The sequence below is a fragment of the Antechinus flavipes genome, chromosome 3 (genome assembly GCF_016432865.1).
Source record: "Antechinus flavipes isolate AdamAnt ecotype Samford, QLD, Australia chromosome 3, AdamAnt_v2, whole genome shotgun sequence".
In the NCBI taxonomy this organism is placed as follows: domain Eukaryota; kingdom Metazoa; phylum Chordata; class Mammalia; order Dasyuromorphia; family Dasyuridae; genus Antechinus; species Antechinus flavipes.
This window is the reverse complement of record NC_067400.1, coordinates 71,255,250-71,327,338: the sequence shown is the minus strand read 5'-3', so window position 1 is coordinate 71,327,338 and position 72,089 is coordinate 71,255,250. Positions and strand designations below refer to the sequence as shown.

The following is a 72,089-nucleotide window of genomic DNA, read 5'->3' as shown; positions in this document are numbered from 1 at the left end:
CTCTAAAGTCTTTTTAAGCCCTAAAATCCATGATGTTAATAATTGCTTAAACTATTCCTATATCACTGACATTTTTGAATCTTGAAGCTATCTAGCAGCACTGTACTATGAAGCCAGACTCAAGATTGTTAATGATCAACCTTCCTTATCTTAAAATGAATTTCATCCATCAAGATAATTATTAGATCTATTAGACATTAATGATAAAAATTTATTTTCTCACAAAGGATGTCCTGGTGGATACTGCTTTGTTATATAATTTGCCTATATAACACACTGATAGAAAGATTTTTATATTTATAGGTTTTATCTTCATGAAAAATACATTAGCAGATGTTATATAATATCAAATATTTAAATTCTTAGAATTATTATAAGTGCATATAAGTCAATAGCCAAAGTAGTCTTATTAAGTAAATCACTGACAGGGTAAGAAAAAAGATTCTTGTCCTATAAAATGTTTAGAGGAGAAAAAAATGAGATAATTGATTTCTGTCTATTAAAGCAAAAAGGTAGAAATGTCTGCTTTCTAAAGTTTAATGTGACTTTCTCTAAATAAATATTTTAAAACAAGCAGAATTACTTCTTGTCTTGTCTTGCCACGTTTAGGGGCACCCCAGGATACTGAGAAAAATATTAAATATTTTGCTGAAAATTATATAATTTTCATAATTATGGCAACAATTGCCTTAGTATTGTGGAATGGAAAGCTCAACTGTCTGCCTCCAGTTCCAATTCTGTAAAACTGGACTATCTACTATCTGTAGAATCTTGGGCATCTCATCTTTTTGGGATAGGAGTTTCTCTTCTATAAGAAAAAGCAGTTAGCTTAAAGGAGTTGTAAGGACTTTTCTCCTTCTGACTTTCTATACTCTCAGACGTTCTCTGATACTCCATGTTCTTAGTAAGCTTGGTTCAAAAGGATTCTCAAAGGCCAACTAATCGAATTGAGGTAGCATAAGGGACAACTAGCAAGTGTCACAGAATATTTTCTTATAATATACTTTTTTAATCATGATCATGATCTATCTATCTATATTTTATGCTTTAATAATGTGTATATATACACAGACACACATATGCATATATCTGCATGTGTATGTGTGTGTATTTGTAGTAAAAAAAAAAAAAAATCCAAGTCCTTTGATTCCAAAAGAAATGTTTGGGACCCACAATCTCCTCATCTACAAAAATCAAACTCTCCAAAGTTTCTTCAAATTCTGGAATTCTACTTTAAGGTATCCCACTACATCTAGGGCCATCTTTAGTCCTTCTGATCTATATCTGACCCCTGGCCCAGATGGCTTTGGAGGGGAAAGTGAGGCAGGTGACCTTGCCCAGTTCTTCCTCACTGAAATCCAATTCACTTACATGTCATGGTATCATCTCCCTAATGTCATGAGGCTCTTTGAGAACAAACAACAAACAATAAAAACCACCATGTTTTATAAAAATGTGCATCAGTGTCGATCTTAGAAAGAAGCAATCATTAAATGCTTATGCAATTTTCATTCCTTTAAACACAAATCACATCCAAAATTTGTCATGAGAGGGGAGGGAATCCCTCTTTCCACCAATCTAAAAGAAATTTATGCTTGCAGAATTTCACCTAAGAATTCATCTGCTATAAACAGAGTGGGGGGACACTGCATTTTCCTTTCTCCTAAACCCTGCAACAACTAATGGGTCTTTTATTGTCTCTTTTACAATTAAATCTGAGGCTAATTTTCCCCAAAAATCTTAAAATTAGTGCTATGTTTCAAACAAGATGATAATCCATTTCTTATTTTTTTTCAAAGCCAGAAAGTTTTAGCTAAAAAGAACTGCACTTTGCTTAAAAAAAAAAAAAAATTGTAAAGAAAAAGATTTTATTTCACTAAACTCTGTATTTCACTGTTCTATGAGAGTGGAGCATACATCAATGATGGCAAAGGGGCACTAGGAGAGCCAGGCAAGATATGGAAGAGGAAGGAGTTTTGTATTTGGAAACCATGAAGAATGAATATCAGAAGCTTAACATACTTGAGACCTTTTGGGCAGACAGAAATGAGAAGTCTTTAATTCTCAAGTTTATGACTCAAAGAAGGTTACTTCTATGAACTTTCCTGTCTTTTTTGTAAAATATTTTGGAATTTAGTTGAAATGTACTGCTCACCTTCTAGGCAACCCTAAATACAAACTCCATAAAATGCCCAAATTTATACACTTTTGCCACTGAAAGAAAATCAACAATAGCTAGCAAGATAAAATTATTTCAAATATTTAAAGAGAAAATTTAGCTCTATCTGCCTCTCAGTAAACAATGACTAATTGTACTGACTGAGGCTGTACCTTCAAGATTGCAAGGTGCAGATCCTGCAAAGATACTGAAGGTTGGTTCCTACTTGCATAACATTCACTGTACATTAATCAGAAGTGTTTGCTATGCAAATCTTGTCATGCAAAGCAATTATGGCTGTTCCCAAACTGACCTCATGTTTATTTATGATTTCAGCTTTTTACTCTGGGACCTTGTGTGGTCTCTTCAAACACACACAATTGTTATGTTGCCTTTTAAAAGGCACACAATAGGGATATTTTGGATTTATTTGTGCCAGGTATAAATGGAAAAACTGGATAACCCTCTCAACCTGCAATGCAGTGCTAAGTAATTTTGAATAATATGCCAGTGACTATTCATGCAAAGTATTCTTACCCCAGGGTCTTTGTTAGGATGAAGGGGACCTTCCAATAGCCTGGAGCCATGACACCTTGTTTGGTCTGACTCTGCAGCCTTAGCTGATAACTAATGGAAACTGTCAGCTACAGTACACTAAGCAGTAAAAAATAAAATAAAATAAAATAAAAGGTGCTATTTTTGTAGCTGAGCAGTTAAAAGTGAAATTACAAAAGAAATTTTAAGTGTTTCTAGGTAATATAGCTTGCCCAGGCCCCCAGCTGAAGGTTCACATTGGGAGATTACTAGTCATCAAACAGATTCATTTCAGGACTAAAGACTAAAAGCTATTTTATTCCTTAACTTATTAATATTATGTTGCCATAGAAATGTTTATTTTTTTGACTTTGGTTTGGACAACAGTGGCTTCCAGTGGCCAATCTTGTTTCAGGGATGAGTATTTCATCTGTGGTACAGAAAGGAAATAGTACTTCAAATCTATTGAAATAAAGAAAAGATTTGGTGAGGGGAAGAAGGAGAAAAGAAGAGATGTAAATAGTTGTTTTTCTGAAGCCATTCTTAGCTTGATCTGAACGATGATTCTTCATTTCAATAACTCAGAAATAGCATCTTTAGCCCCTTCTCCCTTTATCTGATAGGTTATGATTACTACTGATAATGCCCATGTTAGAGCTATTGACCTTTGTGTAGATTTGGAGCTAAAAGGGACTCAGAGATCATATAGTCAAATTCTCTCGTTTTTAAGAAAGGGAAACTGAGGAAGGAGAGACAAAGTGACTTGCCTAAGATCCTTGGCAGAGTTGGAAGCTGAAACACGAATTAGATGGTCTTAACCCAGCATTTTTTTTTCTATTGTACCATATTGACTCACAATTAAGAAGTGGTTATAAGTTCCAAGACTAAGAAGCTAAAAACCCTGATTCTAAACTTGTGAACTGGATGACCAGAAACAAGCCATTCAAACTCTCTAAGCTTCAGTATCCTCATCCATAACAATGAACAGTCATACTTTTCCTACATATATCAATGAACTGTTACAATAGAAAGGGTTTCACATCTTGACCTGAGTTCATATTTCACTTAAGGTCTTTACTTGCTGAGTGACTCAGCTCTTGATTGTAGTTCCTAGTCTAAAATGAAAGAATTAGGATTTAGGGTCTTTTTAAGCCCCAACTTTATGCTCTTATAATAAATCATAAAAATATTATATAAATGTGTCTGTTATCTCTTTTTATGGTGGTAAAGAATTGGAAACTGAGGAGCTTCATCTTAATTGAGGAACTGAACCTAATTGAAGAGGCTGAACAAGTTGTGTTATGATTGTGATGAAATACTATTTCGTTGTATCAGAAATGATGAACAGGATGCTTTCAGAAAAACTTAGAAAGACTTAGATGAACTGATCCAAAGATTATTGTACACAGTAACAGCAATATTGTACAATGAATGACTTTGTTATTTTCAACAATACAAAAATCCAAGATAGTTCTCAATGACTTATGATGAAAAAAATGTTATTCATCTCCAGAAAAAAAAAAAAAACAAAAAACTGATGGAGTCTGAATGAAGATCAAAGCATACTTTTTAAACTTTCCTTACTTTCTTTCATTTTTGTCTGTGTTTTCTTTCATGACATAAATATAACATGGAAATATGTTTTTCATGCTTGCACATGTATAATCTATATCAAATTCTCAGCCTTTTCAATGGGGATGGGGAAGGAAGGAGGAGGAGGAAGGAATAGGAAGGAAGAGAGGGAGGGAGAGAATTTTGAACTCAAAATTCTGAAAAATGTTAAAAATTGTCTTTACATTTAATTGAAAAAAATTTTAAATGTGTCTCATTTCAAAAGATTGTTGTAAGGATCAACTGAGATAATCTATGGGAAACTCTTTATAAATGGCAAAAACCCTTGTGCAAAAATGAGAGATTAACTTTGGGGAGTTTTCTCACCTGTAATTAATTGATCAACAAATCCTACATAAAACATCATATGCTAAGGAGTTGTCCAGATAATCTCTCCTAATGTTGTCTTTTTATTTATTCTCAGTGAGTATATATTTATTGAATTTTTAACTCAGTTTTTTTTTTTAGAATTCTGTGCTAATTTCAGAGGAAAGGGGATGCCATCTGATATTAGAAAGGGCAGCCTCGTTAGTTAGTACCTCTGATAGCAATTGATGCTACCTATCAAATTCATCAACCCCACATGGACTTAGCTCAATTCCATTCAAGGAGCATTAAGAATACACTATATTCAAGGATCTGAATTGCTGTCTTTGCCTATTTGTTGGGACTGTTTCCACTTGTTCCTGGAGGCAATGGTATCAATCTTCTCTCTCTCTCTCTCTCTCTCTCTCTCTCTCTCTCTCTCTCTCTCTCTCTCTCTCTCTCTCTCTCTCTCTCTCTCTCTCTTTTTTTTTTTTTTTTTTTTTTTGGTGAGGTGAGATGCTAACTTTCCAAGGTTGATCTTTTGGACCAATTATGTTGAGAATTCAGGGAAGAAGAGGAGAAAAAGAATACTTCTAAAATTTTAAGGCAAATAAATAGGAAAGTATAATTTGTTTTATCATAATGTATTCCTTACACCATATATAGGTTTTCATTTATCTTGTTAACTGAGATACATTTGTTTGTCTTTTTCCAGAGCTTGAACAAGCCACTTCAGTTCTTAGGACTTAGTTTTTTCATTTGTAAAATGAGCAAAATTATACTAAATGACCTCTAAGTTTCCATTCAGCTCTAAATATGTTACAAAACCTTAACCTTAGTATCTGAGAATTAGAAAATATCCTAGAGATACTATTCCTAAGAGTCTGGTACTCAAGTCATTCACTCCCTTGTACTAAGTCCTAGGAAAAAGAAGCAGAAATTCTTAGGAAAAGGAAAAGTCAGATTCTAAAGACTCGTGTGTGTAAGCCCTTTGGTGATGCTTGTTCCCCTGGTTGTTACAGTCCCCATCCAACAAAGTTTGAGTAGATATGACCACTTGCTTTCTACTCCAGAGCCAAAGGAGCCAAGGATTCCTGCCTCTCTCTTTCATAGAGACAACCAGACTCTCCCTCTGTGAACCTACCAAGGTGTTTCTTCATAGTCGATCATTGTAAGCAGTGAGGATGAATTTCACAACTACTTTACTGGATCATAATGTCCTTCCCGAGAGTTCTCAGATCACTTCTCTGCTTCTATTAATAACAAACTCTGATAACATTTTTCTACCATTAGGATAGATCCATTCTAAAGTCCTAGCTAATGCTGATTCTGTACATCTATCCAATGATTAAAGAATTAAAGGCTGCCTGGCTCAATTCATGACAAAGATTACATTTGTGTAATCTTCCTTATTCTAAGAGCAGTGATGAAATATGCAGTCAACAATAGATTTGATTTCCCTTTTATCCCCTTCATATGATATGGCTGTTGCAGTTTATTTGGTAGGTATATACCTTTTACATCATAAATACATCATCATTTAAATCATTTATAAGCATCATTTTTGCACTAGGAATAGAACAATTATATTTGAGAGACAGTAATACTTTCCTTACCTAAAGGAAGGGGAGTGTGTCAGTAACCTTGTAGAGAAAATATGAGATAGTAGAAAGAGTGATGTGACATGTAAATGAAACACCTGGCTATATGATTTGGGAAATTGTGTGCCCAAATGCATTTTTTTTCTCTGTAAAGTAGGGAAACTGGATTATTTCAGTGATGGGTTCTTTTCTTCATGGATCCTTTTGGCACTCTAGTAAAGCCTACAGACACCTTCTCAGAGTAATATTTATTGCCTACATTCATGATTGAAGGAAATGCCAAGTTCAAGAGATTAGTGAAAATAAAGATGTATGTCTTCTCCCATCCAAGATCACAGACACCCTGAAATTTATCCTAGCAGTTACAGATTCCAGGTTAAGAAGCAATGGACTAGAGTGTTTATTCTAGCTCTAAAATTCTATGGCTTTTTTTTTTCTCACTTTAAAATTTATGATTCTACCATCATCTAGTTCAACTCCATGATTTTCCAGATGAGTAAACTGAGGTCTGGCATGATGATATGATTTGCCTAAGGCCACACAGCTCATTAGCATCGAGTTGAGTCTACATGCCAGGTTTTTTTCTAAATTCTTGTTCTCTATTTTCCCTCTACACCTCTCAGCCCTGCTTTTTGGAAAGTTCTAAAAAGTAGAAACAAAAACAAGCAATCAGACTAAAGGAAAAAAACTTAGTTGGAAATAAAATGAAACTTGAAAATAAGTGTTATTAACCACCGAGCAGATCCCTTCAACTATTCCATCTGGTTTTCGTGTACACATAAGCATTAATTAATAGAATGTTACTTAATGAGCATTATTTTTTGTACGCCAATTTTTAAAAACTCACAAATGATTAGAACACAAAACAGAGGAAACAGTAGAACTATCATTAAAAATATTCTTTTTTTCTGTTGATTTCTGTTGAATTAGCTGTCCTCTTAATCCCTGAGTTCTATTTTTCAGAACTACTGTCTGATTGTTTAGAAGGATTATGATGTACTGGCTGGACTACCAGACCAGGGATCAGGAATCCTCAGATTTAAATATGCTTTCCAGTTTAATTTCTGAGTCTCAGTTTCCTCATCAGTAAAATTGGGATGATAATACCTAGCATAATAGTCTTGAAATCAGAAACACTTGGTGTCAAACCATGGCTCCAATATATATGAGTTGTATGACCACTGAAATGTCATATAACCTCTCAGTACCTCAGGCAATATTCTAAGTGAATATGAGAATATGGTGCAGGTGATTTGACAGTTTCCTTTAGTGAAGGAAGTTTCCACACTGGGAATTCCTTATGCCTTGTCCCCAATGAAATCATAAGTAAAGCTCAAAGGAGATTTGGTAAAAGTATTTTCCAAACTTAAGTACCTATTTTACTTCTTTATATATAATTGTTTAGCAGTTTCAGTTGTACATACTCTCCATGACCCATACTACTTAGGTAGTAACATAGTCACAACTCCACCAATTATACTTTTACAGTTGATTTCTTGAACCCTACTTTTATATTTATCCTTATTAAATTTTATCCCATTTTATTTAAACTAATTTTCCCAACAAATTCATTTTAATTTAGAGTCTAACTCTGTCATTCAGAATGTTCATTATCCCTCACAGCTGTTTTCAAACTTCACGGGAGGGGGGGGGGACAAACCCAGATTCCTAAGAGGACCCCAATAAGCTAACTCCAGTCATTCAACCATTTCCAAGTCTACCAAACTATATTATCATCTAACTATCCACACATCTCTCCATCTTTTACACAAGAATAACATGAGACTTTATCAAAAAGCAGTCAATTATATTTAAAGCATTATTCTGATCTACCAATCTACCTACTCAATGAGTATCCAATTAGTCTGGTATAAATTTCTCTTGATTAAGTTCTATTGGTTCTTTGTGCTCACCATGTCTTTCCTTAAATACTTCCTAATTTTCCATTTTCCATATTTATATTTCTAGAGTCAAGAACCTGGTTTTGCATTTTCTTTTTTTAAAAAAATGACTATTGAATTGGATTCAGTACTAAGGAATTTACCATGTAACAATTCCATAATTTCCTAGTGTTTGTTTAATATGTATTGGTCTTCTCACCATCTCCTCCCAGAAGTGTAGGATTTTTAACAGTTAAGACCATACCCTTTATTCTTTCATAGGGTCTAGTTCTGTGATGGGTACAGAGTATATGTTTAATGAATATTCCTCTGTTGGTTGATTTACCCACTGATTCCTTTTTCTCTTTACCCCAGATCAGAAGCATATTTAAACTATCAAGCTAAACTATACCAACTTTAGAATGACTGATCTTCCATTCTGCCCCAAATCAAATACTTTTCTATAGTACTAAATTATTAAAGGAAATTGAGGGACTAAGCAGGCATTAAAGATCTCAGAGTGAGAGTGAATATTTTCCTTTCCCATTTTTACTACTCCTTGCAACAAGAGGGTTATATCCTCGCACATCCATTTCAATATCATTACACTTTTTTTGGTTTTATACATACATACATATATATATGTGTATATATATATGTGTGTGTGTGTGTATACATATATATGTACAGTACACATAAGAAGACAGCCCAAAATCTAAAATATTTTTAGAGAATACCCTTCCCTCATCTGAGGAAAACACAAAATTCCAAAAAGCTTCCTGCTTCATAAAATATAAACCCATTTATTTGTCAAGTAAAGGAATTATATTTGTTCATGGAATTTTGAGCTAAAAGCAAACTATGAGATTATGTAGTCCAAGTTCTTCAATTTACTGATGAAAAAACTAAGGCCCAGGGAATTGGCATGATTAATTCAGGGTAAATAGTAGCAGTAGAAGCATGGATAAAATCTACATCTTCTGATTTATAGGCCAGTGATTTTTCCTTCTCATTGACTATATGACTATGGCTACTATGACTAAATGTATGCAGAAACAAGCACAATTGTTATATATACATGCACTTAACTTGAATAAAGAAAATGTTAGTATGTCACTGAAGTTGACTCCCAATGAGAAAATTCAAGTGCAGATTAAAGTCCTGGTCATCAGACATGACAAAGTATTATGACAGCCATCGCTATCCTGGTACTGAAAGCAAGTTTGGTCTTATATATGGACAAAACAGATACTCACATATCTGGTGTGATTTGAATGATGAGAAAGACTTTTTTCTAGATTTTTTTTCTTTTTTCTAATTGGAAATCATGTCACTTAAGGATTCTTTAATTAATGATCTCTCCCCAGATTCACAAGAAGAATAACATATTTAAGTTACTAACAACTTAGTATAAACTGATCTTGCCAGAGATTTTCTAATGCATCTGTGAAAGGCAAGCACAGCATTCATTGCATCATTTAAGGATTCTTTAATTAATGTTCTCCCCCCAGATTCATATTTTATAATTCAAAGTGTTCACAAGAAGAACAACATACTTAAGTCACTAACAACTTAGTATAAATTGATCTTGCCAGAGATTTTCTAATGCATCTGTGAAAGGCAAGCACAGCATTCATTGCATCATTTAAGGATTCTTTAATTAATGTTCTCCCCCCAGATTCATATTTTATAATTCAAAGTGTTCACAAGAAGAATAACATATTTAAGTTACTAACAACTTAGTATGAACTGATCTTGCCAGAGATTTTCTAATGCATCTGTGAAAGGCAAGCACAGCATTCATTGCATCATTTAAGGATTCTTTAATTAATGTTCTCCCCCCAGATTCATATTTTATAATTCAAAGTGTTCACAAGAAGAACAACATACTTAAGTCACTAACAACTTAGTATAAATTGATCTTGCCAGAGATTTTCTAATGCATCTGTAAAAGGCAAGCACAGCATTCATTGCATCATTTAAGGATTCTTTAATTAATGTTCTCCCCCCAGATTCATATTTTATAATTCAAAGTGTTCACAAGAAGAACAACATACTTAAGTCACTAACAACTTAGTATAAACTGATCTTGCCAGAGATTTTCTAATGCATCTGTGAAAGGCAAGCACAGCATTCATTGCATCATTTAAGGATTCTTTAATTAATGTTCTCCCCCCAGATTCATATTTTATAATTCAAAGTATTCACAAAAAGAATAATGTACTTAAGTGACTAAAAACTTAGTATAAACTGATCTTGCCAGAGATTTTCTAATGCGTCTGTGAAAGGCAAACACAGCTTTCATTGCATCATTTAAGGATTCTTTAATTAATGTTCTCCCCCCAGATTCATATTTTATAATTCAAAGTATTCACAAAAAGAATAATGTACTTAAGTGACTAAAAACTTAGTATAAACTGATCTTGCCAGAGATTTTCTAATGCATCTGTGAAAGGCAAGCACAGCATTCATTGCATCATTTAAGGATTCTTTAATTAATGTTCTTCCCCCAGATTCATATTTTATAATTCAAAGTATTCACAAAAAGAGTAATGTACTTAAGTGACTAAAAACTTAGTATGAAGTGGTCTTGCCAGAGATTTTCTAATGCATCTGTGAAAGGCAAGCACAGCATTCATTGCAGAACATGGAGTGCTTGGGGATGATGATGGGCTAACTGGGACAGGAATACAAACCTGGAGGACAAACACAGAGAGGAGAACATTGAAGAAAAACTATACCTCCCACATAATTTTGTCTGAGCTGCAAGTTTCTAGTACTTTCACATGAATTTTATAGGGACTGTAGAAAAATTTGCCTGAGAACACTCTAACACTATTGAGCTTTTTGTGTGTGTGTGAAAGCTGCTAGAGGATTTTCTCCTGTGGCAATCTCCACTCATCATTAAAAATGCACATATTTGTTAAATGCCAGGTGAACAGTACCTACTATTCCAGAAACCATTAGAGAAGCTTTAAAGAAACATTTTAAAGCAAGGATTCTAAATCCAGGATCCATGGACTTGATAGACGTCAGGGAGTTGGTGAACTTGGATAGGAAAAAATGACATCTTTATTTTCAGTAACCTCTCATTGAACTTTAGCATTTCCTCCAGTTATGAATGTTGGCAACAAACATTATTCTGAGAAGGGGCTCAAAGGCCTCCTCAGATTGCCAAAGGGGTACATGACATAAAAAGGTTAAAAAATCCTGCAAGTGACCCCTGAACTATGATGTACAAAATCCATTCCAATGCTTCTCTTCCCACCTATTTGGAAAATCCAAAAACCCAAGGTTTCTTTCGTATACAAGGCCTGTTTTTGCAAGAGAGGTCCCTTTTTAAAAACTTTTTTGAGTTTACCTTGCTTCTATTTTTCTGACCCTTAGCCTGGGCTGAGAGACCTAAAGGCAGAGTGGAGCAGCCTTCGTCATGTGAAAATCAAAGTGGGAATCTAATCCTTGGCCTCTCAGTTTTGAAAAGGCTGTACAAATCATTCAGCATGGGGGAAGTCTGTGCCTTCCTTGTACAATGGAACGCTATGCCAGTCAACAAAGAAGTAAGTGATCAGCTGCAAAAACAGGCACTTCCCTTGTCGTCTCTCTTGGAGGGAGAGTGGCGGTTATGAAGTGTGCACAGTACTGAATAGGGCTGGGGGGAAAGAACTTTCTGGTCAATCTAGGTGGGAGAAAAATCCAAGCCCCTAAAACAGTTCGAATGGAATGTCATTTCCCCAGTGTCTCAGGAAATCGATTGTCTATGTATTGCCAACAAGCTTCTCTCCCCAGAAGGGATCATGGTTCAGCATTCTAGAAGAAAAACGCAGATATAAATGTCTTCAATAAATATTTTCCAAACATGAGCGATAGCAGCAGGAACAAATCCTGCTGACTTTTCATGAGAGAAGAAGGTAGAGAATGGTTGGAATGAAGTGTCAGAAGGTTTCTACTTTCTTGCAAGCAGTATGGCAAAGGGCATTAGTGTGGGATTTGTCTCCCTGTGCTCTCCATTTACAGGGTGGAGATCTACAATGGAGACAGTGTTGATATCAGATTTATTTTCAGGATTTAAGAGATGAGGTCAGAACAAGTGGCCGAGCCACTTGGAACAACAACAAGGGGACTGTGAAGCCAGATTGTCCTCCCAGTGCTGACTACACGCTTAGTTTTACTGGAACAATCACTTGCCTACTGGAGATGCTTGCAACTTCAGATTGATTGGCTTTAGGGTTTGGTTTTTTTTTTTTTAATAGTTGTTATTTTATTTACTTAAAGGATGGGGGGAGTAATCCAACATGGCAGGAGAGATTAAATACGTATACAACATGATCTTTTGGGACATGCTCCCAACATCCTGGGACTGTGTATCTTAAGTAATGATCTGATTCCATTGATGATAAAAGTCATCTAGATCTATGATTACTGAAGAGATATCAAAATATGGGTCCCAATTGTTGTTTCTCTTTGGCCAAGCTTGTCTTTGATTTTTTTTTTCCTCTCCCTCCAATAAGTTACTTAATCCTGTCAACTTTGCTCCCTCAACTTTGGCTCCTCCTTTCTATTCATATCACCACAAAAGGATTTGAGACCCTCATCACTTCATGTTTGGACTACCAAAATGGTCTCTCTCTTCTCCAATCCATTCTTCAATCAATGCCAAAATAATATTTCTAATCTATAGATCTGATTGTGTTACAATCTTGCTCGAAGATATTGAGAAGCTCCTCAGATTCTAGAAGACATGAAGAACTCTATAATATGAATTCCAAATTCAAACACTGGATATTCTATCTTAACTGTATTATGAGCTGAGCCCTATCACTTACTTCTATATACAAATTTTCTCCTATCTTCCTTATGCCCGGTGTATGCTCTTCTGTATCCCTGCTTGCTAAATCTTTTCTTTAGAAGTACAATCAGAATAAATACCATTTCCTAAGTACAACCTTATGTGGTCCTTCAAGAAAGGGGGGAAATTATCTCTTCTTTGTGAGGGAAAAGTTATCTCTTCTTCTTTGACTTTCTATTGATATTTGGTTTAGATTATTTGTCATGTTCTACAGAGTAGTCTCCTATTTGTACATATTTTGTGCCTTCCCATATTAGATTATAAACTCATTCAAAGCAGAGACTTTTTTTTGTATGATCAATACTTGGCATAATGAAATGCCTGTAGTAAATGCATAATAATTTTGTTGAGTTGAACATTTATCATGTATACATCCCTCCCTAGATGTATACAAGGTTGCCAAGAATCACAAGCATTTATAGCAAGACTTCTTAACCTTTTATTTTGTGAATGTCGTGAGCTCCTTTGTCTGTTTGGCAAAGTCCATGAGCCCCTTCTTAGAATTCTGTTTTTAAATGCATAAAACAAAAGACATAGGATTGCAAAGGAAACTAATTATATTGAAGTATAGTTACAAATATATTAAAAAATCAAATTAAGAAGTCCTAGATTAAGAACTCCTGATCTATATAACTAGGATATATGTCCTTTCAAGTCATACATCTAATAAGATTGTCTATTTAGTTAATAATCATACTTTATTGAGAGGCAGCATGGCCTAGTGAATAGCACACTGCTTTAGAATGGTAAAGACTGAAATTCAAGTCTTCCCTTTATATCATAATACGTTAACAACCTTTTAGTGTCTTTGACAACCTGTGTTGTATCTGGAACCTTAAATTAAAGAGAATTTCTACATTGGGAATTCCTCATATAGATAAAATCACAAGACCAAAGAAATAGAAAATAACTTTCTTCTAGTTGGTTCATTCAATGGTTTGAAGCAGAGTTTTATTGAGATCAGTATTAGGAGTTAACTCTCCGATCAGGTTCTTAGTTTCTCTGAGAAAACTATTCCAGTACAATAGACTGCACCCTAGCCAGACATCTCATAAATACATGCCATTAGTCACAGTGGAAACCAGTTAAAAGAGTATGGATAGCTCAGTACGACCCATCACTATGATTGGAAAATGAACAGCATGTCCTGTTGATATTGGCTCACTGATGTAAATCTTTGTCATCTGTGTACAGGACAGTATTTACTTATTTCCAGAGCTCATAGAATCTTTACCTAGTCTTGCTCTATTTCTTAACTTAACAGAATCTCAGTTCCAAATACGATGCAATAAACCCTTGTATATAGGAACATCTTAGTACCAAACTTATTTTGTTTAACTGAATATGGAGAATAAATGAAAGAGAATATCAAAACCCCCAAAGCAAAGATTCTGACTATCTCAGGTGCTACTTTTCTCCCTGATCACCCATAAAACTTTCTGGAAGTCAGTGTTTAATGAGGTAAGACTGAGGGAACAAACGCGAAACTTCAGTTAGCAATCCTGCACACATACACACACGTCAAAAAAGATGCTTTCAAGCTTCTCACTGTTCTGCTTACAAAAGTAATGTATGGATTTTCTTCCTTGGATATCTGAATAATTGAAATTTCAGATAAATGGTATAGATAAAGGAGAGTTTACTGCAATAACACAATGACATAAGACATTTATTTCTCAATTCATAGGCTTCAGGATATAACAGCACTTTCTATTACAGTCTGGCCAGAGATGATTTGTAACAAGCTAATCTCTCCTTTCCCAAGGCTCTGATGTCATTTGTTTAAAAGAACTCTCAAATAAGGTTCCTATTGCTATTTACATAAGTGAAAGATTATTTCATAGTACATTCTAACAATATTGTAATATAACATTACCTTGAAATCTTTTACCATAAATTAACACTGTAGTCAATATTGTATATCCAATATTTTTATATCCCCACATCTCCTTTGAAGGATATACTTAGAAGAGATCTATTGGTCATATAGGATTTGAAACCATATTTAATTAGCATGAAACCAGGCACTCAGATATTAGTGAGGGGGGGTTTCTATATTTGCCAGCAAATCCATGATCTAAATCTTAGTTTTCTCACACTTAGCTGGTCTAAGCCAGTAGTTCTCAAACTTTTTGATCCCATGAGCCTTTAAGTTTCTTTAAATTATTGAGGACTCTCCCAAGAGTTTTTGTTTATGTAAGTTATATTTAATAGCATTTATCATAGTAGAAATTTAAATAGCCTAGTATTAAAAATAGATTTGACCTTGTTCCAGAATCATCAGGAACACCCCAGATTATACTTTGAAAGCCACCAATGCTATTCAGTTATTTTTGCAAGTGTTTTAATTTTGATTCTTTCTCTTCCTATCTTCATTACCTGTCCCCTACATAACTAACTATTCTAACCTTAGTTCCTGGGACAATCTAGATTGAATCTCCATTTATTCTAGGCATTTTCCCCTCCATTGAACTCTTTTTTCATAGCATTCCTTAAAATTGAAAATGTACACTTTGTGGAAACATTAAAGCTGGAAACAGGCGTCAAGGTCATCATATCCCACCTACTGTTCCCCACAGGAGTTAATGGAAAAGCTAAGAATGGAATACAGGGCTCCTGATAATTCTGGTGCTTTTGCCCAACTGCCTTCCCCAACTTAGCATTCAAAGCTCATCTAAAAATCAACAACTTATAATTAAGGGCACCTTCTAAGGATTTAAAAGTCTGAAATAGGAGATGAATAACAATTAATTTAGCTATTTTTATGTCAGTTTACCTTATCCTTCTACCCATTTTACTCCCATTTCATAACAGAGTAGAGTAGGGAAGAAGCAGTTTGTTGTAATAAGTTGTCTCTTTTCACATTATCTTCCATTTACTCTACTTATATCTAGTATATATCTAGAAATTTACAGGTTGTCTCCACCATAAGAATAAGTGATCCTAGAAGACAGGGACTATATTTTTTTGGCCTTTCTTTTAATCTCTAGCATAGAATTCAGTGTCTGACAATTCCAAGAGCTTAGTTAAATCCTTATTAATTGACTGACTGATTGATAAAAAGCTGGCCTAGTCATTCATTGTAAAGTGTCCTGATTGGCTTTGTGTCCATATATAAATTATTTAATCTCTAACTGCTGCAGGCAACTTTCTAAGACTCTAAATTACAAATGAGGCAGCTGGGTGGCTTGGAGGTTAGAATGTTAGGGCTAGAATAGTTAGGAAAACCCATGTTCCTGAATTCAAATCTAGCCTCAGGTGCTTACTATGTGTGTGATCCTAGGCAAATGGGTTAAAAAAAATTTGTTTGCCTCAGTTTCCTCATCTGTAAAATAAACTAGAGAAGGAAATGGCAGACCATTCCAACATCTGTATCAAGAAAATCCTAAATGGAGTCATGAAGAGTTGGACATGACTGAAATTACTTAAAATGACAAAATAAAAATTACAAATGAGCCGCCAGTCTGAGTGAAATGAGTTCAATCCCCTCACTATGTCTGCTGCTACCTATAAACCCATCTTCCCAGTCACCACTACCACCACCAAGCAAAGACTTTTCATTAAAATAATTGTGTGTATATATATGGAATATATATAGTGAAGTAAAACAAGTGAACACACTGGCCATGTCCAAAAATTCATGTCTAGTTCTGTATCTCTAACTTATTGACCTCTCTGCAAATTGAGAATTTTATCCTCAAACCTTGGAAATCCTACCTGATTGCTACTTCTTTGGTCAAGAGTTCTCAGTCTTTCAAAGTTGTTTCTTCTCTCATTATTGTTGAGGTAAATTGTTCTCTTGGTTTTACTAACTTCATTCTGTATCAGTTCTTAAAAAATTGTCCTTATTTTTCTGAATCTGCCATATTCCTTATTTCTTGTTGTTGTTTAGTCATTGAATCACATCCAATTCTTTGTGCCTTTTTGGTCTTCTTGTTAAAGAGAGAAGACTCACACAGCTAATGTGTTTGAAGCCAGATTTGAACTCGGGAAGATGTTTTCCTTATTCTGTGCCAGTGACTGGAATCACTCCACCACTAGTTAAATTCACATACCACAATTTGTTCAGTTCTTTCTGAATTGATGGAGATCTATTTTGTTTCCAATTCTTTGTTGTTTAAATATTCCTGTATATGGGTGCTTTCTGGAAGGAATTTCTATACTGGGATTTATCAAAATATGAAATCACACATCTGGACCAAGAAAAAATGTTATCTTGGGCATGCTCATTTTTATGATATTTTCAATTCATTGTAGATTAATAAATAATAATGAGCACTTTATAAAGCATTTTGAGTTTTCAAGTACTGTGTATGTATAATATCTTATTTCATAATATATGCTACATATTATCCCATAGCATAATTGAGGATATGGATTGAGAATGACTTGCTTGTAGTCACATGGCTATTAAGTAAGACTTCATTCCTGTGCATATAACTAGGAAATTACTGTTTGAGTCAGGATTTGAACTCAGGATCTCTTGACTTCAGGTCTAGTGTTCTATCTATAACATGACCTAGAAGGCCCCTAAATATTAAACCATGATGAAGATAACACTTAATAAGCAGCTCTGTGATTCCAGGGGTCCTCAAACTACGGCCCAAGGGCCAGATGCAGCAGCTGAGGCCGATTATCCCCCTCACCCAGGGCTATGAAGTTTCTTTATTTAAAGTCCCACAAAACAAAGCTTTTGTTTTTACTATAGTCCAGCCTTCCAACAGTCTGAGGGACAGTGAACTGGCCCCCTATTTAAAAAGTTTGAGAACCCCTGTAGGGAAGCCTGTGAGGCTTATAATTTATTGATTTTCATAACATTCAAAAATCATAGAATTACTTTCCCTGAATTATCCTAATCTGCACAATAGATAATGCCTATCCAACAATGACTAATAAAATAATATTCATACTGATTTGCTTATTGCTTGGGCAAAAAAGAGTAGGAATATTATATACAATTTACAGACTGCTGAAAAAAAATGAAAAACCAAGAAATACATCTCTATTATTTAGCCCTCTAAATTTTCAACATGCTTCCCAATTTTTAAAAATTAATTAACATCCAAAAAATCTATAAAGTAGAACTATGTCAGTGGGTAATATCTCACAAAGTTCACCTCCATACCTGGCTCTCCTAGCCTATTCTCATCGATTTTACCAGACAATTTTGCATCATTCTGCCACCTCTTAGGTGCTGTTATATACTATAGTACAATAATCTGATTCCTACTAGATCTGACACCTAGTAGGAGTTTAATAATAGTGTCTCATTGTACAAGGCATATTCACCCAATTTAATTGTGAACTATACAGTGGCTATTCAAGCAGCCACAAAATATGAAAACCAACAATGTGATTTATTTTCAACCTGAAGAATATATATACATGGACATGCACATATATTTTAAAATCTGAGAATTATTGCATATGCTCCCCGAAATCACAAGGTCAACACTGCTGGAAGCATTGTACTATATCTGGTTAGAATAAAAAATTGTATGGCAGAGACTCAGGGGAATGGTCACTGAAATGTCTCCTATTTGCCAGTCAGGAGAGAACTATTTGTAATCCAGCAATACACAATTTTTTTTTTTTTTTGCTAATGTTCAAAATGTTGTTTCCTTTTTTCTTTCTCTATTCTTTCATTTTTCTTTTTTCTTTCTTCCATTTAAAAAAACATTTAAATCTAAACTTTTTCATGATTAAATCCATTTAAGTTTCAGTTTCAAACACAGAATTGTTCTAATGATAACAAGCAGAAGAGATGAGAACAGAATCACCATCCACCACAAATTTTTTTTCTTTTTTTTTTTTCCCTTGAGACCATTGCCTTGAGTGTTGAATTGCCCTTATAATTTCTCATAGTTTTAGAGGTGGCATATCAAGGAGAAATTAAACTTCATCATTTTGGCTTTATCCATGTACACTCCAAAAGTGACAGGTTGGTGTACTGTAGCTGACAGTTCCCATTAACTATGAGCTAATGTTGCAGAGTCAGTCCAAACAAGGTGTTAGGGCCTCAGGCTATTGGAAGTCCCCCTCATACCAGGATTCATACTAACCCCTAGAAAATAAGAGCTATAAATACATTCTGCTAGTCTCCCACCCCTCCCCCACTAAATGACCGAATGAATATTTATGCATTGATAGCCATTCTATACTCTGTATCTTGGAGGAAATCACCCTCCCCCGATATACCATGTAGGTCTATGCTGGTGGAAAGGTCTCTATTCACTCTCTTGTGGACAAACACATATGCAATAGAGTCCAAACGTTCACTCTATAATATCTGTGCCATCTCATGAAGAAAGCCTATTGGCTGGAATCTTTCTACCTATGCTCTCTACTTTAGTTCATGATGAACTGATATGGAAAATATCTGGAATAATAAAGAAAATAGATTTTTTTTTAAAGGGAGATACAAAATGGGGCAATATTTTAAACAAGACTTTGCAAAAATATATATTTAATTCCAACTTTCTAGTTTTTAGATGAATGTGAATTCCCTTTTCAAAAACTAATTGAAATAAAAGATTTATTTTCCTTTTTTTAATTTTCAAATTATTCAACAATCAAATATTTGCTGTATCTTCTGAGTAAGTAATTATGCTGAGTACAAAGAATATGCTATTAAAAAGATCCTGTCCCTGCCCTCAAGAAACTTACAAATCTCAAAATAATCATGAATGTTAAATTAAATAATAATATGAATTAAATAATTTCCTATGGTATAGCAAGTAGAGGGCCAGACTTGAAGTCAAGATCAATTTAGTTTATGTACAGCCTCTGGTTAGTACTATGCATAAGGCTGTGGACATGTCACCTGACCTGTCAGTTCCTTAACTCTCCAAAGCCATATATTATAAATAGTCATTTTTCTGATAATACCTTCACGTGGTTACCTTCAGGATTATGTTAACACTGCTATTAAGGAATGACTACCAATGTTGGAAAGCTGCAAGCTGGGAAGGCATGGTATAGGAGAGTATTGGGTTGTAATGGGTACAGGATAGGGTAGATATGGCTGTATTGAAGATAAATCCCATGAATGACTTTCCTGAGGATAATGGGATATAATCCATCTTCCCATGCTTCAATTAGCTGATCACATATCCTTGGGATCAAGCCGTCATCCCTTTCAGATCAGGCTACAGCCACCTTTTGGAAAGTATTGGCAAAAACAATAAATGACCTGAATCAAAAGAGGGAAGTTGTGTTGTATGATAAGGGTCTTGGAAGGTTTAATGGAAGAGAAGGGAGTCGAGTTGAGTTTAAAGGGATGAGTTGATTTTGAACAGGTAGAGAACAAAGAAAGCATACTGATTTTATACCTATTTCTTTTCCTGGTTTTTCATCTGACTGTGGTTGTCCCACAAAGTTCTGTCCTAGGCTGTTTTCACTTCTTACTTTATACTATATCACTTGGTGATATCACCAGTACTTATGGATTCAATTATCATTTCTATGCTGGTGATTCTAAAAATCTAGTTATCTAGCTTTAATTTCTCTGCTGATGTTCAGTTTCCCAGTTTAAATTCAACATGTCTAAAACTGAAATTATATTTCCATGAAACCTTCCCCCCTTTCAAACTTCTCTCAAATTATTTAAAGTATAAAGTCAAATGTGGTACTATCCTCCCAGTCTCCTAGGTTAACAACCTATGGGTCACACTTGATTTTTCATTCTCTCATCCCTCCCCTCCCCACAAGCACAATCTGTTGCAAAAATCTATTGATTCTATTTTTATAATATCTCTCACTTATGTCCCCTTTTCTAGCAGGGCTTACTAAACTTTAGTAGCAGTTCAGCAATAAATTCTGAGTCTGTTATCCATATACCAGTCTACCTAATCTGGAGAGGCTGAATAACAGAAAATTGTCCACAAGCTGACAATGAAATAATTTTGTCCCACTGGTTTTGAGGTATTGTGATGAACAATGCCCTGAGCACTCTCTTACCAATAAAAATCAATGAGCTATAAAGCCACTGAAAAAAGGAAGTACAAAAATAGGCAGGATAGCTATCAATCAATAATCATTTATATTAATAAGTATTAAGTCAACAAGATGAAGGAAAGATCATTTTGCTAAACCCAGAAAAGTTAAACACTTTCCCATAGTCACAGAACTGAGACTAGAACCCAGACATCCTGGCTTCCAGGCAATTTAATTCAATACAATTCAATTCCAGCAAACATTGCCTAAGTACCAATTGTGTGTAAATAATGAATGTGTTTATATGTTCGGTTCTTTTTCAGTCCTATCCAACTCTTTGTGATCTCTTGGCAGAGATATTAGAGTGGTTTGACATTTTCTTCTTCAGATCACTTCACAGATGAGAAACTCAAGCAAACAGGGTTAAATGACTTGCTCAGTGAGGTCATACTGCTAGTAAGCTGCTGAAGTCAGATTTGAATTCAGGAAAATTAGTCTTTTGACTCCAGGCGGGGAATTTATTCATTGGGAAATTTAGCAGCCTCATGATTATATAGCCTTTGTAAAAAGTTCACCTTCCTAAGAATCGTTCTCTGAGATCAGTAAAGTTGATTCTATTGTTCCAATATATAGATGAGGAAACTGACATTGAACAGAGATTAAAGAATTTGCTCAATTCATGAAGTGAGTGGAAATAGAACCCAGATGCTGTGTGACCACTTGTTGGGTATGCTGTAGGGTAAATTCCTTTAGTATATGGGTTGGACTAGATAATTACAAAGGTTCTTTCTAACTTTCACATTCTGGGAGAGTTCAATTCAATTCAAAAACTCATTTCTAAAACACTCTGCCAGCTGCCTTACTAGACATTCCTTCCCACTTCACCTCTTAAAAGTTACTACCAGCCCCTTGATTTTCTTGTCTCTAGGTTAAACAATCCTAATCCTTTCATCTTTTTCTCAGAGGAGACATTTTTCAGAGATTTAATCATTTTGTCACTTTTTTTTTCTGTACCTTTGCCAAGTTTCAACAATTTTGTTTTGTTTTGTTTTCTGAGCTGTAACCAGAAGTGGGCACAAGACATATTAGAGAAGTTGTTAACCTAGGTTCTGTGAACCTGTTTTCTTTTTTAAGTCAATATAATTGACTTCCTTTATAACTCTTATTTCATGCATTTAGAAATTTAATTCCAAGAAGGGCTTCATAGTTTTCAAGGGACCATGACACAAAAAAGTGAAGACCCCCTCCCCAAGGGTCTTACTAATTAATTTTGTAACACCTGCCTCTCTTTATAATACCATGCTGCTTCCCTGGTGGGAGCATCTTATTCTGAAATATACTTCTACATGCTCATTTTCATTATATATGGTACTGGTATTGTAGGACCAACTTCCCTCTGTTCCTCCCCCCTCATTAATAAAAGTCATTTTAATTCTACTTTTGTTTCCCAGTGTTTTAATGATTTCTTCAAATTTATCACTGACAAATTTGACAAATTCTCAGTATTTATTTATATCAAGATTCTTAATAATGATATCAAAAAGAATCAGCCCCAGGGATATTCAATGTGCCACACAACCAATCCACACATACACAGTATAGATCACAAACTATGCTAGGACCTATGAGGAGAAAAAACTAAAGTCCTTTCAATCAGAGCTAATAATGGAAGACTCCATTAGAAAAATGCCTTTCCCAAGGTAAGATTATAGTTCCAATTAACTATGTGACTTTGCTTTTCATCTTTCTGGAGCTATCTAGTCTTAATTTCCTTCAAGTTATAGATGAGAAAAATCAACAGAGTTCTAGTCTCATAACTGTAACTGAACCAGCCTATGAATTTAGGCACTCTCATTCTTATACTTTTTACTGGACATTTCTGGCTCCTGTAAAAAGGAACTTAGAAATCTTACTCTCCTACATTTTAATTTCTCCTACTGCTGAGGAACCAAAATAAACTTTTAGGTTCTTTTGAATATAAATAGTTTATGATCTTAATGGATTTTTTCCACTTAATTTCTGCCCTTCTTTTTTTCCCCAAAAGTATGAGTTTAGTTAAAACAGCCATAATTTTAATATTTGTGTTTATATTTAAAACAAAAATGTTTATATTAAATTCTTAACCCAATATTTAAAATATATATATTTCTACATATCTGCATTTCTGTAATTTTATATCTGCATTTTTAAGAGAGGATAGCCATAAAAGTCAGTTTTTCCAATTTTGAAAAAGTTTTAATTAAAACCTATAAATACATATGCTTCATATATTTGTTGGAAATGTGAAAATATCATTTCAATAAGTGTTCTGTAGTTCTAATGTGCATAGTTCAGACTGAAGTATGAGTGATCTTTATCTGTATAAGCATCATTAGCTATAATATAACCAGTTTAATTGGTCTAGTTTTACTGGTTTGTTAAAGTGCCTCACAAAACCAATATTTCTGTATACCTGCCACAAAGTACAGTCATGTTGTTAGGTAATTTATTAGTCTCAATCTTTTAGTCTTGTGCAAATAAAACATCATGTTACATCTAAATTGTAGTTTATTGAATTACTTCACATATTTTCTCTTTTTTTGAACCTCACAACTATGAAGCAGACAGGGCACATGTTATGATTCAAGTTTTATAGATTAAGAAAACCAACACTCATAGATCCTAAATTAACTCACCCAAATTGGTTAGGATCAGTTCCCTCTACCATCCCATATCTTGTAATTCAGCACCACTGAACAGACTTGGAATCTCTCACACTGAAATCAATTCAACAATAATCCAACAAAATCAATTCATAGGATTAAAGATTTAAGCTAAATGGAACTTCAGAAGTTATCTAGCTCAACTTTCTCACTTTGCAGAGGAGAAACTGAGGCCCAGAGGTGAGTAATTTGTCCAAGGTTACACAGGTATTAAGTAGCAGAGCAAGATTTGATCTTAATACATCCAGCTTCAAATCCAGCATTCTTTCTTCTGTAGTAATCCAATAAAAATTAATTAGCATCTTCTATGTGCAAAATCCAAAGTTAAAAAAAATTCCTTATCCTCAAGAACCTTACATTTTAAATATTTAAATCACTCCCTCCCACTAAAAAAAAAATACACACAAGAAACATTTGGCTTATTTTTATTAATACATTTTGTTTTAGATTAAATTTATTTCCAAAGATGCTTCCACACCTCCTCTATCCACTGAGCCATTCTTTGTTACAAAGATTTTAAGAAGAAATTTTTTTAAAAATTATTTCATCAAAATTAATTAGCTAACTGTATTAATGGACATCTAGGTGGTACAGTAAATGGAGTGCCACCCCTGGAGTCAAAGAGAATTTCTTCCTCAGTTCAAATCTGGACTCAGACACTTACTAGTTAAGTCACTGGACAGGTCATTTAATCCTGTTTTTGCTTTCGTTTCTTTATCTGTAAAATGAGCTATAGAAGGAAATGACAGACCACTCCAGTGTCATTGCCAAGAAAACCCCAAATGGGTCAAGAAGAGTCAGACATGATCTGAAAAATGAATCAACAATATCTTTGTTAACTATATTTAATTAACTATAGCAACCATTAACAACTATTAACAAATAATCAATTATAGGGTGACACACCAAAGTTATAATTTTTGCCCTGTGCAATGGAAGGTGATAAGAGCATTTTTTTTTTTTACCTTTTCTTCAAGAAGAAATTTGGTCACTATAATTACATGGTCTGGAATTTCATTTTTTGTTGTTGCTTTCATTTTCTGCCTATACTGTTATTGTCTTGTTAGCTGATTTCCCAGTTTTGCTTTTTTTAGTCTACATCAGTGTCTTCTCATAATTCTCTAAGTTCTTCATTTACATTTCTCATGGTAAAATAATATGTCATATTATATTTATCTTTCACAATTGAAGGGCACCTACCATATTCCCACTTTATTGGTACCACACAGACCTATACAGACAGACATACACATGCACAAAAGTGCTGCTATAGATATTTTGGGTTGATTGTATTTTTCTTTTCATTTTAGTGCTTCTTTCATGTGTCTAATAATCAAAGATTATAGATGTCTAGGTCAAAGAGTATGAACATTTTAGGGTTTTTTTTTTACAGCAAAATGCCAAAGTGTTATCTTCCCGAAGCCCCTCCCACAATAATTATTTTCTTTTTTGTCATCCCTAACAATTCTATATACCTCTTTTTATTAACCTGAGTACTAGAAGTTGATGATACCTTGTTTACAGATAAAGAATAACTTAGATGCTGTGATAATTTGTTCAAATTATTTTAAAAAAACATAAAAAGTCTGCTTTTCTTTCTCTCTTAAATGTTATCATTTTTTTCTCACACCCCTTCCACCTTATAGAACTATACTCCCATTTGTGTTATTCTGTAAGCTTCTCCTAGTAATTTCCATCAATTCAGTCTGTGAAATTGGTCCTTATGCTTATTACAGCTTGTTTACAAATTTGAATTTGTGCTATTATATGTTAAAGTGCATGTATATATTTAAGTACAAACTTAGAAAAGAAGAGAATTATTGATGTGATCTATTCAGAAATAGAGGATTATGGGCTAAACAATTACTTAGGATTCCAGAACATGGTGCATTGTTGACGCCCACTCTGTATAATTTATTTTAACACTTCTTCCAATATTGTTGAGTTGTTTAATCCCATTTAAAACAATTGCTAAATAATTTTAAAAATGTAATTATGCTAAAAATGGAACACAACCCATCCGATATTTTATCTTCCATATACTATTTTGGACAAATCACATTTTATTTGATGTTATTTTTTTTTCACCCTATGGTTGTATCTTGTAAGCAGACTGTTTATTTATGACAGTAAAGAAGAATGCAAAATTCAGTGACTATCCTGTAGTCTTAAAAAGAAATAGCTGAGGTTACTGCCTTGTACAATATACTTGATAAATTTGTATAATCTAAAATTTTATTACAGCAATCTTTAAAATAAAGGGCTACAATTTTCTTCCTTTTTCTAATAATGCACAAAATTTCTAATAAACAACTTAATCTGAACCAGAGGGAGAGACGAAAGCTGTTTAGATGCTCTGATTCAATGGATTGCTGAAAATGACTATGTGCTGAAACTACTTTGGCTTGACAATAAATCTTTTTCTTTTCTTTTCTTGTTTTACAATGGGATTATTGTAGAGCATTTGAGGAAAGTAAAATGTCCCAGCTTTCACTAGACAGAAATATTTATGTGCTTGGGGGAAATACAACTAAAATGAATATTATGTTGATTAAACAAACATAAAAGTTGCTTATTTTTTGGATAAATGGATCGCAGAAACATATCTGTCTTTATACTTGTCTCCTTATCTGTTTGAGTGGCTTCTTCCCTGCCTGTTGGCTTATCAATTTGCCTGCTTCTTCATTAAAAAAACAACAGAAAAATGAAACATGAGGTTTGTAATATCAGTGGGAATCTCTGCTGCCACTATTTATAAAACAAATGTAAATTTCAAGGCTGTATCTTCTGTTCCACTTCATGACATTAAACAGATTAGCCTCCTACTACATGGAAAGGCACCATCGTCAACATTGAGTTTATTTGGTAACAGTCTGCTTGAATTTTTAAAGTGTATTTGCTGTTAACTCTGAGGCTTGCTACTCAAAAATGTTTCTTTTTTGCTGGAAGTCCATCCTAATTGTATAGATGCCTAGTTTCATTAGTTTGCTTGGACTAAAAAGCAAAACAAAACAGAATCTAAAAATAGTAACCTTGCCAACTCATTTGCATTGTAATCTAATTTTCAAATTACTTTATTGGTGCATATTCAATAGAGCTTTTGTCTTATTCAATGAAAAGGAGATCCATTTGGTTGGGGAGTCTGTAGTTTTTTTTTTTTTAATTTTAATTAAATTTGTGTTATTATTGTTAACTATACTCACAACACTAGATGATAACTATAATCCATCGACTAAAATAATAATGCTCATCATAACAATGGCTACAAAAATTTGATACCATTTTCACCGAGACATTATGATATAATATGATTATAAGTATAGAATATTGGATAGAGTGCTAGATTTGGAGTAAGGAAGCCTTGGATTTGAATTCTGCCTCAGACTTAACTAGTCTCTTTGCCAATCATTTATCTTGACTAAATCTGTTTCTTCTATGCAAAATAGGAATAATGATAACAACTACTTCAAAGAATCATGTTAAGGGTCAAATGAGATCATGTAAGTAAGGTTCTTTTCATAGCTTAAAAGTGTCAATAATTAATAGTACCATGATAATAAAATAATAAATGATCATGTAAATATTATTCCAGCTACTTCACAGGACAAATGTTCAAAAATCTCAATAGGTAAGCATCAACTTTGTTGTAACACTGTCTTATTTATATCTTCTGTTGGCCCCAGAATTTAGGACACTAATTTATACAAGGTAAGGACATAATGCATTTTTGTGTATTAAACAAATGAATTAATATAGCTATTGACTGAATGAATGAACAAAGGAATAGATTGTTATTAAAAAGGAAAAAAAAACATTTGTTGAGCATCTGCTATATGAGAAATACAAGAGATGGACTTTTGCTCTCAAAGAGAGCCCTACTAAGGTTCTACAGATTATATTGTAAAAATATAAATAATATAAATAACAGAATAAAATGGCTTGTTCTAAATGTCAGATTGGAGGTATAAAAATATAAGTTTTCAGAAGAAAGAGAGTCTCTGTGAACTGGAGTGACTGGAAAGTCTTTTAACATATAAATTAAATTGGAATTGGGGGGGGTTGAAGAAAGAGTAGGACTAAAATAATTGGAGAGAAGAGATGAGATAGAAGCAAGTATATATTGTTTTCTTTGTTCTACTTATTTTACTTTATATAAGTTCATATAAGTTTTCCCAAGATTTCTGAAAGTATTCATCTATATTCTTTTCTATGACATAATAATATTCTATAATATTTAGGTGGCAAGATTTTGGCTAGCCATTCCTTAAATAATGAGTATCTACTTTGTTTCCATTTTTGCTATCATGAAAATTGTTGCTATGAATTTTTTGGAAGGGGATAGGACCTTACTTTCTGTCTTCAGTCTCCGTGAAGTGCATATACTTAGTCCTTATGGAGCTCTCAGTAAAAAGGTATTCATATTTTGTCATTTTTTAAAAAAAGAATAATCACAAATGTTTTTTTTCAGAATCATTAGACTACATTTCCATCAAGAGCGTACTGTGGCTGTCTTTATACAGTCTCTCCAAAATCAAATGCATCTATTATTTGTGATATTTACCCATTTATTGAGTAGGAGATGAAATCCTGGAGTTGTCTCTCATACTTACTAGTATTATGATTAGGGATAAATCATAGTTTTCTTATTCCTAAAATAGGGATAATAACACTGGAAATATAACCTTACAGTGCTAGCAAAACCATATAAGATAATGTATATAAAGTGTTTTTATATAACTTTTATTTAACTTTTGAATTTGCAAAGTTTTTTCTCATTTGATAGGTGTAATTATTAGTCCCATTTTACAAATTTCACATAATTAGGAAGTGTTGGGAAAGAGTAGCCTCCAAGACTATTCATGCTTTCCATTATGGCACCTGACACAGAGATCTACAAGGGTTAAGCATTGTATCCCAAGGAGATTGAAGACAGAAAGTAAGGTCTCATACCAGTCAAAAAATTCATAGCAACACTTTTCTTGATAGCAAAAATTGAAACGAAGTGGATTTCAATCACTGTTATAAGCATTTCTGTTTTAAATCCTCAGAACTACGATGCTTTCCTTTTTTAATTTCATGTTTAATTCTCAGTCTTTGAAGGGCAGTATGGGTTAGGACAACAAACAGGATCTAGAACCACAGAGCATAGATTCAAATCGCAATTCTGCTACTCAAGTACTTACGTGACTTCTCTGGACCTCAAGTTACTTTTAATCTAATAAAATTAAGAGTATGGACTCTATTATCTCTGATTTTTTTAAAACATAAAAAAAATAGAAAATAAATTTTCCTCTCTCCAATTTTACCAATAAAACTGGGCTTTTCAATTCTGTTAAATAAATTCTTCTTGTCTCTTCTGTGTAGCTGTGTACATACCAAAGGGGTAATGCCTATTCAGCTCTTTGCTAACAGGATCATTAAATATAACATTCAACTAAGGTGTGTTTTAGTTCCACAGGAGAAAATAGGACATTTGGTATCCTCTTAAAATACCAGGAAATTCAAAGTATTTCTGGAAAAGCTTTCAAGCTCAACCCCCATCACCCCCCCCCTTTTCTTTCTTCTTTCTTAAGGAAAAAAAATAGTAAAGAGCAGAAAAGTCTGTACTGATTCTTAAGACTTTATGATATAGAAATTGTTGTGGAAGTGGAAACCTTGCCTTAGGCAAAAGCCTGCAGTACAAAAATTTCTACAGTATGTCAATGTAAACTATTTAAGTCACAATGTTATTGATCAGATCAACAGAAGATAATTTTGAAATTTCACACTTCTACTTACTCTTTGCCTTGGTGTATAATCAGAGGACAAATATACCTATGAAAACAAAATTGGTAAGGAGAAGGAAGCCTAATTCTGCCACTAATTTCACCCTTGCCTAATTCATATATACATATATGTGTATATACATATATGTATGTATATATACACATATACATGTGCACCCACTTACACATACATGCATGTATACATATATTTCAATCATTTATATATTATTTTTAAACTATATCAATTTAAACAAATTAAACAATTTAAACAAAACATAATTTAAACAAATTAAACAATATATAATGAAATGTACAAGTGAAACAAACACAGTTTTAGGCTCCTACTTGCTGCTTTTGAGAGCTGCCAAAAAAAAAAAATAGAATGCTTATAGTTTACTTTTAGAAGAGTTCCAGTCAGTATTTCTGGCCAAAGAATATTCTTGGCTTATTTTTCAAACCATCTTTTTTGATTTCTCATCTGATTCTGTTTCTTAAGAAATAATTGGCTAAAAAATTTAATTTGATTACCAGTTCCTTTATCAGATATTATGTTTACCATAAAGGATTTAAGATTTAAAACTGATACTGTCATGGAAATAAATTACTATAATATATCTGTTCATCTCTTCATTTTGTATGTGTCAGAAATATTGCATTTTAAGATATGAAATGAATATCTATGTTAAAATATGCATAAGTTCCTATTTGCATTTTTAAAGTGTTTGCAAATTATATATGTATTAAAACTAAAAATAAGCTCTTGACATTTTAACCCTGTAGGTCAAAACAATACATATTTTAGAAAATGTTTAAAAATAAATGCATTCAGCCTTTTTGGCAGCACACAATACTATTAAGAAATTGAGTCGAATTTCTAAGTGCAAGCTCTGCTTAAAGTGCACCGCAGAATGGGTTGCTGGGGAGTCTTTTAATTCATAATTAACAGGTTTTAAAACCAACTATTATTAAAACTTTCTTAAAAGCTGGCCTTAATAATAAAATATCTGCCATCTTTCTTTCATCTTAAAGGTCTCTATTTGATGCTATTCATTTTTGTTCTCCAGGAAGCAGGCCTGCTCATATATCTTCTTTGTCCCCACCATCTCCTGCCATCACCACCCCAAACTTTCGCCACCCAAAAGCATTCACTAATAATTTGGATGATTTTCTATCTACTTAATTCTAAGGCAGTGCAGTACTGCCCTCTAGTGGTCAATTTGTTATACAAACTCTGCAAGAGGAGAAAACCAAAGGCTAATTTTAAGAAAATAGAAAGATTACTCAATAAGAAGAAAATTTTATCAGCTTGCTTAATAGTAATGATGTTGGGACCATTTGACAAAAAGTTACTTTCAGAATTGTAAGAAAATTTAAAGATCATGAATTTTAGTTCTTCTGTTCCAGGGTATGGATTTAACAATTAAACAAACTTGTATTAAGTTCCTACCATAAGTGAGAAAGGCCTTGGGCTATATGCTAAGGATACAAAGTTAAAAAATTAAATAATTTCTCCATTCAGGGAATTCTAATTTTACTAATTTTGTATTCTGTGCATAGTAGACAATACTTGTTTAATTAAATTAAATTAAATCAATAGTTTTATAGATTTTAGTCTATTTTCAATAAAGAAAGTTTGGAGGGCTATTAGAAAGAATGCTGCATTTTGGATTGGAGGCTCATGATTCAAATACCAGCTTTGCCTTCTTATGACTTCAAGTAGTCACTCCCTCTGGTGTAGTCTTGATTTTCTTTACTTTTAATATGAAGGGTTTAGATTAGGTGGGTGCTAAAATCCCTTCCAGCTCTGTTTGTTCCCCTCTGGATTAACACTTAATGGGTATTTCCAACCCGTGGCAACTTTAAGAGTCACAAATCCTTATTTCTCTTGTTCCTCTTACTGGTGCTATTTCTCAATTTCAAAGACAGCAAATATGAAGAGGGAAGGGGAGGAACTGGAATGCTTGAGGGCAGGAGTAAACAAGGACAATTTAATGCCCCTGCCTATATTCAGAGTTTAACCAAAGGGAAAGGAGAAAATGGCAACATAAGAGAGTGTACCTAATAGGGACAAGAAGATGGTTGAGTGGAAAGGGAAAGTAGGAGGTCTTTGTAATCACTGTCTAGTAGAACAGAATCAAAAGAACTAGTCTGTTCCCCTTTGATATAATGAAAAATAAATTCATCAGTAGACCCTCGGTTCAAATATCACCTCTGCCATTTGTAAATTGTATATATGGCCTTAGGAAAATGATTTCTCTCAAGATTTTAATTTCCTCAATTGGAAAACTAAGGAACTAGATTAAAATGTCAGTAGATCCTCAGTTAAAATCTCACCTCTGCCACTTCCTAACTATATATATGATCTTTGGAAAATGACTTTTTCTCTCAAGATTTTAGTTTCCTCAACTGGAAAACTGGAATTGAATTAAATAGTCTTAGGGTTGCCTGATAACTCTAAAGTCCTACAGTCCTATGCTTTTCCAACTCATCCTCTCCAAATTGGATAGTACTCTCACTACTCCCAAATTATACTTTCCCAGACCCTAAACTTGCAAATGTCCTTCTATAAACAATGGTGTCATCTCTAGTCTGGTGTTTCAAGTCATAGAGTTAGGGAGGATGGATGATGTTTTACTGGATTTACTGAGTTTTCCTGGATCCTCTGCTCTAGATCCTACTTTTCCTCTCTATATTAAGTCATTCCATCCATGTGAAGCAGATGCTATTCTATTTATATAAACCTGATTTCACCAATACAAAAATGTATGAGACCATAGTTTCTATAACATAGAATTTTATAGTCTATGATGCATTTTTCTCTCAGTGATGGTGTGAAGTAGGTAACAGAACACAATTGGGATCGGGCAATTATTGGGATTACTAAGCATTTTACATATTTTTGTTGTTTTCACACCTGTGATTCTATTGCTTTGGGAGCTTTCTGTGAGGAAACGACATTCTCTGGAGCAGAGTGGTAACCTCTTTGCAATGTATAACACTAGAGAGCTGTATAACAGCTATATATATATAATATATGTATAACATATATATTATATATTATATATATAATAGTGTATAACACTATTGAAGCCTAAAGCCAATGTATCATTGGATCTCTGCATCAAAAGAACAACTCCACAACCTTATTACAGAGCCCACATGTCAAGCTGACTGCTGCTATTCTTTATTATAAACAATTTCTGGCTACTTTGGACTACTGGATTTCTTTGGGACTTCCCAATGGTTCTTTGACCATTTGAGCATTAGTTGATCTTTTTTTTTTTTTTTTAACATATGATATAGCCTTTGTTATCTATCAGCCATCTCCTCCCATCAATTGCTGAAGAATAGCGCTAAGTTCTGTGCATGATAGACAATACTTGATTAATTGACTTAAATAAAATCTATGGTGTTACAGATTTTGGTCTATTCTCAATAGAGGAGATAGGGAAATAGAAGAGATAGAAAGAGTTGTCTTGGGTTGGAGACCACTGATTTAAATACTAGCTCTGCCACTGACTACCTTATGAATTCATATAAGTCACTCCAAGATGAATTTATTCATCTTTAAAATTAAGAGATAGGACTAGATGGGTGCTGAGGTCCCTTTCAGCTTTAAATCCTTTGCATCTAAAATGTGATGAAAATGTCTTGTGTTGACAGACTAGGTTACCTTTCCATTGGACACTAAGGATACTTTCTAAGTATTTACCATTAACTCACCATTAACCAATAAAATATTCCTTATTTCCTTATTTTAAGAAGCAGTTTTTGTTAAATAGAGAACCTTCAATTATTTCAGTGGTCATTAAATTTTTTAAACTAGTCTGATATTTATAATTGTAGTGGAATGAAAAATTTTATAAACCTCCTCTGTAGATTTATATCAAAAGAGTTTGGGAGATATAACTATTAACCAGAAGAACTAGATGAAATAATTGATTCATCATCCATACTTCTTTAGGGTCACCTAGATATAATTCCACTGATAGCATAGTATAGAATGAACAAATAAGATCTCTTGGTTCCCTCAGCAAATTCACAGTGACTGGGAAATAGGTGCAGTAGAAATTACAAGAGAAGCCAAAGTTCAGGCTGTCATTGGTCGGTAAGTTATTTCATCCAGAAGCAGAATGCCTGGATTCAGAACCTATTTCTGACCTAATTGGGTACCATTGGGCAAATCAGTTCATCTGTGTGGGTATTATCCTTTTAAAATGTGGATAATATATTAGTCTTGTCAGTCATATGACTCTTCACGACCCTACTTGGGGTTTTCTTGGCAAAGATACTAGACCAATTTGCCATTTCCTTCTCTAGCTCATTTTACAGATGAGGAACTAAGGCAAACAGGGGTAAGTGACATGTCCAGAGTCATACATCCAGTAATGTCTGAGGCCAGATTTGAACTCAGGAAAATGAGTCTTCTTGACTTTAAGCCCAGAACTTTTTCTACTGTTCTACTTAGCTACCTGTTCTTCAAGGTCTCTTCTAGTACTGACAATTCAATAATTTTATATTACTACATATACTTTATTTTGTTTACATTTGCAATTCTTTCTTGTATACTGGCAATTTCCAGAAGAACCCAAGATAAATTTTCAATTACAACAAAACAGCCTAGATACATAGTTGTCTATTGTAGATAAGTATAGCTGCTGGAGCTAATAAGGTTAAAAATATAAATTTTCCAACATAGACACTCATTGCTTAGCCATTGACCCTAAAATCTTCAGCATCAGAAGACCTTCTCCTTGTTCTAAATAAAACCTGTGATCTTATTGTAAGGAGAGATATAGCAGCATTCATAGGCTGGGCACAATCTACCTTATAATGAAATTGTGTGTAAATGTGGTCTGTATAAAAATGAGACAAGCAGGGTTAGTTTTTAGACAAATTGTAAATCAAAATTTAGTTTCTGTGTCCATTCATCCTTTTCATCAAAGCTCTCCTAGGTAACTTTCTCTATCCTCTCTCTCGCCAGTAACTTTGTATATTGCGATGACATAATTAATATGCTTCCAACCTGGATCTTCCATCCTAGGCTTTAACTTCAACTTTTTTTTTTTTCTTTTTCCTGTGTCAACATTTACTTGTCCTCTGTCCCGTTTCCTTAGGGCCTGGTTGATAAATTCTCTAGTGTTAATGTACTAATAAATACCAAAATGTTCCTGGTATTTGTAACCAAGATAAAATACTTGAATTTCTAGAAGAATGGTTTTAGTGACTCCATGGAACATGGAGTCAATTCAAGAAGCATGTGGGGAAAATAGTTTGGGGCAGAGAGGCTCTTTTCATACCTCAAATTACATGTATTCAGGCCTAAACCTCAAGTCAGATCTCATTTCCATCATCAATTTCATATTTAATCCAAATGAATTAATTAACATGATATTTCTTATCTGTAAACCAGTATTATTAATGGGGTGGGTCACAAAACACCTGTCAATCAATAAAAAAATTAGTTGAAATGATTGATCTATTGTTTTTGTTGAGTTGAAAAACAAAATTATATTATAGAAAAATGTTTCTTTCATATAATATTCCCTATCCTAGGAACATTTAATCTGAAAAAGATGAGGTATAAGGAAAACATGATCTTTGCCTTCAGATATTTGAAGAGGGATTCGATTCATTCTTGTGCTTTCAGAGAACAGATTTAGAAATTATGGATATGATCTATAGGGTGGGGGAGATTTCGGCTCAATATAAAGAATTTTCTCACAGAGTGGCTTGGAAATTGAATGAATTGCCTTATGGAATAGCCATATCACTGCCATGTAATAATTTTATATAGAGATTAACTTTAAGTTTTATATAAAATGGATTTCTGCATTACATGGCAATGTGGACTGGACCAGAGCTTCTTAAACTTTTTCCACTTGCAACCCCTTTTCACTCAAGAAATGTTTATATGATCCCAGGTATATAGGTATATAAAATAGTTATACAAATCAAATATTTATGATAATCATAATTTTACAACCTTCTCATTCGGTTATGAGACCCCATATGGGAGTCTCAGTTTAAGAAACTTTGAACTAGATTTAATTCAAACTGCCTGCCAACCCTGAATTGTGTTTATCCTTCTGGAATTAGCAAAGACTACTTAGTATTTTGCTGAGGTTTTCCTAATTACTTAATATTTTAAAATTCAAATGATATTCTTCCCCTCGGGGTATGACTCTAGGTAGTTAACTTGATACTAAATTGAATAAGCATCAAAAATGGAGAGATTAAGCTTTAGAAGTTTCCAGAACAGTGACTTTCTAAAACATGGCCTAACATCTACTATTTTACAGGTGAAATACAGGTGAAATAGTTTACTTGTGACACTGGTAAATATAAAAAAAAATGTACAATTTTTTTGCTTCTGGTAAGAATTAATCATTTACTAATTTATTGCTTTGTGAAGTTCTCAAAACCAGTCATTCTTTCCACTCATTAGAGTGAGGATTTCTTTTGTAAGGGATAATTTTAAGTTTGGAGGGTAAGCCTTTTTTTTAAAACTAGATTTAATCTAGTATCCTACTTTTCTTCATTTCTTCTAGCAATAATGACACAAAGTTTAAATTGACTATGGGTTAAATTTACTCAATATTAATGTCTAAGTGGTATTTACATGGATAAAGGATAGGTATAAAAGAAAACTCAAATATGAAAAAATTATAAGTATACAAATACTTATAAGTATGTTGTATATATTGTTATAAGTAACAGATATGAATTTATTAATGTAAAATGCTTTTATTTTAAAAATTAGGCAAATTTTTAAAAGTTATTTATCCAGTATAATTATACTTAGACAATAGATTTAACTAGATCATTAAATAATGCAATTGTAAAAAAAAATAAGATTTGAAGTTTAAAATATGAGTTTAATGAATATAGAATATCATTTCTCATTGAACAATATATTATTTTTAAATGTACTTATTCCTGCTGACAGATGTGTGAATACAGCACTTTTCTTCCTAATGTTGGATATATCATAAAAACATAGATTGAAAGAGAGAGGGGACCTTAGAGATCTTCTAGCCTTACTCCTCTCATTTTACAGGTGAAGAAACTGAGGTCCAAAAAAATTAAGTCTTAATTTCCCAGGACATTCCTTGCCTAGCTGTTTATTTCTATAAAATATTTAACATTTATTTTCCTGATTGAATCTGAGATTCTTTCAGGGGAAGTCTTGCAAAATTGCTTTTTTTTTTTTTTTTTAAAGAATAGGAAGACAGAATCATATGACAGATTGGTCCCATGTGGTTAAGAAGAGGCAAAATTCTTTTCAAGAAGAAAATCATTCTATATTTTAATAGACTTCTGATTTTTTTTTTGTTTAAATAACACCATTCCCATGTCATAAAATGCTAGTTCTGGCAGTTTAAGGGACCTCAGAAGCCAGTTTAGTCCAAACTTTCTCATCTGGAAACAGACTTATGGAGGTTGTGACATAGGCACATAGATAGTAACTATCAAGAGGAAGAATTTCAAACCAGATCTTCTGTCTCCTGAGCCAATTCTATTTCCACTGTGCCAAACTGTTCATAAGGACTATCTTCTATAGCATTATAAGAGCTGTGAAATCCTTTATAGAAATGTATCAATCATTTAGTTCAATCTAAAAACCTTATTAAGCACCTGCTATGTAACAGGCATTGTGTTAGGTATTGAAGATACAAAGATAAAACTAAGAGTCTCCTCCCTCAGAGAGTAGAGGGTGTTAGCATGTCCACAGATAAGTAAATACAAAGTACATACAATGATAATTGATGGTGATATAAAGTTATTTCCAGAGAGAAAATATTAGCTATTTGAGAGAATCAGAAAAGATTATGGGTAGAAGGAACTGAATCTGGAAGAGAGGTAGGGATTCTAATAATTAGAAGTGAGGAGGGACTTCACAAAGGCAATTAGGTAGGTGATGGAACATCATATATAGGAAATATAGCAAGTAAACTAGTCTATTAGAACTCAGAGTATTTGAAAATAATATGCTGAAAACCTAAAAAAATAAATAAATAAAAGTGGATTGGAGCCAGATTATGAAGGGCTTTAAATGTGAAGCAGAGGAAGCTGTATTTGATCCCAGAAGCAATAAAGAGGAGCTATTCCGACTTCTTAAACAGGGAGTTGACATGTTTAAATTGTGCTTGAGGAATATCATTGTGACATCCTTATGGAGAAAGAAATGGACCTGGAAGCAAGACTCCAAGTAGGAAGGCTATTGTAGTGCTTTAGAAGTGGTGGTTCCCATGTGAGTTGGAGGGAAGGGAGCAGGAGACAGAGGAATCTTATGGACACAGTTTAAAAGGCACTGGATAAATTATTTTATGAAACAACACAGAGCTGCCACCTTTGCAGTCTCCTTGGCTAGCCAGACTTTGCTCTTGTGGTTTATAATCACGTGGAATGGTATTCAACTGATTAATCATTAGTTCACTTCTACAATCTTTACTACTCTTTTACCACATAAAATCAATTAGTGGGATAACTGTCTGATTATAATAATTTATCTGTAATATAGTGCAAAGAGCATTAAGTCTGGAATCAAAAAACCTGACATTGAATCCTGGATCTATCATGCACTAGCTAAATAATGTCAGACAAATCTTTCTACCTTTCAGGGCCTTCTATAAATTAAAGGAGTTTAATTGGGTATTCTCTGATGTCCTTGTGGTTCTAACATTCCCTTGTCATTCCATGATGACAAAATAATTTATTTTAACTATCAAAAAAAAAACAAAACAGTGAGACACAACTTCTTTATATTTCTTAAATTTTGTTGATTCTCAAGAGAAAAGCATTTTTCAGATTAAATTTTTCACTGAGTAGCTTAACCCAGGGCCTTGAAGCATGAAGGAAAGAAAACTGATGATATTTCTTTGTATTTCCTTTTAGACATGCTACTCTGTGTGTTTTATATTTTATTACCTAGGAAAGAAATATTCAATTTATGCAACAATACAAAAATATTTTTCAAGCAGACATCAGTGTTAGATTTGTCAAATCTCCTTTTGACCCACATTGTTATACAAAATTCCAGGAATTAGTAGCAAAGAGTGAAGGAGATACAATAGCTAATACACTGTAGTTTTATCTGTTCTTGAACAAATAAAAGCAAGCCAGTAGATATCAGTAGATTTTCTCCAAATCTCTTGACTCTCATCAGACTAATTATATTGAGATCATTGGCCTAGATGATATGGGTAATTTGGGACTAGAGGCTGGCAAGCAATTCGTGAGGAGGGGCACAACAGATGCTTGTATGAATCCACCAGATGAGCTTGTGAGCCCATGTGCTATTCACATCACTTTACCAAAGTTTAGAAATATAACAATTACACAGAATGCTTATTTATCACTTGTGAGAACTGTTCACTGAAGCCAATTTAAAAATCTGATTTGCCAAAGTTATGAGGAAAAGTGAGGATTGACCGAGGATTTTGAACTTAGAGACTGTCAGAGAGCCCACTTGGAACTCAATTTAATTCAAACATTCAAAACTCAAAACTCAAAATTTATTAAGTTCTTATATGTCAGGCCCTGAACTAGATACTAAGGATACAAAAATAATCAGTGTCCTTCCTCAAGGAGAAGACATTCTAGTATTTAGCAAACAGTAGGTGCTTAATAAATGTTTGTTAATTGAATACTAGATACATACATAAGTGCAGAGTGTTTCAGGAAATTAAAGAACACTGGCAAGTTGGAGGAGGGGAAAAAAAGAAAAAGCTTCCTATGGGAAATGGCATCTGAGTTAGAACATGTGAGACTAAACTGACTTCTTATTGAAACTTAGAAGAAAGTCAAAGTTTCTCTAATGTCAGAGATGATAGTACTTAAAATCACATAAAGATCATGCCATATACCCAGTATCATAGATTACTTGCCTGTATGTGGGAGTCACACATTTATTTCTTCTTAAAGAAATCTCATGTTAGGGATGCAAGCTTTTGATGCAAAGGTGGATGCTACAGAGAAAACCTGCTGTAAAACCTCGGCCAAACTATTTGAGAAGTATGATAAAGGCAGTGTGGTTTAGGAAACCCTTGTTCAGGTCCCACCTCTGACACACATTGGTTGTATATCCCTGTCGTTCAATCATATCAGTTGTGTCTGCCTCTTCATGTCCTCATTTGGGATTTTCTTGGAAAAGTTACTGAACTGGTTTGCTATTTTCTTCCCCAGTTTATTTTACAGAGAAGGAAACCATATATATTTAGATTTACCAGCTTTCAAGGTTTTAGGTAATAATGGACTATATACTTGTCCTCTTAAAACCTGTAAAGAGTTTGGAGAGGTGCATCAAGCAGAAGTTAGCCCAAAGTGACAAATTTATTTTTGGCTACAACAACTTATTAAATGCCATGCACCAATACATTCAGGAGTTACAAGCTGGGTAAGTAAAAGGAGTCATCATATACCAATTAGATTTAATTATCATAACCATAGATGTTTTCAATTAGGAGATGGCATGTTATAGTGACAAAGATCATTTGTTCTACAGCAAAAGAACCCGGGTTAAAATCCTGACTCTGACTTTTGTTACCTGTGTGATCAGGGACAAATTACATAATCTTACTAAACTATACCTTCCTCATCTATAAAATTAAGGGAGTTATGCTCTATGGTCCCTGAGACCCTTTCTAGCTTCATATCTAGAATCTTAAGTTCTCTTTAAGAAATAATAAGGTATACTTGTTTTGTGAACACCTAGCTATGTATATCACCCACATTTGAATTACATGTTAAAAAAAACAAAACAGAAAAGGTCTTTCAGCCTTGTTTCATTATGGAAATGTATCCTGGAAGTGATAAAAAGACTGATTCTTCTATTGCTAATCACAATACTTTATGCTTATGTGGCACTTTATGGGTAGTTCAGAAAACACTTTCCTCAAAATAGCAATAGTGATATGAGTAGTGCAAGTATTGTATTCAAACTCATTTCATAGATGAGGAAACTGAATCCCAGAGGTGCTATATAATGTGTCTAAAGCCATAGTGTTGGTCAGAGATAGAATTCCAATTCAACTCAGGTCTACTGACTCCAAGTCCAGATCTCATTCTGGCTGCCCAAAAAGCAAGAGCCATGAGGAGCTAGGACATCCCCCTCCCCTGCTCCAGATATTGATACTCAGTTCATACCGGGTGATGGACTCCCTTTATTCTCTATTCTTCATCTATACACCCCCATAAGAAGTAATTTATAGCTCCTGGCTCCATTTAGGGATACTACATCCTTCTTAAAAGCAATATGTCAGGGACATGGCTGCTCTCCTCATTTGGATGATCAGAGAGCTACCAACTACAATTATTCCAGGAAGATGTGAGCCATTAGACCTTACCATTTGTCCTGCCATTGCTTCCTAAGGTCCACTAAGTCTTACCATTGATGGCCCTGATGGTGGGTACTCTGGAACCATTGGCATTGCATCCTAAAGATGCCTGCCCTTTGCCAATTACTCTGGTTCTTCATCTTAAGAATCACTGAACCTTTTTAATCTATCCTGCAACTGAACTCTCCTATATGCAGTATTTCTCCTGATAGAATGTAAGCTCCCAAAGAGTAGTTTTCTATTTATATCCTATGATTAGCAGCTAGTAAATACAATTCTTTTTCATTCATTAATTTCAAGTCTAAAGCTCTTTTCCATTATACCATAGAAGAGTAAATTAGCACATTATAATTAGTCATCTAAAACTAGGGGGAAATTCATGCAATAATATTAACTTCTTATTGTAAAAATTAATTCTACAATGTCAAATTGATGGCCACATTGTAATCATGTGGTTCAATCTCTTTTTTAAGTCTTCTTGCATGTCCCTATATAGGACTTTTGAAGTAAGGATCTGAGAATGGGGGATTAGGCATCAAGAAGCTTTAAACCACCAGATATGACCCAATACTGTAATTTTTATTTTACAAAGGCATTTTATAATGATATTTATGAAAAAATTAAAAACATTTGCACCCAGGCCAAGACCCAGTGAATCAAGTTCCAGCCTGGGACTACATTTTTATGGCTGAGTTCTAATCCCATAAAGAGAGGGATTTAAATGGAAATCTCCACGAAACCCCTTAACCCCTAGCATCACAAATAGGAATCTATAATAGACTTAATGACTATATATGAAGTAGAGCAGTACATGCTATATAATTATCTCAGGCAGCCCTATTGGTTTCTTAGTTGCTGTCAAGAGTAAGCCAGCTACTTCAGGAAAATTGAACACAGCTAAATACTCTAAAATTCAGATTATGAAACATTGCATTTCCTGCCTTGTTATCTAGCCAATTCAGTACATATATTTTTGGCTATAATTTCTTTTTCTGAAAAATGAGCTGTTCTGCTCCCTGAAATTATTAGCCTCTTTCAGTTCCATAAAATCAGCGGAATTTTGAAAGAGTAATGAATGAGATCTTATTGCAGCTGGTCACCAATATTCAAGAAATTATGTCTTCAGAAAAACTTTACACAATTGACATTTTCATACAGCTGATTGATAGAGAAAGGGTTGTTCAGGGTTAGAGTCTTTTTTGGGGTTATTCATTTCAACTGGCCGAGTTATTTCTCGTCTTTATGCATGTGTCAAGGAGCTATATAGTTACAAATGCCGGATTTGAAGTCATAAGATCCGGACTAGAGTATGGTTCTGCTACTTACTGGTAAGTCATAAATAAAGAATTTATCTTTAGATAAAGAATTCTGATAGGAACTGAAAGAGGATTCATGAAAATTTAACATTATATGTATATAAATTAATTAATTTCACCATAAGGAATCACAAACAAGTTTAGTTTCTTGCATTAATATATACTGGTAAAGTTTTAAGAAATATTTTAGAAGTATGTTCTGTATATATCATGATATGTGATATGATATAGTACAGTAGAGAGAATGATGAATTCAAAATAGGTGTAAATCCTGGCTCTATCCTTTATTACATGTCTGACTCCCCTTATGATCCTTTTTCATCTGTTAAAGGAGAGGATTGGACTAGATGATTTCTAATATCTTTTGCAACCTTAGGTCTGTGATCTATGCACTAAAACTTAAGCTCTGCAAACACAGAGACCATGGTTTGCATACCATACATATGTTCTCTCTACATGAGATACATGCTCAGATCAATCAATACTAAATGTTTCTTTGCAATGATAAAATTTAGAATTAGTGATGCTTTTTGTTTTTTAGTTTTTCTTTCTGCTAATCATGGATACCTATTTCAGAATCTCATAAGGCATAAAGCTGGAAAGACCTTTCAATACTTAAGCATTTTGCTTCATTTGAAAAATAAGGAAACCAAGAATCAAAGAATCAATTTATCAAATAAGTGGAAAAATGAGAATTTGAGCCAAGCATGGCCTACTGCAAATCTGATACTCTGTATGTTACAAATAGGGTCTTTAAAAACATTGGAGATTTTATATATGCTTAAAGAGACAGAGACAGAGGCAGAGACAGAGACAGAGCGAGAAAGAGAGATAGAGCGAGAAAGAGAGAGAGAGAGAAAGAGAGACAGAGAGACAGAGAGAGAGCAAACCCTTGATCCAAACCCTCTTCCCTTCATAACTAAGGGTGTAGGACAAGAGAATGAACTATATGTTCTCCAGCTACCAAGGAACAAAGAAATAATTATGTAACCATGATTCCTTTATTCAAGGGAACATAGGACTAATTGGTATTCATTACTTGCACGTATGTCCCTCTGGACAATGGACAAGCATGAGAACCATGAGACAATCTGACTCCTGCCCTCCCACACCATTTTAATTGATGCTGTAGATTATGAGCTTAAAAGTCATGATGTAGGGAGCTTTGGAGATCTAGAGAAACTAAATGGACTAGACTAAAGCTGAATTTCATAGCTATTTTAACTCTGATTCTCAAGGCAGCCACAAATGGGAAATTGATGGATGATAGTCTATGAGTAGGAAAGTTGTGGAAATGGTTCCTAAATTCAGCATTTGAGACATTCATGTTCTTGGTAAAAGTAATCAAGTCTAGGCATCTACCTGAGACTTGGAACTCCTAGCTCTGGGAGATACCTGCAGATTGATGGAGGTATCCTAAGTCTGGGAAAGGCTTTTTTTTAAATGTAACTTTCTTATTAGCTATTTGTTACTTTACTATGTTTTGATTGTATTATTTTTACTTCTTTGGTTACTTCTGTGTGGTTGACTCTATTCTATATTCATATGACTAAGATTCATTGAATTGTAGCAGATCATGGATGGGAATATTTAAAATGATTCTAATTGGATAGAACAGCTACCACCCACAAAATGTTGGAACTGAAGAGCAGAGGTGGCAGCTTACTAAAAACCACAGAGAGTATATCAAACATGTCCTGTCTGGGTAGAGCCAGGACCTGAGCTCTTATAACTGAAAAAGGTCAGAGAACTGGGAAGAGTACAGCCTGCTATTTAAATATGGATTTATACCATTATAAATTAATATTTTCTTTTCTCTGTAGAGTTTCAACAATCCCTTTTCAAATTTGGACCTAAGTACAATAAGAAAATATTTATTTATCCTCAACTTTTTATTTGTTGGCTCAAAATAGGAGGTCATTCTGTTTTTCACCTTCAAATTTATTGAGAAATCAGAAGTATAAGGAAAAAATAGACAAACATTTTATTCTAAATAGAATTCTTGGATTAGAGTAAATAGTAAACTATCCTAGGTTCATCATCCATGAGAGTAGAACATAAGGAAGTCCCTCACCTGCTAAGAACAGGACATTAGTGTTTGAGGCAGGAGAGGAGAAAGACCTAGCTCTTGCTCCTGGCTAGGCCTTTAGGCCACTCATTAGGATCTGGGCTTAGAGTCAGAAGACCTGGGTTGAATTAGAATTCCATCTCTTACTAATTATATGACTTGGGCAAGCCATTTGGCAGATGAAAATATTCTGGGAGATTTCACCAAAAAATTTCAACTTAATTTTATAAATAAGTCTTTTTGATAGCTTGAGAAAATAACCAAAAATATTATCCTATTTGCCCACATTTATTTGTTTGCTTGCCTACATTTAATCTTCACACTGGAAATTTGTGTGGAAAATGCCTTGCTGTAAAGCACAAGGTAAATAATTTCCATTATCTGGTTGATCTCTTTAAAAAACCAGGCCTGGGAAATCGTTATCATTATCTGCAATGCAAATAAATGCCTTCAACAGCATTTCAAAGAGAGTCAGTTTAACCTGTGTCCTGAAACTGTAGCCAACTCACTGGTGTCATGGCGATGTGCTATGTGAGCCAAACAATCTCTGCATTTTCTAAACTATCGCCATTAGCAAAATTGGCTGAGAAAAGGCCACTGAAAACAAGTGACCTAACTTAGAGAAAGAACAGCTAATTAATGCCTCAACAAGCAGTTTTCTCATCCTACAGATGAAGAGTTTGGACTACATGCTTTATAATTTCCAATCCTGAAGAAAGATCTGATTATATTCATGGGACATTTATCATGGACTTAGTACTATCTAGATGAGTATGTGTGCTGGAGGGGAATACACAAAGATAAAACCATGTGCTTGCCTTCAAATAAACATGAAATTTAGCTGGAAAGGCAAACTCTAGCTATAAACAAATCACTGAACAATGGTAAAAGTAGGTATTTAATACTAAATTTTATAATAGAACTTAACTACATAATTCAAGATACCTTGAAACTGATTATTAAATAGGCTCCCAATTCTGGTTTGAGATCTGTTCAAGATCAGGACAGAGTAGAAGGGAGAAGTTTTTTTGTTTGTTTTGTTTTGAGGAAGTGAAGGATTCCAGATTGAGTGGATTCATGCTATATTATATATTTATACTAGCAGTATTGTTGTTCAGTCATTTCAGTCATGTACAACTTGGAAAAGATACTGGAATAGTTTGCTATTTCCTTCTTTAGCTCAATTCCTCACAGTTGAGGAAACTAAGGCAAAAAGGGGGTCATATAGGTAGTAAGTGGCTGAGATTGGATTTGAGCTCAGGAGGATGAGTTTTCCTGACTCCAAGTCTGGTGCTCTATTTATTTGCTGGGTCCATTTAGTCTAATTTCATCATTGTATGGATGAAGAAACTGAGATCCAGAAAGTTGTACTTCCTCAAGGTCAAAGAGATCAAACAGGTCCTTTGATCCCCAAATTCACTGCTTTCCACCTCATTGTTCAGCATAGAGCATATGTGCCACTAATAAAGTCTCTAAAAATCCAAAACGAAGAAAAATTTCAAAATATCTCTTAGATGATTCATTAAAATTTAAGTCACTTCCATATTCTGTATTAATGGTATAGCAACTCAGGTTATATCATGAAAAGCAAAACACATGATGAGAGACAGAGACACACACACAGAGACAGACTGAGAGGGGCAGACAGAGTTAGACAGACAGAGACAGAGGCATAAAGAGACTGAGAGGAAAAGATAGAGACAGAGACACAGAGAGGGAGAGAAGAGAGAAGAGACAGCAACAGAGACAGAAAGAAAATAATATTTAACAAATATATATATATATATATATAATATATATATATATATATATATATATATATATATATATATATATATATATATATATTTCTCTTATCCCAGGAGGTAGAATCCCTAACTAAATGTTTTATTGAAAACCTACTTTAATTTCACCTGTCAAGTTTTCTAAGGAGGTCTAATGCAAAAGTGTCAAACCTGTGGGCAGCATGTGATTGACAAACTGATGAAACTAATTAAAATGTAATTGGAAATAGTTGACAGAATAAATATACATATAATACAACATGCATAATGTGATTTGTGGTTTTCTAAGTTAGTAAGTGATTTTCAAGAATTTCTTTCTATTTGAGTTTGATATTACTGGTTCAGTGAATACTCTAATCTGCTATATTATAAATTATATGTGCCTAGAGTTGTGAAAATGCAACATGGCTTTAAACATAGATATTTATAACATTGCCCGAAAATATTAAAAAATGATATCATCTCATGATAAGGAATCCATTTTTCTACGATAGTAATTATAATATAAATACAGTTCACAACCTAATAAAAGAAAGGCAAGTTAGTTGACTTTTCACAGCCCACCTTCACTTAAATTCAATTCACTTGCATGTATCTGGCATTATCTCCCTGAAATCAAGGTCTTCTCCAAGAATGAAGGACAAAAAACAACAATAAATTCATAACAATATCTGAGTTGTTGAGTAACAAAGAGTTCCTGTGTTTACCAGCATATTGACAGAAATATATCAATTATACATCTAGTGAGTCTGAGCCAAGAGAAGGTGGGGAAGCCTAAGAAAATGGCAAAAAAAAATCCACTATGAAAAAAATGTGATCAAAAATCCCCAGTATTAGGCAGGTGGTTACAATACTTGGCCCCAGCAAGTGAGACCCTTTCTGTGTTGCAGTAAGAATGAAGGGTAAGTGGACTGTTCCAGTGACCTACAGAGATTAGAATATGGTCAAATTATGCTAATACTAAGTAACAAAGACATTTCTACACACTAAATTGGTATATTGTTGGATAAAATGAGAGGGCTTTTCTATCTTCTCCAGTAGAAACCAGAGAACTAAGTTTTCTTCAAAAGAATGGACAACATGATTCATAGTGGGTGTGCTGGGAAAAGTTAAACAACTCACCCTCTAAATATACAACAGATTTTTACATTTAATCTGCATTATTAATTTTTGCTACATCACTTTCTAGACTTAAGAAATAATTAACAAATAAGAAATAATTAAATAACAACAAACTCACGCCTGATTTATAGTATTTGCCAATTTCTGAGGTGTAAAAGCTCACATTGAGATTTTGACAACTTATTCTCCCAAGCTAGTAAGAACTAGCTCTTATCTATCTCTACAAGAGAAAAGGGTGGTGGTGGAGAATCCATAAATTCAAAAGATAATTGAAATTCATTCAATGGTATTGAAGAATAGAAGAATATGACATAAGGAAGGATTTAAGATAGGCAGGTAAGAGAAAGGATAAAAAGGAAGGAAGAAGGGAAAGAAGGATGGAGGAAGGAAGGAAGGAGGGAAGGAAGGAGAGGGAGAAAAGAAGAGAGAGAGAAAGGTAGAGAGATGGAATGAGGGAAGGAAGGAAGAAGAGAAGGAATGAAGGAGGATAGGAGGAACAGAGGCAAGGAGGGAAGAAATGAAGGAGGAGAGAGGAAAAGAGTAAGGGAATGAGTGGCAGGGGGGGTAGGGGGGAAGGAGGGAAGGACATACCTGTGGTATTGAACAAATCACTTAAGTTCCCTCAGTGTTAGCGTACTCATTTGTAAAATTAAAAATCTGGAGTAAATGATCTTTTAGGGGTCTTCCCCCTCTAGATCTATTATCCTATGATTATCTGACTATTTCTGGCACTTCTTCATCTTCCTCCATTTTTTTTTTCCTTTTTTGCTTTAGTTTCTGAGGAAGAGATAGACTTCTTTCCAAGACTAATTAATATCTTTTTTTATGTTTCTGAGATAGGTAGATAGATTTATATATAGATACAGATACATACAGAGACATGTCTACACACACGCACACACATACATACAAACACATCTACATATATATCCTTTCATCAATATATATTCTAGCTCCTCTGGAAGCTTTCTTTCCCTGATCATTCTGTCTCTCATCTTCAGTCTTTTCTTATCTGACTATTTTTCCCCAACAGACTAATGATATGCTCCTACTCTTCTTTCCCTTACATCAAAAACAAGCTTTTATAAAGCACTTACTATGTGTCAGACTTTGTGCTAAATGTTGGATATACACAGAAATTAAAAAAAAAATCTTTATGCTGCAAGAGTTCAAAATCTAGTGGGAGAGTCAAATTGAAAACAATTATAGATTAGCAAGATATATATTGTGTAGGATAACTTGGAGATAATCTCAAAGGAAGACACAATCACAAGAAGGACCAGGAAAAGTTGCTTAAGAAAACTTTCTCTTGACCCTGCCATCCCCTCAAACTATTGTTTTATATTTTCTCCATATATCACTGACAAATCCCTAGTGGATAAATAAAGCCAACTTTTCTGAACTTCTATACCTATCCATGGTTTGGAACACATTATTATCTGGAGTCCAGTGAAGAAAGCCTGGAGGCATCGGCAGCTAGCTGCAGAGATCTCAGCAGCTGCAAAGAGAGAAGGACTTAAGGCTGATGATTTCTCATTTCTTTAGCTCAAGCCATAAAACCAAACGCAATCTGTTCTGTAGCAGCTTCTGTTCCCTATAGAGATAGTCACAATCTCCAAAACATTTTCTCCTTGGTTCACTTGCTGTCTCCTTTTTCTTGGCTGCATAAGGACGTTTTGTGTATGTAATTCATGGTGACCTTATCAATAAAGTAATAGAAAATAAAAAAAAAAAGTAAAGCACTTAATTGTCAAATACTGTTTGAACTACTTAACCATGTAGGTTTTTGCCCTTAACAAAAAGAATAACTCTATAATTATAGCCAACATATCTTTAACAACCATTTACTTCTCGACCTAATGCAATCTGATTTCTGACCCCATGAAACTGTTTTTGCGAAAGTTATCAAAGAACTTTTAACTTTTAAATACTAACTGCCTTTTCTTAGTCCTCATTCTTCTGGACCTCATTTCTTATATCGTTGTTTGTGATGGGGCAGTAGAAAGAATACTGACTTTAGAGTCACAAAACTAGAGTTTAAACCCTAGCTTGTCACTTCTGTCAAGTTTCCCCTCTCCGTGGAGATCTTAGACTTGAATCCCATGGGATCTCCACAAGGAGATCTCCACAAAAAGAGGGGAAACTTTTAGGCCCTAAAGTGCTAGGACATTTGAGTTTCCTCTGACATAAATGTGCCTTTCACATGTGGCTCACTACTGACATATCTTCTGTTCGAGTTCACTCTTCCAATGAACGTTATGCTTAATTGTGGAGAGTGCATATAGGTTTATGGGAGGTAGTATTACAGCTTCTGATTTTACTATACCATCTTAGTAAAAGCCTTTGCTAAGAACTAGTTTAATGACTAATAGGGGATGAGAAATACATAACAGTAGTTGTGAACTATGCTATCAAACTACCCATGGGGTTACTCTTTTAAGGATATTGCAATAGCAGCCACAGCCTAGGGAGTCAGTTCTTGAGTTCCAGAGCAAATTAGGGACCAGAGAGGGTTGAAATATGTTCTAGAATTTTGCCAGATAGTTAAAGTCAACATTTCTGCTATATGGTTTTCTGATTCAATTCTCATCCATTTAAATTAATATTAAGACAAGATTTTCCTTTATCTAGTCCTGTTCTCTATGATCTTTGGAAATTCATTGATAATGGGGCAGAAATTTCATTAATCAGTATCCTGGGTATCAGTTTTTCTGGGCAATTGACATTGTTCAAACCAAACAGCAGGCTGATTCTTTAATCCTCTCTTGTCCTCCTAACATAGGTAATTTTTAAAAAAAATCTTTTTGTTCTGAGCTTTCTTCACAAAATTTAGCATACCTGCCACTCTTTTGTGGGATCACACCATCCCTTATTTTCCTCATCTTCCCTTGCTTTAGATTTCTGTACACCTCTTTTAAAAATCCCCAATTGGTCAGTGAGTTTCCTGAACCTCCATTTCTTTCCTCTTCATAATTATATCTTTGTCTTCAGAATTTCTCATCCTACTTGGACTAGTATCTTAAAACCTGGTTAGCCTATATTATACTCAGCTTTCCAATCCACCCTAGCCATCAGTTTTGGAAATTCCATATATCTGATCTCCATACTTCCCTTTTCTCTGGTTAGCAAATTTCTATCTCCTATTTTTGTAAACCCTATGATTCAGAACTTCTACCTGCTTAAATAAACAAAACCCCAATATTCTTTCCTGCTACTCTTTGAGTGGGAGAGTACCATGATTAAAAATTATCCATAGGAAATTATCTTGGCAACTTATAGAAAATGGCTTAGAATGGCTATGTGAGGTTGGAGGCAGGGAGACTAAAAAGCTGTTGCAACAGTCTAGGCAAAATGTGATGAGGGCCTGAATTAGGAGCAAAGATCTAAATACCATAAAGACTTTTAGAGTTTATTTTACAAATAAGAAAACTATGGCATTAACAGTTTAAATGGCATGTCCTGGAACCTTAAGCTCTATTTGTCAGCATTTTCAAAAATGTCAGACCTCAATAGAAAAACCTGTAACAAATTCATATCCTGATCACCATGTTCAAAGAGCTCTGGGCCAGCAGTTTTTAAAATTATTTTCTTGAAAATAATTTTTCTTACTATCTCCTTAAGTTTTAGCATAAAGATTGAAGGAGAAGAAGATGGGAGCCCTGGTGGGGTCTAAGGATTGAACCTGAAAAGAACCAGAAACTTTTAAGGATCTCAATTGGTGCCCCCAATTCTTTGCCCAGTTCGTTTTACTTTCCTTCTTGCTCCACATCCTTTACCTAAATAATACATCTTTTACCTAAATCTGTCAAGTTCAGTCTTGTGCTCAATTGCATATTGTGTTCATTCCCCTACCCCCAATCTCCTTATCAAATTTGCCCTTTCTCCAAAAGTCAGCATTTTACAACCCCAGCCTAATGACAGTGAAGTGGTCTGGGATGAAACATCTTCTACTTTAATTATAGCAAAGATTTGCTCATACTTAAATCTTATGATTGTACAGTCTATACATTATTAAAAGACTGAAGCTACTGAACCCTTGAACTGTGAAATGACAGCTCTCCTAGGCAACTGACAGTTTTTAAAACTGCCTGTTACCCAGCCAAACTTAGGGATCAAAGAATATTGCAATTATGACCTTGAAGTACCTATTTCTCTTTGGAGCTTTCTGCTTCTTCCATCTTCTCTGACTCCTGACCTTGGAGTTTTTGGGAAAACACAGCAGAAAGGATTAAACAGCATGATAAACTAGTACTGACCCAGGGAAAATAAGAAGAAATAACTATAGACAATGGCAAATAGATGCTGAAACAGCTACTTTATATGAATGAGCATACATGACAGATGATTTTGGTCAAGAATAGTGGTATTGTGATGGGAATAATGATATAGTATCCCAAAATTATTCAAACTTTCCAAGTTAATATTCAATAAATAAATATATTTATCCCCCACTTAATATTTTCCAATTAAATGTAAAGATAGTTTTCAACATTCATTTTTTAAGATATTGAGTTCCAAATTTTTCTTCCTCTCTCCATTCCCTCCCCTTCCCCAAAACAGCAAGCAAATGTGTTATAGATTATACATGTTCAATTATTTTCAACATATTTCCATGTTATTAATGTTGTGAAAGAAAAATCAAAACAAAAGGAAAAACCCAAATAAGAAAAAAAGAAAAAACTGCACTCAGTCTCCATGATTCTTTCTCTGGATGTGGATGGCATTTTCCATCACAAGTCAATTGGAATTGTCCTGAATTGCTGAGAAGCGCTAAGTATATCACAGTTGATCAACACACACATTGTTACTATATTCAATGTTTCTCTAGTTCTGCTCACTATACTCAGCATAACTAGATTTTCTATAGTAAAGAACATTCTATTACTTCAGGGGCAGGATTTTTTTCCTAAGTTCATCTACCTTAAATAACTTTCTTTTTTTTTGTTGATGGGTGGACATCTTCTTTTGATATTATTAAAATTTCCAAACAAAATTTCAGCTCTTCCCTCTCTTTCTGAAAAGACATTTGCTGATTAGCATTGAGAAATTGTATATTATTCCTTTCATCCCCAAGCAAGTTTCAATGTGTTGTTAAATGATAAAAGTAAAAATTAACCACCAATTGATAAATCATGATTGTTAAACATCATAAAGCACTATATATTATTGAAGTAGCTGATTTTAAAAGTTTTATCCTCTAGTTGGAGTTATAAAACTAAACAATTTTAGAACAACAGGAGTTATTCCACAAAAGGTATATTTATGTGATAAATTCATCTCAAATTGCTGGCAAAGACCGAAATCCATCTCTTTAATACCAAGTTAGATCCTGGTTCTGCCCCTTATTACCTTGGACAAATACCTTTATCTATATAAGTCTCAGTTTTCTCAATTATAAAAGGTTGAGATCAGATGACTTTATGACTCTTTTAGATCTCTGTATTTGATCCAATAAATATTTATCATGTAATGCCACAAGGCAGCAATTCAGAGAACACCATGACCTCATATGAATCAAAATGGCAGAACCCCAAAGGGCAATTTAAAGATGTATGGAAAATTCGACATAGGGAAAAAAAAATCTGAGAGATCAACTGAGATGCTGCTGCAATAGTCTGGGTGTTTGGGCTTGATCTGAGTGAGAAAGAATAGGAAGGGTCTGATAAAGACAAATTTCTTAAATTCAATTAGCAAGATTGAAGATAACTGAAAGAAATTCTTATTTTCTCTTACATTAATACCCCATTATAAATTAGGATCCGGGTTTTTTTAAAATTTCATTTAGGGACCAAGTCCTATAAATTAGTCAGCCAGTCTCTGAAAAGCTTGGCTGATAGATGAGATTGCCTTAATCCTCCTGGTATGTGTTTCTAGATCTTGGGCAGGCTCCATCTAATCTAGGTGAATTCTTTCCCTCAGGGAATAAATCCATGCCCTTACACCAATCCATTAGAGTTTAGAAAAATCTAGCTCCAAAACAGTCAGAGTGGTATGGATGGATTTGCATCCTCAATCCAGATTGCTGGAGGCAGGAGTTGAAGATTTTTGGCCCACCTCCTCATTTAAATGTCTATTTCCTCATCATTGTTCACCAATCAGGATGTATCCATAAAGGCTACCTTCTTTTCCCAAAAGTTTTTAAAACATTCATAATTTTCATGATTTTGTCTTTGGTTACTGGGAGAAATCACTGATCCATAATATATAATCTAGACTAATTAATAAATTGATTTTTAATTAACTGGAAACTCTGCCTCTCTGGTTTTCTTATTCATCATATAACTAAGAAAAGAGTCATCTTTTATTCTCAATCTATCAAAAGTAAAATGATTGAGCCCTGACTTATTTTTCTTTAAACTTTTACAAACCCAGAAAATCAAAGATCTGGGAGAAAGCAAAGCTATTGAAGTGATGTTTCAAGCACTAGATGTCACTGTTCCACTTTTGCTCAGGAAAATTGTTGGTCACTATTGAAATCAGAATGCCACCAATCTAAAGAGAAAAATGGCTTTAGATCAGAATTTATTCTTTTGGGTTCAAAAAACCTCCAAAGAAAACTGTCACCTGAAGAAGTAGCGACTTCAAACTGCTTGTCAGAAGTTCCCAAACATATCATTTGTGGAACACCAATCAGTTAAAAAGTTATTTTAACTGATTTTAATTGGCCTAATAAAAATGAAAGTTAATTTGAGCAACCTCACTAGAGAATCAAAGCAAATTTTACTAATAAAGAAAAATATTATTTATTGTTTACACAAATTACACATTGTTGCTTTTTTGGTTTTCCCACCAGCCTCTATTTTTGTAACATTTATACATAACTCTGGTTAGTCATGTTTAGGGTAAAATGAATTTTTTAAAGGCATATGGAATTTTGGTAACATTATCTAATGCAGAGGTTCCCAAAATTGCTCAGTTCACAGGACCTTTAGTGTTTCAGTGATTTTTTTTCATTTGCCTCAGGGTCAAAAGGAATATCTAATGGTTCCATTTATTGAGTACTTAAGTTAAAAAAGTTAATATTGCTAAGTGTCCTTCTGAGTGGCACCAGGGGCAGTGAGGTGTATCGTTTAGGAATCATTTAGGAACCCAAGCCATGGTCTCTGAAGATCCATACTTGAGTATCTTCTCTGCCACTAGAAGCTATATGACACACAAGTCACATCCACTTTGAGTTTGTTTCCTCATTAATAAAATGGATAAATTTTACCCATTAGCAAAATGGGTAAAATGGGTAAAAAAAAATTAGAAAAATTAGTAAAATTTGCAGTATCTATTTGAAATATTAGAAATTAGGAAAGTGTTTTGTAAATTTAAAATTTCATTGAAATGCTAGAAAATAATAAATAAGAAAGGAAAGTTCAAATTATTCTGTATGTTTATGTGTGTGTGAAAGGGAGAGAGACAGAGACAAAGAAGAGACAAGAAAGAAAGACAGCAAGACAGACAGACTGAAAGACAGAGACAAAGAGACAGATACAGACAGAAAGACAGAGATAGAGACAGCTGAAACTATAGTTGCAAGAGGTATAATTGGTTCTAACAACCAAATATGTCTCCTACTCTCCCATCACCATGTCAACCTCATCCTTTCAGTACAACCAATCTTATATTTTGCAATAGAGTGCAAAAGTATTTATCTGAAATATATTTTTGTTCTAAGCCACTAAGATATATATCCCTCTAACCTCCTCCAGACTAGCTAAAAGTATTCCTAAACTTAACCAATCCCAGGTTTTTGAAGGTTCACTAGTTGGATACCTTGCCTGGGACCCATCTCATACTTCATACTCTCATGACTAAATTCAAAGCCTTTTATTGGGTAAAATGATCAAATTCTTTAAAATAAAATTTAAAATTCCCAATAATCACAATGTATAGTATCTCAGAGATCTTTTATCCCAAGGCTGTCTACTAAAGAACAACAAGAAGTAAAAATTTCAGGTTGTTTTGTTTTAAGTGTTGAAACAAAAACAACTCCCTCCATCATAGCTCCTTTCCAGGAAGTTGAAAAGCAATTGATGTTCCTTAGCACATTTTATCTAACATAGTTCCAAGAAATAAGCATTATTACTACATTTAGTGTAGAAATAAATAAGACAATTAGAGATGATTTGTTAAACTGAAAATAGAACCATAAAGAATCATGATAAAAAAGGAATTGGTAGGATTGAGAAAAGTAGAAGGAAAGCTCATGTGAGTAGAATTCAGAAAGAAAACAGCCATTTTATGATCATTAACAACAACTGATTCATTGTCATACTGAAAATGGAACCATAAAGAATCATGATAAGAAAGAATTGGTAGGAATGAGAAAAGTAGAAAAGGGACAACTCATGTAAATAGAAATCAGAAAGAGAATAGCTATTTAATGATCATCAACAACTACTAAAAATAGTGATCAACCAGTCAGCTAAGGAATAACCAGTAATGAAGTACCATTTATTAGGCACAGCATCTATATTGTGCTAGACCTAAAATAAACACAAAATAAAATAATTTTTTAAAATTAAATTTAAAAGTAAAAAAAATAATAATAAAACTGGTGGTTCTGTACCAGTTCTGCAATGGAGAGCATAGTAGTGTGCATAATGAATGGAGAATTTAACTTGAAGTCAGGAAGACCTGATATTGCCCCTCTGACATCCTGCTAGCCATGTAATCTAAATAAGTAATTCTTGACTCTAGCTCTGAAAACAACACTAAAATTCCTGATGAAAACATATTGATCAATTGTCCCTATAATTCCAGTCATCATTCCTATGATTTCCCTGACCACCACTCTTAAGCATGGACACACAATCACACACACACACACACACACACACACACACACACACACACACACACACTTCCCTATCAGGGCTTGGTTAGAAGCTGCCATAGACTTGAGTAGTTCCCAATTGATTATCTATTTAGAGAAATAAACAGGCTATGACAGATTCCTCAGTTAGTACCAATATATCTCCTGTACTGTATGACATCACTTCCTCCAATAGACTTCACTCCTTCCAAACCAATAAGTTAGATAGTTTGAATAGCTTTGATTGGTTTATTGTTTCAATAGAAATATTTTCTCCTGATCAGGTTGTTAGAACTTGAGTTATTTGCTGGTAGTTTTAGGTGGAGGTTATTGACTACCTGGAATTTCATCATGTAGCAGGCCATGTACCAGTTGTCTCCCTTGGAGATGCTATAAATCAATGGTTCTCAAACTTTTGTTTTCAGTATCTTTATCCTATTAAAAATTATTGAGGATCTCTCCAAAGAGTTTTTGCTTATCTGGCTTATATTTATAGACATTTACCATATTGGAAATAAAAACTATTTTTGAATTTGTAGACCCTCTAAAAGGATTTCAGAGATCCCTAGGATACTCCAAGGGTCCTCAAACTTTTTAAATAGGGGGCCAGTTCACTGTCCCTCAGACTGTTGGAGGGCCGGACTATGGAAAAACAAAAACTTTGTTTTGTGGGCCTTTAAGTAAAGAAACTTCATAACCCTGGGTGAGGGGGATAATCGTCCTCAGCTGCCACATCTGGTCCGCGGGCGGTAGTTTGAGTCTAGACCATACTTTGAGAACCACTGCTATAAACTTTTTGAAGGCAGAGCCTGTTTCACCTTGTCAGTATAACCCCCAAACCTAGTACAGTGCCCTAGGATAGAGAAGACATTTAACAAATGCTTGCTAATTGGTTGTATACTAATGGGTTAAGCAGCAATTATAATGTTAATGTCAATATAATTTCCTCAGCTCCAGTAGTCTCTACTTGAAAACCTTACTGAACTGAATTGAACCTTACTGAAATTCTGTTTCTCCTTCCAAATGCCCCATCCTTGTCAAGTAGATTCTAGTGGATAACAACATAATTCAAGAATCACTTTTCTCTCCAATCTTGGTCCAATACTAAAATTAGAACTGACATACTTGTTGAAGGGGGAAAAATGCCAGTGGAATAGGATTATGACTATTAAACCAGATAGAGTGATTAATAAAAATTTCATATTTGTTTCTTTTTGCATCACACAGTAAATGAATTCAAGTTTTTGATGATGTAATACACTTTGATTTTAGCCAAGCAGCACTTTTAATTTTTAAATTTAATTTAATAAAGCAGCTCTTAAGCCATATACCTAATTTATTCAAATTGGCTAAGTGAGACTCAGTAAAAATGATTTTTAAAAAATAGACTGAAATGAGGAAAGCCATGGCATAGTGGATAGAGCAACCAGTCCTAAAGTCAGGAAGATCTGAATTCAAATATAACCTCAGACATTTAGTAGCTGTGTGATCTTGAGCAAGTTATTTAACTCTGATTGCCTGTCCTCTCCTGCCCCCCCCCAAAAAAAAAACAGGTTGAAAGACAACCCATGATAAACTACAATGAGTTAGTAGAAAGCATCTAGGGAACTCAAAACTTTACTAAGCTTAGATCTTTATTGTAGTCTTAATTAAAATCTTCAGGGAAACAGAGAAAAAGTTTAATTCATATATATGTAAAATATCACATATTTTTCTTATCACTCATATTTCAAAAATCTCATTGACTTTGGGAGCACATTTTGTCAAATTAAATCAAGAAGCATTTATTAAATTTTATGGTAGATACTGTACTAACTCTTGGGATTACAAAGAAAGGCAAAAATAGTCCTTGCCCTCAAGAAACTCATAATCTACTGGGAGAGAAAACATTTAAACAACTATCTACATACAAGGAATATAAAGGGTCTCTCAAAGGGAATGCACCAGCAGTGGGAAAGACCTGGAAAGGTTTCTTTCAGAAGGAAACTAAGATGTAAAACAAAACAAAACAAAACAAAAAACAGTGCATTGGGGAGAGTCAGTGAAGGGGCATGGAACCAAAAGAAGAAATCTATATAAGGAACATCAAGGTCACTGAATCATAGAGTAAGTATATGGAGAAGATTAAAGTATAAGAAGACTTGCAAAGATATGCAGGGGCCAGATAGTGAAAAACTCTTAAGTCAAAAAGAACATGTTATATTTGAGTCTTAAGTGATGGGGAGCCCCAATTAGTAAATTGTGGAAGGGGTAACATTAGGATATCAATGCTTTAGGAAAATCACTTTGGTAGCTAAGTGGAGGATAGACTGAATGTTGAAAGATTTGAGTCGGAAGATTATTTTTATATTTGGGTAGGAGGTGATGAGGGCTTATGTCATGGTAGTAACTATGTTAGAACAGAGAAGGGGGTATATATGAGAGAGAGTGTAAATATTATTGGAGGACAACTGCTTTCCTCCCTTAATTTTTGCTCATCTGTTCATTTCGTAGCAATATTCTGTTCTGTTTGTGGAAGAAATCTGGAGAGTTTAAAAGTTTCTGACGAAATCTGCCACCTTTCCAGAATGCACCCATGTAAAGTTAGAATCAACAGGAAAAGGATTGAAGGTATCTTCTGATCTAGTGAGCTAAGCATCCTTCATATCTTCAAAAAAAAAATTCCCTTTCACTGTTCTTTACTTTTATCCCCCTTTTTGTCACTCTAATTTAAAGAATAAACTCAGAAAACCCAGAATATTTAGTCCTTTTTTGTTTGATTAATGGTTCAGGGCATGGAATGGCCAAATAAAGAAAATCATTTAGTAATTATTATACATAGTAAGCAATCTATAGATTTTCCCGTCAAGTGCACTCAAAGAGGATGAAATCTCAAGGGAAAGTTCTGGGAACATTTGCTAAGGAAAAGATCAATGTTAACAAAGTTATATCATTCCTCAGAAGACAAGTGTTACAAAGGTCATGGAGAGTCACAGCCAATAAAGAAAATTATAAAACTTCTCTGGAAGGACAAAGATTTCACTTATGTTTCAAAGTTAAGATGACAGAGCAAAGGCTCTGTGTGGGTTCTTCTATAGATATTTATATATTAAGATATTTATATATATTATATAGACACAAAGAATCTGGTCCATCTCTTAAGTGAGCACCATGGTTTTATTTGGAAATTAAATTAAATTATTTTTGAAACTAAAAAGTGATACAAAATACAGGAAAATCTAGTTTTCTGGTCTTTTTAAAAGTGAAATTTCCAGTCTGAGTTGCCTGGGTCAGAGAGAGGTTAAGTGAGTTGCTCCATCATAGGCTTATAGATGTAGAATTAGAAGGGACCTCAGGGGCCATCTAACCCAATCCTCTAGTTTGATAGATGAGCAAACTGAGGGCCAGAATGATTTGTCCAAAATAACACAAATAATAAGCCCATGGGTCACACAGGTTGTAAATAACAAAACTACATTTCAAACTAGTTTTTTGATTACAAAACCTCTGCTCTTTCCTCATCAAAGAAGTGATGAAATAAGAGGGGGAAAAAAGTAAATTTCTATTTCCTGAAAGCTGAAAAAAAGCAGGGCAGAGCCAGAAAAATCGATTAAATTAGGTCAAACAAAGAAAGCTTCATTCTTCTCACGGACAGTGTAACCTGAGATGACATGTTAAAAAAAAATCTAAAATTTCACATTTTAACTTAAAATCTGACTGCAGAAAAAGAGTTTAATAAAGTTAAAATGGTAATTGTGAATAATTTCTTACATGACATCACTTATTTATTTAGACTTATTGCGGGTATTTGACTCAGTGCTTGACACATAGTAAGTGCTTAATAAATGATTAATTTGAAAAATATACTTCTTGTCTTATTATTGCCCATGAAAAGCTTTATTTTTTTCTTCCATACCTACACACACATATGTGTATATATATATATATATATGCTAACTCATAGATTGCTCTATAAAAACAGAGACAAAGTTAAAGAAATATATATTCATCCATAGATTTCTGCTAGAGAGATATATACAAGGTATCCCAGAAGTCTTAGGTCACTTCTGAATTTTTTAGGTTATTAAAATTTAAATGTGCCCTAAAACTTCTGGGATCTCCTATTTCTCTCTCCCTCTCTCCCTCCATCAACTCTACAGAAAGAAAAAGAGAGATTCTCATTAATGAATCTACTGATCAATCAGTCCAATTTAAGATCTTAGCTCTAGAGCAGAAGGGATTTCAGAAATCCATTTAGTCCAACTCATTTTATAAATGAGAAATTGAGGCCCAACTAAGAGTAAATGCAAGAGTAAATGCACAGATAGTGAATGAAAAGTAAAACCAATCAGGCTTTCAACAAAAACAAATAACTCAAAGGGCTTTTTTTTTTTTTGTCAGATCATTTCCTTTCATATATTTGATCCAGTAAGTATGGCTTGCTTGCTCTTCCCAGAAATAAATATACCATTTCCCACCTCCCTACCTCTATACATAACTGTCCCACGTGCCTAGAAAGTACTTCCTACTAGCCTCTGCATTCTAGAAGCTTAACTTTGTTTTAATCTCAGTTACTGTTTCAATTCCTGTAAGAAATGTTTCTAGATTATCACCCATTCTCCTCACCAACCCCAGTCAGTCAGTTGCTAAGCATTTATCAAGTTCCTACTATGTGCAAGGCACTAAACACATATAGTAGTGGTTCAGATGGAAAATAAGCTCATTAACAACAGGAACCAGCTCATTTTTTGCTTTAAATTCACAACAGCTAGTCTTTATTCTGGTCCTCTTTCTTTTAACTCCTCTCATCCCCTGCCTGCCTTCTTTTTTGGATCTTCATCTAATTTATATCACCTAATTATGATTGTCCTCCGAGGATCTGTCTTGAAATCTCTTCTCTTCTTCCTATATATTCTTTAGCTTGGTGATCTAATGTGCCATAGATTCAATTATCATCTCTATTCAAATTATTCTTAAATCTATTTACTCAGCCCTAATCTCTCTCCTGACCCCCATTCTCTTATTGCCTATTAGGCATCTCAAAATGGATGCCCTATTGACATTTTAAACTACTTTAAACCTCAATTCATTATCTTTCCCCTCTAAACCTTCTCTTTTTCCTAACTTCCCATTACTATGAAAACTTCCTATTACTACCAACCTTCTAGTCAGTCAGGCTCACAACCTAATGTGTGTCATCCTTGACTCCTCATCCTTTCTCATCCCTGTTGCCAAGGGCCATGTATTTTACCTTTTACCTTTATAACATCCCTTGCTTATTTATGCTCCCTTTTCTCCTCTGATACTGTCTAGTTTTGTGCAAACTCTCATCATCTCATACCTAGATTACTGCAATAGATGGCTGGTTCATCTCCCTATCACAAATATTTTTTCTGCTATCCTCCACTCAGCAGCCAATATGATTTTATTAAAGCTCAGGTACCATCATGTCATCTCCCCTGTTCAATAAACTGCAGTGGCTCCCCCTTACTTCTAGAACCAAATATAAAATCATTTCACTTTAGCTTTTAAAGCCCTTCATTATCTGACCCCTTTCTACCTTTTCAGTCTTCTTATATTTTACTTCCCTCATCTTACTCTATAATCCATTCATAAGATACTTCATCACCTGTCTCTGTCCTTTCTCACTGGCTGTTCCCCATTTTTGGAATGTTTTCCCTCCTTTCCTCACTGACAGACTTCTTTGAAGTCCTTCTAAGTTATTTTAAGCTGGTAAATTCTTTCACTCTATCTTTTTCTAAGTTTTGTTACTCCAGAATCTATTTAAAGGTTTGATTTAATATTGTTTCAAAGGGAAACTTGGGGAGCTCAAGCAATTTCCTGGCTTCTCCCCTCAGCCTTAACCAGAAAGTAAATTTCCTGAGAACAAAGAATATTTGTTTTGCATTATGTCACTTATTATATCCTTACTCAAAACACCATCTTCCCCCATCACTTAATAAATGCTTTTGGGGTTGAATTTAATCACCCCTTATGTGCTTGTCATTATATTAAGGGATAGGAGATATAAATAGGAATATGGCTTAAAACCTAGTGCTTCTGCCATCATTCTCAGGGTTCTTCCACCAAAACATTTTGAAGTCTTATAATAGTTTTATATGTCTCATTGTCCCAAGAAAATGACACTGAAAATTTAGAATTGGTAAAAGGGAAGCTAGTGAAGTGACAAGAACAAAAAATAACAAAACAAAATATAAAGAATAAAAAATGGAAGAAATGGTGAAACATCTTATAGACACATTTGGATACTACTTAACCTAGTAACATTAACTTTTTTGTTGACTTGTCCTTTGGCAGAATCCACATTTGACATACACTCTCCATGACCCGAATTATTGTTACTTTTGTCTCTAAGTCTAGATGTTTTGGTGCTACATAAAAAGTAACAGTCAGAGAAGGATTGTGAAAAAAATGATTGAGTTGGTCAGAAAATTTGAATCTCTACAGATTTCCCCCAAAATAAAACAAAATTGTGCTTCATGGCTAATGTAGATGACTGAAAAAACAAATATTTGGGACAAAAAGGAGGGGGGAGCCTAGAAGAAAGACCCCCTATGGACACCTCCAGGCTAATTCTGCTAAATCAGCAAGCAGCGGAATCCTATAGTTAGTTGAGTTCAGAATTAGTCTCTGCCTGAACTACAGAAATTTTCACCTCCAGGACAGTTGAGGAATCTGATGTCAGAATCCAGAAAGACTGGAGGAACTTCTGCTGATAAGGCTCAGTTGTGCTACTGAGACTTGGCAGTGGGGTAAGAAGGAACTAGCAAAACCTACAAGTGCAGAAACAGTTCTGGATTCCAAGCCAAAAGGAGGAACTGATGTGAAGCCATAGATATCATACTCCACCCCAACCTACACCCCAGAATTTGGGGTGTTTATACTTTTAAATCCTTATTTAAAAAAAAAAAAAAGAGCAGACAAAGAAGAAATAAATGAACCACAGAAAGCTACTTATGGGAATAGAAAGACCAGGGTTCATCTTCAGAAGAGGATATTGAAATTTAAAAAGCCTCTTTTACTCTAAAGAGTAATGTTAAAAGACTCCTTCCCTGGAAAGAATTTGTAGAAGAACTTTTAAAAAGACTAATTATCAAATGAGAAAGTTCAAGGAAAAACTAAAAAAATAAAGATAAAATGACAATCCAAGAAAAACAAAATTGTGGGGAAAAAAGTCAACAAACTAGAAAAGGAGATCCAGAGTCTTAGAGAAGAAAATGATTCTTTGAAAATTAGAAATGGTAAAGGGGAAGTCAAAGATGTTATAAGAGACTAAGAACTAGGACTTCCGGTTAAGATGGCAGAGAGGAGGCACATAGCTGTGTAGCTCCGCGTTTTTCTCTCAGAATCCATTTCATTACAAGCCTCTGAATTGATGCTTGACTGAAAAAAACCCACAAATAGTTACCAAGAAAAGCCATCCTTGAGATTCGCCAAGAAAGGTCTGTTTTTGTGCGAGGGCTGAGACGGTATTGGATCGGGCGCAGGGTGCGGGCAGGCAGCTGAGAGCACGGAAGGCAGCTCAGAGCCGAGCAGAGCGCAGAGGGGGTGGGGTGTGATTGAAGCCGTCTCTTCAGAGAGAGGTTTGCTACAGGTTTGGATACTTTGCTCCGGCAGCAAGCCAGCAGCCCAGCAGAGAAGCTAAAAACACCGGGGCGAAGAATACAACCCCTAACAGCTGGAGTCTCTCCGGACCTGGCCACTCTCCCCTCCCCTCAGTGACTCAGCACGCTCTGGGATCTCAGAGCGCAGGCGCAGCACAGTAGGGCCAGTGCCTCGGTGCTGCCCCCACAGTCTGTAGAGGAAGCTTGGTAACACCACCCAGCCCCTCCCCACAAAAAGCAGACTCCAAATTAGGGGTGGTTTCTTTTTCTCTTTTTGCTAGTTTGTCTTTGATTCTTTGACATAATGAGCAAAAAACTGAAGAGGACTTTAACCCTTGACAGCTTCTATACAGATAGAGAGCAGACTCTAAATCCTGAGGAGACTAAAAACAGACTGTCCCCAGGTGAATCCCCAAAGGAGGAGATTTTCTGTTCCTCAGCACAGATGAACCTCATAGAAGTAATTAAAAAAGGCTCTCACAAGGGAGCTAGAAGAAAAATGGGAAAAGGAGAGGGAGGCTTGGCAAGAGAGTCTGGAGAAGTCATCCCACTCAGTTAAAGAGAGACAAGATAAAGAAATAAAATCCTTGAAAAATAGGATTAGTGAAATGGAAACAGAAAACAGCTCTCTAAAAAACAAAATTGGCGAAATGGAAAAAAATTCCACAGAACAAAAGAACTCAATGGGACAATTAGAAAAAGATTTTAAAAGAGTGAGTGAAGAAAACACTTCATTAAAAATCAGATTCAAACAATTGGAATTGAATGACTCGAGGAAACAAGAAGAATCAGTCAAGCAAATCCAAAAAAATCAAACAATGGAAAAGAATGTGAAATACCTTCTGGGGAAGACAATAGACCTGGAAAACAGATCCAGGAGAGACTATCTGAGAATCATTGGACTCCCAGAAAAGTATGATGAAAAAAAGAGCCTGGACACTATTTTCTAGGAAATTATCAAAGAGAACTGCCCAGAAGTCATAGGAACAGAGGATAAAATAGACATTGAAAGAATTCATCGATCACCCACTGAAAGGGATCCTAAAATCAAAACACCAAGAAATATAGTGGCCAAATGCCAGAACCCTCAGACGAAGGAAAAAATATTGCAAGTGGCTAGAAAAACCCAATTCAAGTATCAAGGAGCCACAATAAGGATCACCCAGGATCTGGCAGCATCCACATTAAAGGATTGAAGGGCCTGGAATATGATATTCCGAAAGGCTAAAGAACTTGGTATGCAACCCAAAATAACTTACCCAGCTAGAATGAGCATCTTTTTCCAGGGAAGAAGATGGACATTCAACAAAGTAAGCGAATTTCACCTATTTTTGATGAAAAAGCCAGAACTTAATAAAAAGTTTGATCTACAAATATAGAACTCAAGAGAAATCTAAAAAGGTAAAGATTAATCTTGGGAACTATATTTCTGATATAAAGAGGTATAAAGAATTCATGTGTACCTTGTTCTAGAAAGTAGATGTGGAAAGGACATTGCACCAGAAAAAGGGTAAAGTGGGAGTACTACATCTCATGAAGAGGCAAAGGAAACCTATTATATCTGAGAGAAAGAATGGAGGGGGATGAATATAGTGGGTATCTTACTGCCTTCAGAATTGGCTTTAAGAGAAAAATTTTAGACATATTTAATTTATGGTGAAACTTCTCCCACCTCATTGAGAAGTGAGAAGGGAAAAGTGAAAAGGGAAGGAATAAGCTAAGCGGAAGGGAATACGGAAACTGGGAGGGAAAGGGGTAAGATAGGGGGAGGAAATCTAAGACGGGGGGAGGGGGAAATACTAAAAAGGGAGGGGTGTGAGAAGCAAGTGGTGTTCATAAGCTTAATACCGGGAAGGGGGGTAAGGGGGAAAGAAGGGAGAAAAGCATAAACAGGGGTTAACAAGATGGCAAGTAATACATAATTGGTCATTTTAACCATAAATGTGAACGGGGTAAACTCCCCCATAAAGAGGAAGCAGTTAGCAGAATGGATTAAAAGCCAGAATCCTACAATATGTTGTTTACAGGAAACACACCTGAAGCAGGGAGATACATGCAGGTTAAAGGTAAAAAGTTGGAGCAAAATCTACTTTGCTTCAGGTGAAGTCAAAAAAGCAGGGGTAGCCATCCTGATCTCAGATCAAGCTAAAGCAAAAATTGATCTAATTAAAAGAGATAAGGAAGGGCACTATATCTTGTTAAAGGGTAGCATGAATAATGAAGCAATATCAGTATTAAATATATATGCACCAAGTGGTGTAGCATCTAATTTCTTAAAAGAAAAATTAAGAGAGCTGCAAGAAGAAATAGACAGCAAAACTATAATAGTGGGAGATCTCAACCTTGCACTCTCAGAATTAGATAAATCAAACCACAAAATAAATAAGAAAGAAGTCAAAGAGGAAATAGAATACTAGAAAAGTTAGATATGATAGATCTCTGGAGAAAATGTAATGGAGACAGAAAGGAGTACACTTTCTTTTCAGCAGTTCATGGAACCTATACAAAAATTGACCATATATTAGGACATAAAAACCTCAAATCCAAATGCAGTAAGGCAGAAATAGTAAATGCATCCTTTTCAGACCACGATGCAATGAAAATTACATTCAATAAAAAGCCAGGGGAAAGTAGACCAAAAAATAATTGGAAACTAAATAATTTTATACTAAAGAATGATTGGGTGAAACAGCAAATCATCGACATAATTAATAATTTCATCCAAGAAAATGATAATAATGAGACATCATACCAAAATGTATGGGATACAGCCAAAGCGGTAATAAGGGGAAATTTCATATTCTAGAGGCCTATTTGCATAAAATAGAGAAAGAGAAGCTCAATGAATTAGGTTTGCAACTAAAAATGCTAGAAAAGGAACAAATTAAAAACCCCCAGTCAAATACTAAACTTGAGATTCTAAAAATAAAAGGAGAGATAAATAAAATTGAAAGTAAAAAAACTATTGAATTAATAAAACTGAGTTGGTTCTATGAAAAAACCAATAAAATAGACAAACCCTTAGTAAATCTGATTAAAAAAAGGAAAGAGGAAAATCAAATTATTAGTCTTAAAAATGAAAAGGGAGAACTTGCCACTAACGAAGAGGAAATTAGAGCAATAATTAGGAGTTACTTTGCCCAACTTTATGCCAATAAATTTGACAACTTAAATGAAATAGAAGAATACCTCCAAAAATATAGCTTGCCCAAACTAACAGAGGAAGAAATAAATATCCTAAACAGTCCCATCTCAGAAAAAGAAATAGAACAAACTATCAACCAAGTCCCTAAGAAAAAATCCCCAGGACCAGATGGATTTACATGTGAATTCTATCAAACATTTAAAGAACAATTAACTCCAATGCTAAATAAACTATTTGAAAGAGACTAAGAACTAATAAGACTAAGAAATAAGAAAACAAAATATTAAAAAAATGAAAAAATAGAAGAAATTGTGAAATGTCTTATAAGAAAACCAGCAAATCTGGAGAACAGATCAAGAAGAAAAAACATAAGAATAATTGGACTCCTTGAAAGCTATAATCAAAAAGAGAACATAATGTTTGTTTTTCTCCTATATACATTTCTGAAATTAGGTGGTTCTTCTGGTGTAGTTGAATATATAGTCATCCAATCCAAGGAATCCTAGACAGAGCAAGAATAATTTTTTATCATGTCTGTTCAAATACAATATCCGTAAAAAATTTAAGTTTGATTGTAAATAACAAATATATTACTGTTTTTTCAGAGTTATTTTTTCTTCCTCTAAATTTCTACTAAAGTACTATTACAATGGCTCATCAAACCATAAGCTCTCAAAGTCTATGCTTTGTACAAATTCTAGTAGGCACTTTTAGGCTTAAATTTTTTTTTTTTTGTATGGGCTTAATAACCATCTGACATTTACCTATTATACAGGCCCAGCCTGGGGGATGTAGCATTTTGCAGAGTGATAATGAATTTTTCATCTATAGAATCTCTTAAAGAAAGTCTATTAAGTTGTATAGGGCTTATAGTCTGTATTAGTAGAAGGAGTTCCAACTCTATTGAAAATAGAATTACAGGTTTAAAGCTGGAAGGGGACTTAGAGAATATCAAATATGTAAATAGCACTAAATAAATGTTTTTTCATTGATATAGATGAGGGTTCAGGGGTAAAGAAAGATTAAATGATTTATTCAGAATCTAAGAGCTAAATGTTTAAGGAAGCATTTGAATCTATTTTTGAATTTCTGAATTCAAGTGCAGTGCCTTCTGTGTTATGCCATATTGCCTCTCAAATCACAAATCTTTGAAGAATTGATGTGAATTAACTTTCTTCAATATATATTCTTAAATTAATTTGTTTGTCCATTCTTGGGTTCCATATCCAGTCAATTAAGTTGCAGAAAGATCGCAATCCAGTTATTTAGTCAGGAATCAAACAAATGTTAAAATGCATGTTGAAGAAAATTAATTAGAATAAATGAAATAAAAGAATAAGAAACAGCAGTTGGTATTTCCTGCCAACATGTGATTACACAAATTACCTACCAACCTATTCAATATGAAGGCCAAGTTTGCATTTTTGTTCTTCGTGAGCAGAACAAACATTCAGAGAAGCTCAGGAAGTTTTGCAGCTCACACACCATGCTGGGACTACCCAGGGATGCTGTCTATGCTTCTTTGTGAACAACTGATGAATAGTTCATTATGTCTAAAGGAGTGACATGGGATAGATGTGGAGGAAATAAGCATTGTCCTTATATGTCTTTCTGAATGTTCTCCAGTAGCATATTGAGCTACTTGAGCATAATGAATGGTTCATTAGAGGACCACCTGTTGCCCATTTAATATCCATAAATGAAGATCAGCCAGAGACCACAAGATTCCTCAGTACTTCGGTCAACCCACAATTAAAATGTCTACTACAAGATTTAGTTCTCATGAACAGCCACCTGAACTGACAGAAAAATCCATATTCTATTCCAAAATTTTAAAAATGGCTGGACAATTTGACATATTTTATTAAGACATGGTATATACTTTGCACCTGAAAGGAATCATACCAGGAACTTGCAAGTTTCGCAAGGAATTAAGACAGGGAAATGGATGCTATGACACCTTAAGGTTTTTTGAAATGGAAGGATTTTTGTTTTTCAAAAAAGTATTTGTTTTCTGAATGTCCTGAACTAATGGGGATACCAGGAGTTTCTGTAATGGCTTGTAAATTGATTGGGACAAGCAACCCTTTTGATACAATTTCATTATGTGACTTCAACAGTCACATGTATGTGCATTTTTTGGCAGTAGCCTAACTCAGACTTTGATCAACTGGTTTTCCCAACTTTAATTGGTTCTCTAGTAATTGAAAACTAGACTTGCTTTCTTTTTGTGTGTGTTTTTTAAATGCATATTATTGAGGAAGAAAGGAAGTCAGGAGTAGGTGGAGCAGACAAAAATGAGAATGGAGACCTCCTGATTATATCTTTGTCTTCTCAGTAGGATTTGCTAGGTCCATGGGGATGGAGGAAATAAGATAGTGCTTCAGGAGATTGGAGATTTGTGAATGGGGCCATTCCCAACCTGCCATAGTCACCCAAGAACAGCATAAAGTATTGTTGGGGTCCAGGGAGAAGGCATTGACCATCACCCAAATTTACCTCCCTCAACCCTGCCTCACATACAAAACAATTAAGTTTTTTACATCATGTTAAATTTCCTGGATATGTTGAGAACATTTGATGTAATCTGATGGCATAGATATAGTAGTCAGGTTTTAGAAGTTACTGGTAGCAAAGCAACAGTTTAGTTTTTTGAAGGAACTTCAGGCATAGATGCCAAGGAGATAGCTTGTGAGTTTACAGAGAGTTATTCTTCAAACACTGAGATCCGAGGATACGCTTGGTTGTGTTTTCAATGATTCTGGGGAACCAATAAAGAGACCCAGTCCTAGCTGAAGACTTTCTTGACATTATAAGACAGCCAATCAACCCTCCTTATTGAATCTCTCCTAAGGGAATGATTCAAATGGGCACTTCAGCATTGGCTTCAAAAACATTGCTGCAAAGCAGAATATTACCATCTTCTCTGTTGCTGGCTTACCCGCAACTCAGATTTGCTATCTCTGGTTTGGCGGAAAAAAAATCCAAAGATGTTAAGGACTGTTATGAGAATTTTGCAATTGCTGCTATAAGTATAAACATGGAAATCAGACGTCAGACTTTGAAGAAAATAATTCAATGGATAACATCTGTTGCTCTTTGAATTTGGTCAATGACTCAACAATTGTGTATATTATCACTTCTTGTCTGACTCTAACAACAGAATTCCTGGCTTTCAATTAATCTAGGAAGGGGAGACCTTCAGGGTTTCTGACCAATAAAGGAATTCCAATACCAATACCAATAAGCATGTATTGATCATTCTAACTACATGAATTATTATGCTGAATCTCTTCAAGAGGTTTCAGCATCCTGAGAAGAAATTCTTGACTGAGGTGTCTTTCCAAGCTACATGTATATAGATTTGGGCAGGATATATAAGCAAGCTGATTTTGAAGAAGTCAGGAATGACTTAGTTACTCAGATCTTCTGTCCTCATCATGGCTGTATCCACTCATCCCATCCCTAACTTGATTAGATGTATTACTGAAGGACAAATCTATATAAATAGGCAGTTGCCTGAACAAATTTATTCATTAAAGTGTTGCCTCCCTTGTCTCAGTTAATAAAGTCTGCTGTTGGGAAGGATATGACCAGAAAAGACTATGCAGATATATGTGACTATGCATGTTATATCATTGTTCAAGATGTACACACCATTAAAGCAGTTGTTGGAGAAGAAACTCTCACTTATCTGGAATTTTTGCAGAGGTTTGAAAAGTACTTTATTACTCAGAGTCTTTATGAAAATCACACTGTCTGTGAAGCTTTGAAAAGAATCCCTCAAAGAACCCTGAGCAAAATTTACCCTCAAGACTGACTAAAGCACTAGTTTTGACTTCACTTCTGTGAAATAATCTTCCTTTCCCTCTCCCCCTTTGTATTGGAGTTTATGTATTGCCCTGTAATTAAAACAAAGAATAGGTACTCTTCCTGGTGTTTTAAACTGGTAATAGACTTTAAAATATCCTCTTTTCAGAAAGTCTGGGATCTTCAATGATTCATTAAAGTGACTGCATGATTCAAGTTGAAGCTGTTTTTGTTTGTTTGTTTGTTTGTTTTTTGTTTTTTACTGATACTTGTGTTTGTTCTTGTTGTGTTGTTCTTAGTTCTCAAAGAGGACCATGATATCAGGAGGTGATGTCATTACATGCAAGTGAATTGGATTTAAGTGAAAGAGGGCTCTGAACATGTTATCATTCTCACTTTCTCTGCCAAAACCATCTGGGTTCAGTAGTAAGATATGGATCATGATAACTGGAGATGGTCCTGGATGCAGTGGGAGACCCTGACCTTTATAAGCTAAAGTCTTTCCCAGATCTCACTTTTGACTGGGACAATGTCCAATCAGTGATTAAGGCTAGGTAAGAAATGAGACAGAAAATGACCTCTTTTACCTTGTCCAAAAAAAAAAAAAAAAAAAAAAAACGAGAAAGGAAGACCCTCTCAGTGTTTCTGACCAATACAAGAGCAATTGCGATTTACATTCACTTTAAGTCAATCAGGACCCAATGATCCAGTGGGGCATGGCCTGGGACCAATTGTTGGTGAGAGTGAAGCCAGAATGATTTTGGGGTTAAAGCATGGTCTTTAAGATTTCTTTCTTAAGCTGGTAAGCCCCAAGATATCTTGAGAGATGATCTACAATATTTAAAGCTAGAACATAGGCAACCATTGATTTTGATTCTGACTTTGGAGCAAAGAACTCTTGGGTTTGAGTGCTATTCCTTTTTATCATAAACTCACAGCTTTTGCACAAGTATTATTTAACTGGTAGTATACTGAGTTTCCTACTTTGTCTTGGTGATCCTTATTGAGCCTCCAATGCAGAGGACTTTTGAGGTTCCGTTATTATTGTTGATACTGCAAAAATCATTTAGCTTGTTGGAAAGAGCATAAGCTTAGACAAACACACTATCCTCATTTCACCTTGATGATTCAAGTTATATTAGTAGTCTGACATGGTCTAAGTATTTAAATATATAAAATCTTTGCCCAAAATTGAAAGCATAAAAGAGAGAGAGAAGCATGTTAGCTCATGTAAATGGATGTTTTGGACTCTGTTACATAGTATTCCCTTGAAATTATCCCTTTGGTCCTATTTTTTAAACACTTTGGCTTCTCTAGAGTTAATGCCATGACACAAATATTAAATTGAGATTTGTCAGGATTCTAATTTGCTCCTTCCTGATGTTTTCCCTGCAGCTGTCTTTCATGAAGGTTTTCTGTTTTTGGTTTCTTTATAATTTGGGTGCAATTACAATTTTTTTTCCTAGTGCATTTCATTCCTAAAGTTACGTAAAATCTTTTATTTTTCTTAGGGAGAGAGGAAGGCGTTAATATAAAAATGTAATTGTCAACAATATGACATCTAAATATTATAATATAGGAAGTAAATGGTAAATAGAATTTTTAAAAAATGAAGTCACTTTAAATAAACAGTTAAAAGTTGTTTTTTTAAGATCATATTTCAGTCTTATGTTAGAAAGCTATAATAGTTCTTAATGTGGGGAAGTCAAGCATTTTAAGGATAATTCAGGGCCATCATGAAATAAAATTTGTTTCATCAA

At 34.3% G+C, this 72,089-nt stretch overlaps 1 pseudogene; it reads left to right on the top strand.

Moving 5' to 3' along the window:
- The first annotated feature begins 39,591 nt into the window (after window positions 1-39,591).
- On the top strand, window positions 39,592-70,339 carry LOC127557026 (V-type proton ATPase subunit B, brain isoform-like; annotated as a pseudogene).
- The last annotated feature ends 1,750 nt before the right edge of the window (window positions 70,340-72,089 follow it).